This window comes from Poecilia formosa, unplaced genomic scaffold (assembly GCF_000485575.1).
Source record: "Poecilia formosa unplaced genomic scaffold, Poecilia_formosa-5.1.2 Scaffold80, whole genome shotgun sequence".
Classification (NCBI taxonomy): Eukaryota; Metazoa; Chordata; class Actinopteri; order Cyprinodontiformes; family Poeciliidae; genus Poecilia; species Poecilia formosa.
Genome location: NW_006800019.1, coordinates 181452 through 252504, shown reverse-complemented (window position 1 = coordinate 252504; position 71053 = coordinate 181452). Strand labels below are relative to the sequence as shown.

Sequence of the window (71053 nt, the reverse complement as noted above, 5' to 3'; positions counted from 1 at the left end):
ATAGTGGCTTGGGACTGTAAGAGTATCAGCCTCTTATTCATCCTGCAAAGATCTGCAAATGGCAAAGCTCATCCCTCACTGCAGCCGCACTAGACCTTTATCTATGGATTAAAAAAAAAAAAGTAATATCTCATCAGCACGAGTGCTTATGAAACCCCATGTTTTCATATCGATATCAGCAGCTGCATCTGCAATGCAAAGACTGACCAATCAATCAAACGTTATTTGTATAGCTCCTTTCGCACAGCTTTGTCGAACACAATCTGCTTTACAAGATTTGAAAAAGACGCAAGGCTCATTAAAAACCAAGAAACAGACAAAGTGCTTAAAACATGTAGCAAAAGAGGATAAACCTCCACAAAATACATTTGAACATGAAACCGAAGGCTAGATGATGGTGGATGATCATTTTTCTGTCATTTACTAACAAGGAGCTGCTGAAGAATATAAAGTAAAATGATTTATAAAACTAAATCCAAAAACCGAAATATCAGAAATAAGAAATATTTCTAAAACTAATAAAAATAAACATGTGAAAATGCATGAATAAAAAAAATTGTACATAAAAAAATCTTTTAATAAACTCACTTATGGCAACAAATAAGACATTGGAAAAAATATTATATCATTACAACGTCATATTCAGTACATTTTAATATTGTAACATTAATTTACTTCACAAAATCAATTCACTAAGTGAAACACAGATTAATTACACATAGACTAATGCTGTCAAGATTTTATTTCTGGCAATTATGATGATTTTCCACTTTGACCAAATGAACACTGAGCATTTAAAATTAGAGTACTACATCAAGCCAATTTTAAAAATGAGCGCATAAATATGGGCTTAACAAAAAGCATATTTGCTACCAAGGTTGTCTTTTAAAAACTACATATTCTAATTTACTAAATATGTCTGTATATCCTCTAACATTGCACTAAAAAATAAACAGTTTATTTAAGAACAAACCATTAAAGACTGAAAAAGCCACAACAATCTGACTGCATTCATGTGCACACCCTGCAACTTTTTTTTAAAGCACGTCTTTATCCAAAGGCAGAGTTTAACCTGCTTTGATGTTAGGCTAAAAGCATTTACTATCTCAAATCGGTGATACTTGGTTTGTGAGGACATCACTTTATCACTTCTTCAGGCGACCTCAAAGAGTTAACCAAGTCAGTTTGGTTTCAAAACTAACTAATATTTGGAACTGTTTATAGTTTTTAAAAAAATATATTGACAAAGACCCCAAATTCCTTTGAAGAAAGGCAAGCTCAGCTCATGATGCTACTGCCAACACACACATTTATTAAGATAACTAACACCCACACCTAACACTTAATAAGATAAGTGATAGGTGTGAGATTTCCTTACAATTAAGTTGAATTGCACTTGATTTGGGTCAAAGTCAAATTATAGGTGGAAAACATTTTGAATTAGGATGTAAAATATGAGGCATATTTTACATCCCAAAAACTTGGCCATTTGACACTTTCAATTTTTACACTTTTAAGATTTACAAGATTTAAACTAAAATGTTATATAATTATTGCTCTTGTTATGGGAAGAACACACCCAAGTTAGACATTATGAAAAGCTAAAATAATCCATCCATCCATCTATTTTATGTTTAATTCTTAAACTTAAAGTAATTTAAAAGTTTATGGACTAAGATAGTGGAGAGCTTCGTGTATGGGTTCTAAAATCTACCCTGATGGTAAAAGGGTGTGAATGAAGAGCCTTTAAAATGAGTGTAATGTTAACAGTCTTTCAGTGACTGCAGGTAGAGGTGAAAAATAAATATATTTCTAGGAGTAGTTTTACTGTACCACACATTTTTACCTCTACTTGAGTAAATGCTTTTGAAGTGGCACAACTCTTGCAACTTCTGGCCTCTCTACCTACCTTTAGTTACTTCACAGTGTGAAGAACGAATATGTTTTCACCAAAAATGCACTGGACAAAGACAAACTGTTTGTTTTATTGACCTCTCGTGCGTACCCAAGCCTTATTGTTGTAATGTTGTTTTCTATCTACTCACTCATTCATGTCTTTCTATCTGCCTTGGTTATTTGAAGGTCAAGTGAATATGGAATGAACAGCACATACAGACATTGCAGCCTGTATACATTGTCAGCTCTAAGCATTGGTTTCAAAAATATTATGCAGTGAGGAATGTGTGTTTATTTCTCTTTAGTTATTTTGTATTGATGATATTTACTTTTTCTTTTTTTTTTTTTTTTTTTTGAAATACCAAATTTTAAACAACTTCAATATTTTGTCTGCTAATCATTGTAGCTACCATTTTGGAAATTAAATCAGATGTTGTGAATTTTTTGGATGACAACATTTACTTCTACTTGAATAGGACTATTCTGAAGTGATTCTAATATTACTTGGGTATATTTTTTTATTGTGTACTCTACCAACCTCTGGCTGTGCTGTGGAGAAATTACATTGATAGATACCCTTTGGCTCCCTTGCATCTGTTCTGCTCCTGGTTCATGGAACTGCTAGAAGGATACAGGTGCTAATGCGATTTGGGCCTATTCCTCTTATGAAGTTGACCCTTTCTGTAATTGACACAGACACACTGACAATTTGATTAGCTCCTGTTGCTGCTGGAGGGTTTTTGACTATGAAAACTTCACCATGTGCATCATGTATGTAGCTCCACCTACTGATCAAACGAGGGAATATCAGCCAGATGGAGGGGAAAAGTAGACTTCTCTTGACTGACACCAGGATTGAAATTAAGCTCCTGAGCCAAAACAAATATTTAGGAAACTAGGCAACGTCTGAACCACACGCCCAAACCACTTATTGACTCATAACCGCTCTGTAGGAGGAAGTAGTATAATACATAATATAATTTAATCATTTTTTGTTCCATACTACAAGTAGTAGTACAAGTTTGTCTGCCTTCCTTTGCATCTCCTTTTCCACACATTCTAGTCTATCTGTGTTCAATTCGAAAGCATACAGAGATGGGAAAACAATAATGTTTGTATGCATAATAAGCATGTGTGTGTGTGTCTTCAGCCTCCCTGTGTGCTACCCAGAATGCATGTGCCATTAAAGAGTACTTTACCCTATTATAACAAAGAAAACTGATAAGAGCCTCTTGAAGCACTTGAGATAACTTGCTGGGCTTAAGTGCACTGACACTGTCACTAAACCCGCATAAGGCGTGGGAATGCAAGCAAAGGAGAAGGAGAAAAGCACACACACACACACACACACACACACACACACACACACACACTTCAATGGTGCATCCATCCACGGCACTAAACAGGAACGAGTTCAATAGCAAAACACTGTGTCACACGAAGGGAAAATGACTGTACATCGATTCATCAAGAGACATCGTTAAAGCTGTCAAACATCAAAGGCGCTCTGATCACAGCTCATTCTCAAGAGTGACACCAACAGCCTCATTTATCAGATTTGTTTGAGTAAGGAGAGGTAGAGCAAAGAGCCTGAAAAGGAGACCAGAGAAAGTGCTGGAAGGAAAAGATAACAGGAGAAGAAGTTTAGAAAGAAGGCATTAGCAAGGAAAAATTAGTGCGAACAACTTGAGAAAATAGAGCGGAGACAATAGATCAGAAATAAAGGTAGAAAAGACAGACTTGGAAGTAAAGAGAGGTTTTTCTTTTTTTTTTTTTTCTTTTTTTCTCAAACACAAGCAACAAATGGGATTACAGGATCTGTCTATGTAGCAGGACTCCACCTGGACTGAGGTCTGGCCCCCGAGGCTCTGCGAGCTCTGGCTCACACAGCACCACACCTGCACCTCACCAAAAATGTGCATGAAGCACTATCTCCCCTTCCATCATGTCATTTTTATTATCTGCATATCTCACCTTCACCTTTGTTTGACCTCACGAGGCTTCAAGCATGTTGCTCGCACCGGTCCAGATTTATTATCATCTATCATTTTGCTAACATGGGAAACATTTCGGTGGGAGATTTTTTTATTTCCATCCAAGCTCCCCTTGTAAGCGGGACATCTTTAAAAGTTTACGCAGCTCGCGATCAAATGTTTTTTATATATCCCCAGGCTCTTGTATTCTCCAAATTGCTCCAATAAATAACTTGTAAGTCTAATTATGCAGCAATTAATTGCAGCCAACATGGAATGCCCATCAATCTTGCATCATGAAAAAGTATTTTCCACCCCAGCCTGACAGAGCAAATAAGAACCCTGATTAGATTTTTTTTTTTGCAAGCATGTATGAGATTGTGTGCTTGCGTGCCAGCTTGTCATTATGTGTGTGGCTGAACATGTGCCCATGGAGGTTAGAGAAAGAGAGCTCCATCCCAGCAGCTCGGTGGAGCTGGCTCGTCCAGTTGCTATGGCAGCAGCAACGATGAAGGCTGTATCCATGGCCAAAGGAGGAAGCTGGCATCCTCTAGTAACAGACCTCCCACCCCTTCCTCTCTCCCCCGTATCTCCACCCCTCCCGCCTCGACTGGCTCCTGACCCGCCGGTGAACCTGCCTGGGGGTCGGAGGTCAATGGCTCAGAGCTGCAGAGTGACAGTGAGGGATGAAGAGGGAGAGAATGAGAAAGAGAGGAGTTGCACCACACAGATGGGGAGGGGAGATGAGAAAATGAAAAGATGAGACCAAATTTGATTACTATGAAGAGGGAGAGGGGGTGTGTTCGGCTGGTGGTGGTTCCGAGTTTCCAGAAAATGGCTGCGATTTCCAGAACACATTTATTTATTTTTTTTAATTTTTTTAAGATGGAGGTGTCGCCACCGATCTCTCTGTTGTGTTTGTTTACAGTTTGGTTTCCTACGTGTGTCTGGATGTGTGTAGAACTACAGAGACTTAAGTGGCAGCAAAAGGATAGAAACGAGGACACTCACATCTATTTTGTTTTTAGTACTTAGTAATCAGGTGATCTGCAGAGTCAAAATGAAAGTGATTCTACCCTCTCTTGTCTCTGGTGAAAGTGAAGATATGTTTGGAGGTCGTTTTCCGTGGAGAAATCACAGGGGTTTACATGGTTTTGGGGAAGGGAGGGGGTCAAGTGAGTTGACCCCTGGCCTTCCTGCCCTGAAAGAGGTCAGACAGCCTCAGGTTTGCTCTCAGACCACAACATCCTTACCTTCACTCACCTCCAAAACTCTGAGCTGTCATACCCGTGGGTTTTGAAAGACTTGCAGTTTTTCTTTTTGTCGCCACAGCAAATTTGCAGACAAGCCTTTCATAATTTATATTTGCCTGTAAATCGCGACTTGTCTACTTTTAATGTGCATGAGAAGGACCTATTTGACTTTGTAGCTACTGGTTATGGAGTTTATAGCCATATATGTATAGATAGATATAGATATAGATATAGATATAGATATAGATATAGATATAGATATAGATATAGATATATAGATATAGATATATAGATATATAGATATATACAGTTTATTGTTTTTGTGTGTTGTCCTATGACATAAGTTGGAGAAATATTTTTTTTTTGCTCACTTCATGCTGTTTTATGTATGTTTTTCTCCTCCTAGTCAGTCCATTTAAGTGTGAAGCCTTAGGAATTACTGAAGTAAAAGAGGTAAAGACCTGCACTCATCCAAACAATCAACACCTACAGAGTTACAGCCTAAAATGACCTGCTACTGTATTAGACCAAGCCATAGTCGAGCCGTAGAACACTGCTCTGTGAGGGGGGATAACATTACCCCCCAGTGGCTAATGTTCGCAACTGCACCCTGAAACTCATGAGTGAACCTCACCATCAATCTCCATCTGTAACACTCTGAGGTCCAAAGAGTATATTTATAATAGAGTCTCTTAAACTCTGCTTTTTCCTTCTGATGCATGCAAAATGTCAGCACTATCTACTACATTATTTTCATTCATTTTCATCATCTGTATTGGCTGGTGTGGAGTGCCGGAATCGCTGCTTTTGAACTATCAGCCCACACAGTAGCAGAGAGGGCAGGGTGTAGGATGTATGTTTGCTTTCCACAAATAAAACAGACACACATGCATGTGCTCCAGGCGCTACGCACGCATTATACGCAGCCCCGTTCACTGGTGCATTCTTTTTCTTCTGCATGTTCTCCAGATGTCGTGTCCTCTTCGTCACCCCGTTCCTTCGCTCCGCTCTGCTCGGTTCCCTGCCTGGAGACTTGTCACAGCCCCTAACCGCATCAGGAGCACCGCTAGATTGGATATACATGATCTGTCCATCCATCAACGATGAGAGGGTGGGAGAGGGGAGAGGGGAGAGAGAAATGGGCAGTCTATCTGTGAGGAGTGAGATAGAGATGAAAACAGAAGGGAAGGAGAAAAATTAGGCAATGATGATCACATGCAAGCACGAAACACACACAAGGTAAATTAAGGACAAAAGCAAATAGGAAAAAAATTGGCTCTGTGAGTTTATTCAAGGGATCATATTGGGATAAAAATTGTGCTGTTTGTGGAGAAGGTTCAGATATGAATCTGTCCCTTAGCATTTGTCTCATCGGGTCGGTGATGCTGAATCACTGTGTGCACTGAATGGGCCGGAGCACATGTGTTGTGGCTCCTGCAGAATGTGGGCACACGTAGGCAAAGCCTCTGGGAGCTGAGCCAACACTAGTTTGCACACTTTTAAATCTGCAGGTGCTACAGCGCTTATTCCCTGTTGCAGACATTCTTAATCTAGCAACACTACGATCCAGAGCAGGAGGCTGGGGGGATCTTCACCACTCCTCACTTAGAATATTTCTTGCTGGTTCTAAATTTGCTTTAATGACAGTCAAGTTATGTTAATATGTTCATCTCTCTGGGATGTATTGGTGCAGCTTCAATTGGACTGATTTTTCCTTTTAGGATGTTGAATAGAAATCTGAAGGCAAAACAAACCGCGAGCTCTTGTCAGTGTTACTTGTTGAATTGCCTGTTAAACCTGCAGATATGCGGTGACATGTGGCTGCTTTAAGCTGAATATATACTGCATAGGAAAGGTTCAGGCTGAGGTTGCCCCAACACTCCATTGTTCTCTGCTGTGATATCCATCTTATGTCTGCAGCTCTATCTTTTCCATACATTTCCAGATGATGTGCTATCACAAGCACATCTGTTTATCTCCTCCCTTTTCCTCCTCCATCTCCATCTTGCATCTTCTTTTCCCCTAAGTCCCCTTCTCTCTCTTTTCTCCACACCCTTACCTCTGTCCTCTCCTATCTTTGCTTCCATTATCATACTGCCACCCTCCCTCCATCCCTTCCTCTCTGTCCCTGCTTCTGCTCCGTTTTTCCCACTCTCTCTCTCTCTCTTTTCGCTGCGTTCTGATGAATTGCCTTCCCCTCCTGGTGAACTCGACCGATAATCCTGGGGAAGCAGTAAAAGACCATCGATCAGCCCCGCAGACAGGCCCACAAGCCAACAACAAGCCTCTGCACTTGGCTCTGCGTGCACGTATGGGTGAGTTTGCTCTGGCATACATGCAGGCATGTATAAACCAATGCAAAATGTGTGTGTAAACCAGCAGGTGCCGTGTACAGCTGTCCACCAAAACACAGCACTTCTATCGTGTCAGTTCTTTCACATGTGCAAGCCACATGTGCCAGCGAGCTGGTCTCTGCCGAATGCGTTTCATGTGCTGTGCGTAGCTGCATGGAGTCACCAGCACATTCAGCGTACACTGACAACTTCCCTCTGTGCTCGTCCTCTCTGCATCGTCATGTGATCAACCCCCTGCTGTGACTTGTTCTTTCAGAACATGTGCATATATGCTCTATGTGTCCATATATGTGCATAATTAACATTTTTCTGCTGTATTCACGTTTGCGCATTTTCCTTTTTGTCAGCATGTGTGTGTATTATTTGCGTACAGTATCAGTCATAAATATTTGTAATGTGTAAAATGCCTGAGAATTAATTTCTCTTTCATTACAGCAACATAATCTCACTCAGATTTTTTTTTTTTTAGAAAAGCCCAACTTTTAATTTGAATACATTTTTTCAGTTAGGGGGAAAAAAACACGTTAAGAAACAATTATTCACAAAATTACTAGCAAGACAGTCATGGTTCCTTTTCAGATCACTTTAATATAATGTTGCTGAAGCATTTTTAGATGTAAGTTTTAAAACTGACCAAGGAAATTCTTATTGGTAATCTATGACTTTCTCTACAAATATGACATGAAGGCCAATTTCATTTGTCCAGTTCTTAAACTGAGAAGACAAAATAACATGACATTCACATATAGATGTGAGTCTGGCAGCAAGAAAAAAAAATAAATACTTGGACATCCAAGTGATAATCAGATATTGACATAAATGTCTGACAAAAGGAATCACCTTTGTTTCCTCACTGATTGATATTAAATCAAACTAAACCTTCCCTGTTTTAGATCCATTAGGGAACAAAATAGGAAAGAGAAACATTTTTGTATTACTAATGAAAGTTACATACTGTAAACTTATATTTTAATTTACATAACATCTTTGTTCCTTTATAGGTTACTCTGCAATTATCCAGTTACAGTCATGTGGAACATTTTAGGGTTTTGCAAATCAAAATTAATAATAAAAAAAGAACACCTTGACTTTGCTAAAAGTAATTAAACATTGAATTACTATTCAGCATTTTTCACAGTCCTGTGAATTTGTCCAAATTTCACACCGTATGCATTCAGCTGGGATTCCCTCCTGCAGGAAAGTGCTCACTGAACATGATGCTGTCACTCCAGTTTTTGCCTCTGAGTGACCTTTCTGCCCATGTTAATGTAGAACATGTTTAACTGTGGACAATGACATCCTCTTACCCACTACACCCATCCTCTTCACAATGTCCCTTAGTTTTGCTCCGAGGCTGATATGCACATTGTGAAGGTTCGTAATTATCATTTTGATATCTTGACTGATTTATTTTTATTGCTTCAATAATGCCACACAAGTAAGCATTGTGTGTGAGGCATCACCTTAAAACACATCCACAGGTGTGCCTCTATTTAAACTGAATGTTGTTCAAGATCTCTCAGAACCCATGACGTCATCTTACAGGGTTAACCAAATTGTTTAATGGGCTTAATAAACTTGTGACTGCAGAGACATAAGAAAATATAATTCTTAACAGATTCAAATTCGACCATGAATTATGAGTCTAACTTATTTATGTGAGTTACCATAGCCTAATGTCGTTTACCAACCAGATCTGTGACAAACTATTACAAATGAAGGTCCACATTTATCTTGTCATCTACCCAGTCAGTGGGTCACCAAGTCTCCATGACAACTATTAAATACAATCTGAACTCCAACCAGTTATTTCAGAGTGATGCTAAATAATAATTAATAAAACATAAAAGAAATACTATCACAAACATAAATATGTTTGCTGAACTCAGCTGGGACTTTGAATAGAACTGTGTGGTTTGCTCAGATAAAACCATCGTCGATCGTTTTGACTGAAAACTAAACAGGTGAATCTGCAAGTGATTCAAGTGAATCTTTTCAAAAAACACCATGTTGCTGCAAACAGCCTGGGAGCTTTCATGCAACAACCATGCTACATGAAAATATTTTTTTTATTTTTCACCGAAAATAAAATAAATTACAGCAAGGTTTCAATAGGCTCTCGCAGCGCTTAGCTGCTCGGGCCTAATAAATAGCTAACATAATTCATAAACAACAAATTTAGACAGAGGAAACACCTTTCTGCGTTATCTTTCCTCCTTTTTATTCTGAATTGATATTTTCAGTAGGTAATTTGAGAAGACATGTGTAACAACTAATTACATTTGTTCAGTAACAGCCTATTTGCTTAAATTACATTTTTAATGGAATGCAATTCTATGAGGAGTTTTACAGCACCTCACTTTTTGCATCTGCCTGATTAATATTATTTTGAAGTAACAGTACTCTACTTGAGTACACTCTCTGGCTAATCTTCACAAGTTGCCTCACTGAACGCAAAATAACCTCATCTGTTACGTCTGTTGTACTACTTGGAGCTGAAGTGAACATACAGTAAATTATATTAACTGTCAGTGGAAGTACTTCTCTGTGTTCTAACTACTTTAAGTCATAGTTATGGTTTCAAAATATTTATGTTGTAAAAAAGTGTCGTTTGTAAATGTCTTTCTCGTGCCTGAATTGGTTATTTTTGTTATAATATAGTTAAATCACAAGTTACAATCAAACAGTGACTTATTTTTATCAGCCGTTTTACCAAATGCTCTTTTTTAACTCTTAGTTGAGTATTTTTTTTTAATCACTATTCTTTCACTTCTACTTGAGTAAAAATATACTGGAGCAGTGCTTCTATTACTTTGAGTGCAATTTCTGTCCACCTCCAAATTCATTTTATTTGACAGAGCTTAAAAGCAATCAAGAATAACTGGCTACAGTTTTCTGAGATGTACTGTGAACAAACTGAGATCGCAAAGAAAAGATTAAGCTTCTGCATCAGGTTGTAACTATATAAACACAATTATAATAATAATAACAATAAAGCACTTTTTAGAAACGTGCCAATTCCTTTAAAACTACTTTTTTTAATCAATGATAAAATTGTTAAATCAAGTTTAATAATATTCTCAATCTCAATAAACATTGTTAAAACATTAGATGTATGGCTGTGTTGAAATTCAAGCATTTCTGGAAGGCCGCCGATGGTTTGGGGGTCCTAAGCTGCAGCTTAGTGTTGAGTTCGCGCTGACTGAAACCGATCATTTGTGCAAAGCTTTTGTAGCGAAGAGTCCAAGAGATCTTTTTTTTTTTTTTTTTTTTTTTTTTTTTGCAGCAACTAATATAGCTAAATAGTTTCCTTATTTTCACAGATACATGTAAGGATAAGGATAAGTGGTTACCACTTTATGTGGTGTGGTGTGATATATAATCCGAACTGTGCAAAAGCAAGTATGAATTGTTTTCATATTTACTCTTTATTTCACCCAAAAACAAGACAATGAGTGATTCCAGCTCAGCACAGCCACTGGTCATTATTCTACCCACTTAAACATGATGAATGGATGAAGGTTCCTGTTGAATCCTATTCCTTACATGCCACATTACAACATTCTGCCTTTGCCTGTATGGGAAAGCTTGACCATAAAAAGCCAGTTTCTTTGAAAATAAATCTTTGTTCTGACATCCAAGGAACTGCTTTTCATTGAGGATACTCACCACTCATACTTTATCTCACCCCCCCTCCACCCCCATTTTGAAACTGTTTGTGATTTGTCCTTTAGTGTCTTCCCTCTCGCTTCCTTTGTTGCTAATGTACTGGCAAGCCTGACTTCATTAAGCCCTGTATGCAGCAAACACATTTATGTCCTATTTTCATTTCCACACCTCCCTCCCCCCCCCTTTCATTTTGCTGTCCTACACCACAGCACCACCACCAAAGCGGAACATAAAGCCACTTCTGAGCTGGGAGATCCTCATCTCTTCGTGGATGAGGTGACACCTTGTGGCCGAAGATAAGAGCTGCAGCCCTGATTGAAATCTGGCATATAACAGTTAACACATTGTACTCTGCAGCTGGTTGTTACCAGAGGAGTTGCCTGCAGTTATCATGTGTTCTGAGCGAATAGAATGAGCCTCTTGTAGAACACAAACAGGGCACGCACAGACACCTGCAACAGGTATCTGAGGCATTTCCTAAGCGCGGGAAGGCGTTCCTGGCCCCGATTCTTCCAATGCTTGTGAAATGACTTAATGCAAGGGTGTGTATGAAGGTACGTGCGTCCCTGGGAGCTCTGCTGAGAGTGAAACGCCACCACGGACATTGACAGATCACAGGAGAATGTGCAATTGCAGGTTGTTGCGTCCTGCTGTCATTGGGCTCATCTGTCACGGGGCAAGGCTTGCTGGGAGGCAGGAGGAGGCAGGAGAGAGGAGGTGTCACTCCTCCTATGGATGATGATCACAGTGGAGCTCCTGCCAAGCCGGCTGCTGGCCCTGTCTTGCTCCTGTGGTCCCTTGGAATTCCTCTCCTTTGCAGTCAGCTCCACAGCAATAATGTCACAGCTTTGACAGAGCACACTGTAGACAGAAGTTGTGGGCAAGAGAGGGATTTTCCCACTTGAATACACTACGGGTTGTGTGTCTCTATCTTTCCATCTTTTGGCCATAGCACTGTGTTGACGGCTCTGTATCTTCGCTGAGATTAATTTGGCAGCTTGGGGGGGTTGTTTTGGCTCAATGTGGAGAAATTTATCGCTACAAATGCCACACACAGATGCTCTGTTTCTGTGATGAGTCAACGCAGAGCCCTGCGGCGACTTCACTGATCAGACATGCCGCGGGAGCGAGAGACAAAGAGAACTAAGGTAACCCTTCCCTGTGTCTCCCCCTGCCGAACACTTCCGCGTCAACCTGGCCTTTTCTGTCCCCACTTCCTGACTGTAGAAATATCTGGTGGCACCCTAGCACACGACGGCTGCACTTGCACATGTGCACCCTCTACAGAAAAAGCTGGGAAGTGCCTTAGTTATCACATGAGAAAACATACAAACAGGAAGGCCAATTACAACCCAGCAGTCATCTATCTGTCAGACATCTGACAGGAACATAGCAAAGTCAAATATACGACTGCCCCATAAATCACAGCATCTCTCTCTAACTATCCTGTCTCGTGTGAATAATTAGTACTATCATGCAAAAGCATTTTGGAGTCCCAAAATACCATTAGATCACTTTGCTTTTGATTTTCCATCGCTTTTCTCCAAAACTTGCGCTCTCAAATAGCCAAATGTTCCTGAATATTGTAAGCATAAAACTGATTTAAGAGGCACTCAGCAAATCGATCATGCAACCAAATCGTTTAATGTTTAAGGAAGGGCCCTGTGATTTGTGGGTGGGGAAGCCGAGTTCATATTCCACATTTTGAAGATTAAAAAAGAAAAGGACCTTGTATTTTCAGTCAGTCCTATAACCACCTCATACCCCCTTGCAGCAGTCCCGCCCTGAGAGCTCCACTGCGAGTGCAGATGCTTTATGGTGGGCAATTTAGCTTCAGCTGCTATCTGAGCCATCTCAGGAATGGTCGCGCTTAGAATCAAGTGCAATAAAGCAGAGAGGGAAGTGTAGAGAAAGACAGAAAAAAAAGAAGCACAGAGAGACGAGGAAAAAAAAAAGAGACAACAAGCTTGTCTGGACAGCCTCTCTGGACAAAAGGTTTGGGGGGTAGGGTCTCCGTGAGACACACAAACACAAACAGGGGATTCAAAGCTACTCGCCTGGATGAGGCGGAGCAAAATTTGCCTGCTTTTTCACAGGAGATTCTAAACAAAGATGGACTCTGATAACAAAAAAAAAAAAAAGATTCATACTGTTTTTTTAAGCGTCCATACCAGTGTAACTTAAGTTTTCATACTCTGTAAAATGGCTCTTTTAGAAATTATTTTTATTTGTCTTTATGGTTTAGGTTTAACTGAGAAATTTGAGGAAATTGACGAGGATTAGTGCTGCACAAGGTTAGAAAACCAGGCATTTGCAGTACTGCTGTTGATTACCACAGTTAATCTTTATTGCCCTCACTCTCCATTAGCCTCAGTGGAGGTCAAATTTATTGTTGACATGTAAATGGCGAATGCACGGCACTTACAATACGGTTACTTATCAATTGTGTTTAAGACGTCAGTTGCAATTGCGCCATTGCATACATTTGAAGTGTGAACCAAACTTTGAACTTTGACATTTTTATCTCCAGAGAAACTCTGTTGTCTTGCCTACTTCAAATTACTTTTTTTTTTAAATTAGATTTCATCATGGAAGTAAACTGATCTCTTAATCCAAAGAAAACAGAACATTGTTCTCAGAGCAAGCTGATATTTCATAAGGGTGTTCTAATTTTCAAGGATGTTATGTAATCCCACATGAAACTGTTTTGGACTAAGACAAATTATATGCCGCAGCTTCCACATTGCCCATTCCTCCTACTTATTTGCTTCCGCAATTGAGAAATGAGAACTTTTGAGTTTGGAAACCTCAGAAAAAAAAGGGGGGGGAAAGCTTTGGAGTCGAATGAACTTAGACAGGTCTTTACAACTGCATATGTAACTATTTTGTGTCTAAAATCACATGTTGGACTAAGGTTTTTTGGGGTTTTTTTGTTTCTAAATTATGCTCCACAAGATGCCATTTTTGTATTTCCTCTAATCTCAGACACATGCTGAGACCTTCAGTATTTTTTTAAACAAGCAGTCTTTGCAATAACAATCCATTTTCAATTCCAAAGTGAAGGATCTCCAGGCATCTGTGCCATAAAGTCCACCACTGAATGAACTGAATGTGACCTCCACGGGACAACTTAAAAGAGCTGTCCATGTCTGCAGCTCTGTCTCTAAGCAAAAGAAACATATCTGTGGAGCTCTGCTGTGAGCAGCTGACACAGCAGTCTGGGTCAGACCCAACAGGCATCTTACCCTAATGTCCCAAGCAAATACTGTCGCAAATCTTGTCACATAAAAAGAAATACATTTTATCTTCTCTGCTTTTCCCATTCTAATCTCCCTTCTCAGATTAGAAACTTGTTTTAAATCTACTAAATAAAATGTTAGAACATAATTTTCTTAGGGCTTAAATTAGATTATTTTTTAAAGGAAATGAAGTCTTACTCCATTCTAACTCAGTCAAAAGTTAGAATTAAGTCCATATTTATGTATTGTCCTACTTATTATTTGCCATTTCTTATTAGTTAATAAGGATGGCTTTGTTTTATCCTTAGCTAGTCCAATAACAACAAATATCAATGCAATATATTTTGACGTGATTTTTTTTCCCTTCATAATTTTAGTAAATTGCTGTTTACTAAACAAGAAAAAATAAAAAAAAAAAATTAAAAAAAAATTCAAGCTCAGATTAAAACTCGCTGTAGAGAAAATAATTTATCTAGAGATGACTTTATTTCTGCCCCACTTCTTTGATTTTGAAAATAACTTAATTGGACTTATGCAAGTAATATATAACAACTTTACACGCTGAAAATGCAATGGCAATTGCAATTCAGTATGTTGCGCAGGATATGAGTCATGTGCTCAGCTAAGAGGTTACTGAAAAAAGAAATTCTGGTGAGAATCCTTGCTAAGATGGAAGCCTAAACCTGAGCAGGTTTGTGTGTTTACCATGTAACATTTGATGCTGCACACTGGCTGGGGCTTTTGTTGAGTCTGTTGAGCCCACAGGAAATCTCTTGAGACGGGGAGACAGATTTACACCCTTCCCCCTAGGAGGGCTTTAAAGCCTGGGACCCGGCAGAGCGAGGAAGAGCCAAGAGCACGGAGTGAAAAGCAGTGTGATGAGACAGGGAGGGAAAGAGGGGAAGGATGGAGGTAGAGAGAACAGATGAAATATGGCGGAGGCCACAATTGTGATATCGATGGAATGCAACATGGCTGCTATTTTGCTCGCTGCCCTTCACCTCTACTCGCATACCCTCTCTGTCTTGTACCTTCTGTCTCTTGCCCTCAACTTATCCCTGCTGCTCCCTAGCACACACACACACATACACCCCCACACACACGCACACACACACACAGTCACACAGAAAGCCGTGGCAATAAATCTGCCAAAGAGTGCTGCTGGGATAGAGACACCTAAAGACAGACCCTGTTCTGTTTGGAGAGAATGCAGATGTACCTGCCTCCAGCGCATCATTGTCTGTCCCTTTCACTTCTCCTCTACCTCCTCCCTGCCCCTATTTTTTATCCTCTTGATCTCTTTCTGGAGTTGTCTGTCTCATGATCTTAACCTCATTCAACCTTAACTTGTCTCATATCTCAGCTCTTGCTTCCGACCTACCCTTCTTCCCTTTGCCCAGACGTTAGGAGGCAATGCTCCCCCACTTAGGAAGAACAAAACGACTCCAGCCATATCCCACACTTTGGTTGTGCTCGAGCAAGGCTGAGGTAACAGACAGACCGACAGACAGATGATACTGGTCAGGATTCTCTTTAGGAGAGGAGCCATGTGCTACGGCGATACAAATATGAGGTCTGTGATACCTGTGTGCTGCAGGTCCTTTGTCTTCGTGCCCACATCCATCATCCTGTGACAGTCTAAGTACCTGCAGAGTGATAATTAGTAATAGCTATTCACAGCTATCCACCTGTACCTAATATGTGTGGGATAAAGGCAGGCAGAGCCGTGAAAAAAAAGTGAGAAGGTTTAGAGCAGGTTTCATGTTTGCTCATGATGGCAGGTGTATGTGTTGAGGGGATCTATAAAATGCATCTTTGTTAGTCATACAGCACAATAAGCAAAGCTTGAGTTTCGTCCCATCTGCGCGAGCTATGACGGCCTCCAGACAAATCAGAGTGCAGCAAAACATTAACACTTATGCCTTGACATTATCAGTTGGGCCTCACATTGTCTTCCAGCAAAAACAAAGACTTAAACACAGGCGCGCAAGAGTAAACACATGCCGTCCAAACAGATGTGGCCCCGTATGACCTGATTTACAGCGAAGTAAACGATTTAAGCTGCACATCTCACTCCAACACCTAAACACCTGACAGGGCTCTCATAAATAAGGCTGGCCAGAGACTCCCTCATAATTTACACCTTGGTTATCTCCTAAGCTAACATGTAACAGGTCTCCACTCCATATTTCACCAACCAGAGCTCAGCACTCAGTGGGAAAAGATAGACGCGTAAATGTAAGTCCAGAGGAAAGGGGGCCAAAGAACTTCAAAGACTCGGGGGAAAGGATTGCATTTTGGGATGTGGTGTGGCCTGGGAGTAATGTATGTGCATTTGTGCATCAATGACCCTGGCCCAGGGCGTTGCCTGGACTGGAGCTAGCCACAGCCCAGCTCAGATCAAGGCCGACATCCACGAGTCCCACTCCAGCGCTGTCCATAAATCGCCCTGCTTTTGTCTGTTCTCTCTTTTCTCGGCTGAAACGTATCTTCTTCCATTAAGAGTGATGGATCAGCAAATCTAAGAGCACGAGAGACTCTGAGGTTACGGGTCCTTGTTGAGATTGTGCTTTGCACTGAAAATGCAAAAGAAATCCTCACACAGACTTTAAAGATGGAAGGAGTCCAAAAGAATAGAGTTGTCTAAAAAAAATGATAATGATTAGTGCAGGATTTGTGATCAATCACTGTGATTTACGAAGAAAATTGTCCCTGCTACTGTTGTTCTCCTTTATTATTATTTTCTCAAAATCTCCTATCAGTTTGACAGCATCTGTGCGCCCTCTGGTGGACGTATCCGTCATTTGTCTGGATGTGTTCACACATCCAGACGATCTACGACCTTATATCTTTTTATGGCTAAGCACGTTCATTGAACATCTACAATATCAAGTCGACAATTAATGTAACGTTATGCAACAATTTCCCGAAAATAAAATCAAAGTTAGATCCTGGATTAATTACACCAACACAGAGAACTACAAACACATAAACCAGAAAGCTTTTCCTGCCAAAAGGAGTTGGTTGAGGATCTTTGTTTGCCCCTGAAGCATGAGGAAGATAATAGTTTGACAAACAACATTACACGGCTCCTCCACCTGTTAGAACGGCAACTTCACTCAGCAGATGTGGCGTGTCTGTGGGTGAGTCTGTTTACTTTAAAACTTGGTAGCAATAACAGAAAAAAAATGTGCTTTGCTATGTTTCTGGGCCATGCATTAAAGTGGGAGCTGTTAAAAAGATTAAATACCCGATATATCACTGCAGGATTTTTTTATATACCTCTTCATCCATCATTTAAATTGCAGTATTCTGTCATGAAACAAAGCAGACCTGAAGAAAAGTAAGAATCTATTTTGTGGCAATAAAGTTAACTTGGAGTGAAGCACAGATCAACTCTACACCACCCAAACAATCGCATGTTCAAATATATCACAGAGCTGCATATGCCTGAATGATGTTGCCCTCGGGTGGCGAGAGTGCAGCACAGCAGCACTGAATGTGAAGTCCATCAGATGGCTCAAAGATTCACAGCGCCGGCTTCCATCAGCTGCATGTTTAGCACCCTATTTGTGCCCTGAACGAGTCGCGTTGCTATGATTTAGATAGTGTGACTGTGTATTTGTGTGGCGCATTCCTTGAGTCGGCGTGGTGCTCATGCGCAGTCCAGTGGAACTGGAGAGAGTTAGAGAGAGGCGGCCTTTGTTTGGGAATGTCACTTTCGTGCGCCTGCGCGGGCCTTTGCTGGACAGAGAAGGCACATAAAGCCTGGTAAATTGCACCAGGGCAATAAAATGGCAATAAAATGACACAACAGTGCATTAATCCATCAGCAGGGAGCGCTGAAGGTACTGTAAAGACCTCTGGCTGGAGTCGGGAATGATTTCTAGGTTTATCAGCTGAGGGATGCAGCACCCAAACAGTTTGTCAGGGGGCAGTAAGGAGCAAGAAAAGGCCACGGACTCTCACTCACTGTACAGCAAGCAAAAAATAAAAAAAAATAAAAAATACAACAAATGTAAGATAACAGCAATAAAATAACGCTTCCGTTTTGTTATTGAATGTCCTAGTTTGTGTTTATTAGAAGAATGAAATAATGTAACAACAGTCTCGTCGAACTAAGAGATGGTCCCAGCTCCTCCTTTATCAGTCTACTTGCAACAGCATCTTTCATGCATTCTCTCACTCATAAGCAGAGATTCTGTGCTAAGTTTCAGCCCCTCTGGTATTTCACCTCCTCTCCGGCTCCCTGTGGCTCCTGGAGAAAGAGGAGCTTTATTTAGGAGCACCTGGATTTATGTGGAGGAACCAGAAGCAGCAAGTGATGGAAACTGCTGGCGCAGTAGGTTGGCCATGGCCAGGGGGTTCTGGCAAGGTTGTAAGTGGACCCTGTGGGTCACACAGTCATTTCCTGTTTCCTTGCCTCTTAGTTCTCTTTTTTACCATCTTTCTATTCCAGCCTGCCTTAATCTACTGCCGTTGCTTTCCTGCCAGCATTACTTCCTCCAATAGGAAACAGATGAGCAGCTCAGAGTCTGAAGTGGCCGGGATTTGCCCTTCCCATAGTCAAGGCAACACATCTGACATAGATTTTCACTTAGTTAGAGCTAAAATATCCCTTTAAACATATCATTTTGAAGTGATGCAGTCATGCTAACAAACATTTCAAAGGAATATTTTCTTGGCCTGTTAAAATCTGCAAAGCTTTTTTTTTTGTTTCTTTTTTTTTTTTTTCTAAAACTGTCATTTTGAGAGTAAACACTACCAACTGGCTTAATACTGAATGCGTAGCTTTGATTTTGCACCAGCAATAATGAAGATGCATCTCACCAGTGACATGATGACCAGTTTCTGAAAACAGCAGCTTTTCAGTCTGCGATGTAAACGTTTCAGAGACCCTCTCAAACCCAAAGCTGGTAGCTATTTCACCAGAAAACAAAACAGCTCTAAACTGAGCCAGGTGTGTACATGCCAGAGCGAAAAGGTCAAAAGTAAAAACACATGATTCCCGCTTTCTTCTTGTTCCCTGCTCTTCTTCCACTAATAGCCTCTACCTGGTTAAATGAATAACAACTTTCTTCTAAAAGGGACCAATAAACATTCCAACACCACTTATGTAATGAGACGTTTGGTGCCTGGTCAACAGATTTTTAAGCCAGGCAACACATATTTGGCGAAATGAAAAAGAAAGGAGGGGTGCTGCGGGACAAATTGGGTAGCAACGAAGAAAATAGAAATGTTTGACAAAATGGTGGTGAGAACCATGGTGGCACACGTATGGACGTTGCTGCTTGGGAGGCCTATTAGTGGTACCAAGAGGAAATTTTGGTATGACTCGTAGTTTCATTTGATCCTGTGCCAAGTCATTTAAAAATCTGCATCTTCTGGAACCGAGCCCCAAATTGATGCTTCATTAAACTCATGCTTTGTAGATATTTTAAAAATATATGGTCGATGTCCGTACTGCTGTTGTGTCCAACTGAACTTACTCAACAGTCACATATCTATTTAATTTGGGAGGAAACTATATTTCTATATTGATATATTTTGATAGAAATCTTGGAGTATTTGCCGTGTAACACATTTTGTGCAATCCCCAGTTTATCCTGTGCAGATAAAACTGCAAGAAAAACTTCTTGTTCTCCAGCTTCATAAATTTGGCACTGTGCATTTAACATCGTAAAGTACATTGAGTTCCAGCTCTCAGCTATCTGTCTGGGAAACACACACTATCTTCTCCACAGGAGCAGTAGCAATTGGATGTCCTGAATGTTGCTAAAGGTTGTTAATAAATGACATCATTGCTTAATTTCCGTACTTGGCCATGTAAATGTAATGGATGATGTGGGAGAGAAGACTAGTACAATTATAGAGACACAAACTTGGTAAAAGCTCTAAGCATGCTAAGAATTCCAAGCAAACTTTCAGATGACTGGTGTTTTAGTGTCACATCTCTCTGTTCTTTATCTGGTGTTGAGATTGTCAAAAACGTTCCAAAAAAAAAAAAAAACTCTGACACGTTATGTTTTTTTTTTTTTTAAAGCTTTTATTTTTAGGGTGTTAGTTCAGTTTTCAGAGGTTTTGTATGGTTTTTAATCTTTTGAGTCACCTCAGGTAGAATTTGATTAAGTTACAGCTTTGATGTGTGGGTGTTGAAGCTCTCCTGATATGCCTGAAACTTGTTTGAGGGCTGGGCCTTGTGTGGATGGAGAAGGACCCTCATCAGAACCCAGTGGTAGATAAAATGGCTCTCCGTAAGTCTTATACTATATCACAACATCTTGCAAAATTTGCCATTTGTTCCTTTTTTTGAAAGGAAAGTCTGAATGCTACAGAGTAGATCACGTGACACAAAGAGAAATGAAGCCGCACGCATCGATATACTGTCTGTTTCACTGCTGAAGTCACTGTATGGGGTGAAAATTATTTGCAATGCTATGCACATGAAAGCACAATTATATGTATTTGTTCCGTTGTCTAGCTGATAGTGGATGCACATCTCATAGCTGTGCCCGAGTTAATCGCAAACAATAGGATGCCTGCAGGTACTTCACGCTGCAGTGGATTCTGTTATATTGAAAGGTACCTGTGCCATCACTAAATTGCAGTGGTCTGAGAGCAAGATGCTGTAACAGAAAGAGAGAAAGAAAAAAAGATAACGTGGTGAGAAAATGCAAAACAGAACCAAATGCAATTAGCATGAGAGAATATCTGGCCCGTTGTCATGACAAAGAAAATATTTCACATGTTTTGGCTCTGCATAATGTTTCAGAAAATGACCGAAGCCTGGCTCCCAGTTTTGTTGGCATGCTTTGAACATTGAAAGTTTGTCTCCATACCTTAACATTTCCTTGGTGTATTGTATCGAGCTTACACAAAAAGAAAAGTTTAAACGTAGAGCAGCATATTGTAACTATGTTAACACAACAATCATACAGTGAAGATTCATTCTTGCACTTTTACATTGTAAACTTGCCTTTACATCTTAGCCAATAAAAAATGTTGCAGCCTATACCAAAAGCTCCAGAACAAATTTAATAGTATTCTCATTCTGAATAAATAAATATATTTAAAAAAAATTTTGATTCATGGTTAGAGTTAAAATTCAAGCACTTATGAAAGGCCCCTTATATACGCAGCAACTTCATTCACTGATACCTTGGCCTGTCTGAGCCCACACACAGATACCTAGGATTGGATTAGGACGTTCCTTGTTCCAACTATTTGCAAGGTAAATGTGAAGCAAATTAGCTATTATGACGCAGAACTAATAGGCTTAAACAGTGAAAAAGATGAGTAGCTTAAGTACAACGGGCGTTGTGTTAAAGACTTCTTAAAAAGTAAACACAACCCCTAGTGGGAAAATCAGTCAGCTTTGCCAGTTGTACTCAATGACCAGGGTAATTACTGTTGGCGAAACAAGCTAATAGCAGTTTATATGTCTACAGTTAAGGCTTTCAAACATTGAAGAAGGAGGTCTATTTAATGAGATACAACCTGTCAGAAACGTAAATGAATAGCTCATTACCACTGTAATATGTTTGAAATACATATGTTGGTTTAGTGTTTGAGAAACATCTATCATTGCTTTATAAGATTCTGTCCTAAGGGGATCTCCCTGTTTACTTTTACAATTTTAAACAGAGACTGTTTTTTATTTTTGAAAATGTAATATGAATTTATAGGAGGATGTTTTGTGATTCTTTGTTGTGACAAAACGCAATTAAAAACCTCTAACCCATTTTGTACTGTTTTAAAATGTATTGACTGTGTGGCGGTAATTGGAAAAACAAAGTAATTAGTGAGGAGTTAAAGTTGGAATTTCTAGTTGTCCACAAGCAGGAAAAGCATTGGTAGCAATATGAGCTACAGATGACATTGCATTATATTCAAACACTAACTGAATAGTTAAAAACATATTTATGTGATGTACCCAGGAAAAATGCAATGAAATGCAAATTGCCAGAAACAAATAAAATGTTTATTACTGCACCTACCTCTTTGTTTTAATTGTTTTAATATATGTTGAATTTTGAGGTCAGTGTTGTGAGGAACCCTTTTCCTTGTAAAAATTAATTATGAATTTAGGGGATCTTGATGTAGATTTTTTCCTAGTAGGGGTTTGGTAATCTTTACTTTGAACATGCATCACAAATGGATAGAAATTTTGTCTTTTCTCGTTTTTTTCTAAGTAACACTAAATTTCTCTCTGCTGCTGTACTATTTTGAAGGTCTTGGTTCTGTTGTATTATTTGGAAAACAATTCACTATAGAGGTTCTTGTTTATAAAAGTCTTAGGACCACTGGGAGTAATTGTGGAGAGCTCGAAGGTAAAGTAAGAGGTGTCAGTGCTGTGGAAAACACATGTGTTTGGTCTGCTCTGTTTCCCAGATTCCTTCACATCTCCTGGAGCCCTCCGTCACACTTCTGTGTCTGGGGTTTATTTCTGGCTGGCGGTGGAAATGAGTGACTCAGTGTTTAGACATGAGCTGTTTGGATAAATTGGGCCACGTGTGTCACAGATCCTGCAAGTAAAAGCTTGTCCTGCTGCGCCCTCAGAAGTGCGATGTCCTGGACACGTTATATTTCACTGGGACCCGCTCATGAATCAGCTCACGGAGCGTCCTAATCTATTTCACTAAGTTTTATTACGAATGTGTTTACTGCTAATCAGTGTAATGGACTCAACTAATAGCACTTGAATGTGTGTTTAACTTATATATTCTGTGGGCCTTGAGAGATGACAGGGCTCTCATAGGGACGGTGGTTGTAACATTGAATTATAAAACCTATTCAACATCCTGACAGGAGCCAACCTTATCTTACGAGGAGTAACATCTATGCCTTCTTTTATGCGTTAGATTTGTTATGCAGCATGGCTTTATAAAGTATTTATCAAGGCTTTATAAGACACTAAAATTCTAATCAGTTCTGGAGCCACCTCCAGCAGCATGTTGTCGAAAGCTCTCTGTTCTGAGGCCTGGGTGAGCCTTGCAGCAATCTGAGTTCTGCTAGAACTATTCCTTATGGATCAGTTAATATGAGACTCCATATCTCCTTTTGAAATCAATGCCACTGCTAAAAATCAAAGGGATTTCATGGCTTCTCAGAACTCCAGTTCTCGATAGAAATCGAAGGCATTGGGACTTAATGTTTATTCGGCATCCTATGATTAAAGTGTAAGAACTATAGAGTTCTGCAGCAGACAGATGTGACTCTTTCCTACTTAAAAATATGAGCTGGAGTTTTCTTACTTGGTGGTAAGCCTTTCTCACTGTACCTCAAGCATATTATACTTCGCATTAATATACAGTGTAACATTAGATAGTTTACAGCTCTACATTATGTCAAGGCTGGCCGTGGCTGGGAACACGGATGAAGGGGAATGTTATGGTCAGCATCGGGTCAAAAACACTGTCAGCTTAGGGTTGGCGGGAAGCCAGCCTCTGATACGTGTCTGCTTCGAATGTTAATGGATTAACGCTTACCACACATCCAGCCAGGCCAGGGAAACTCAAGATGACTTTTAACGTGAAAGGCCGCCCGTAAGTCGCCATTGTAAATTCAGTGACACATGCTGTCTGTACAGGCTTGTCCAGTCAGGAGGGTTTTTCCTTCCACGGGGCAGGAGTTGTGTGATGGGGGAGCAGGTGGGCTCTGTGTTGGCTGACCTTACCTCCAAGTCTCAAGTAGATATGATCAGTGTGCTGGCAGCAGTGGCTCTTAGAGTGTGTAGTCTAATGTACCCCACCTGAAACATAGACATTGGGTTGAATGATTGTCCCAAGGGACTGAGTTTAGCAAGGAACCACAAACCTAAACCTTGACATCAGCTCCTCAGATGTACCAACAGCAAGCCCATGCTAAGTGAATTTACGTACAAAATAAACATGCAGGTCTTTGTGTTTTTACTGCCACTTAGATGAATGCTCATTTGACTACAATACATGGAACATACGAAACTTAGCACGACTCCCACCCTAGTAACAACAAAGTGCTTCTAATACTATCATCAGTTTGTGTTTTATATATACAGAATTATTCAGTAATTTATGAGGAGTTAAGGGCATACCCTGGGTCTCCTAGTTTGTTGTGGATGGTTTTTTACAGACTTTTACATTGTCAGATACAAGTCTGACATAGTTACTGTAACATTTTGGGTAATTTTTGGATGGATTTCAGAAGTTATGCTGTTCTTTTGGAGAAGAAAATGAAATGCTTAAATACATAGTGCTGCACTGTGGAGCAGCTGTTAGTACTGTTCCCTCGTTGGCCAGGATCTTTCTGCATGGAGTTTTCACATTCTTTTTGAGACCTCCAATTTCCTTCCGTAGTCCAGAAAGCATGCATGTCAGATAAACTACCCACTCCAGATTGTCTTTAACTATGAATATGTGTGTTTGTTGTGAGTCTTTGAGATGGACTAGCAAACAGTTAAGGGTAATCCCCCATCTCTTGCCAATTGTGTGTTAAAGGGATCCACTATTAGATGAACATGTTGACCTAAATATGGTGTAATTTTCCTATAAACTAAAAAATGTGTGATCCGTAAAAACCCATAATAACTGCAAAAACTGAATATATTTTGTTATATTTTTCACCTATGGAGGTCGATAACGCACTGATGTCCATTCTGTAATGGAATCTACAGATTAACTCAGGAAGGCTAACTTTTCCTAAGCTGATTTTTATTGTATTGCGTTTAACTGGTGTAAATTTAGACAATGACACACTGCATCGCTGTTGGCTGTAATTAAAAAAAAAGAATTGTGAGAAGAGTCTGCATTTTTTCCCACATTTAAAAAAAAAGAACACGGTGGGAAAGAGCCGAATACAACTGTCAAAGAACTCACATTTGTGCTCGCAACATTTCTCTCCAGAACACTTTGAGTCATTTGTACGAGCAAAATTGATGAAGGATCTAACAGATGGTTGTTACCCTCGCAAGCTAAAACTAAATGCCATGCCAACAGTTTTTATCCATAAGCACCCCCGTCACCCTCACTGGCCAGGTAAACATCAGAGACGGGCAATAATTGAAGCTCTTTTAAATATTAAGGAAGCTATTGCTAGTCCACTGAATGTAAAACCATGGACCCAACACCAGACCAAAGACCAGGCCATAAACAGGTGCTAACGGACTGAGGACCAGACCCGACACAGAGCATGTCAGCCACTTATTGGATCACACAGTCCAACCAGAGGTACAAGTCATTCATCATTTCCTTCACAAAGATGAAGTTGGCAGCAGCAGCACAAACATCAGCTTCCTCAGCCAAGTCTTTTCTCTTTCTCTGTTTGATCTTCTTCATCTTCAGTACCTCTTGTGATTTCTACATTGCCATAAATTTCAACGTACTCTGGTTCAAATTGAAAAGGCTTAACGGCATTACTTATTGCTGTTTTGGCTCAACGAAAGAGTAATCAGACCTAGCATGCGTCATTTACCCAGAATGCACTACTACATAAGCAACATGGTAATGTCCATCTGACAATATTTTATTTAAATTTAGATAAACCAAACAGCCTACAGTTTTTTTTACTGTATTGTTTTTTGGTTTTTTTACATCTAAAAAAAATATATTTAAAAGTAATTGTGGATCCCTTTAAAAACACCAAACACCCAGAAACACTGTAAAGAACAAGAAAATGGATGAATGTTTGGACAAATGCAAACATTAGGAAAATCTGCTCTCATGTGTGCAAGGTCTAACAACTTTAAAGTCAATATCTACTTATCAAACTACTAGAATCTAACACGAAAAAGAAACTTTTTTGAACAGGGGACCAAAACTGACTCTTGCCCAGAGGTCCACATCTTCCTGAATCCTGCCCTGCTCACACGCAGTGTTTAAAGCCTACGGTTTTAGCATTTTATAGTGCAACACAAGGCCATTATTTGACAGACTTTTCTCTTAACTGTTGTAAGCAAGCAACTTATGCTTGTCTAATGTGAATTCCCACATGGCAAAGAGAGCTGTCAAGACACTGTGCTGCGACAGCGTCAATTGCTATGTGTAATTTAGCAGCAGGGGACAATGAGCTAATCTTGCAGAAGAGCTTATACTACCAATTTAAAATCAATAAAGATGCATTGGTTTTTTTTTAAAGACCTCCACTTGAGCTGTGCTGTAAATAAGAGCTTGGTTTGGAAGTTGTCTGCCCTCTGTGGAGGTAGAGGGGGTTGTGGCATTTAAATCCACTGACTGATTTAACTGCAAAGTTTCACACACATTTTGACAGTAATGTACCCTATTTTTCCTAATCATTTTGCTGTTGCACCGCAAGCAATTGGGTATAACAATGTCAATGGATGATTTCTGGTCCTGTATTGATAAAGTGAAGCTAAGAAAAAATCATTAGCTGCATGGTTTTAAATTGCGGAAAGAAAAACAAGTGACATGCCTGGGGGAAAAAAAACTTATGGTGTTGGAATTTGTAATCCAATTATCTTATTCTAGTAAATAAAGCACTGTAGTTTTCTATGATTTTCTGTCTCCAGCATCCACTGACTTACTTAATGCCTTCAATCTTTTTTTTTTTTTTGCTCTCTGTTCTGTGCAAATTAATTTATGGTCTAATTACAAGACAAGCCCCAAGATATGAAGGAACACAAATCACTGGTCCTTACCAGATGGCAGAAAAACGGCACAGGATAATTGAAAACCTCGAAGTGGATCAATATTTAGAAGCCCAAGGTTACACAGAGTGTGACACTACTATTAACATGGAAATATGATGCATTACATCCGCAGGCAAATTGGCTTCAGTTATTTGATGCTGAATGCGATCTTTCTGGGAATCTGTTTGTGCTGGTTCCCCAGTGGCCACAGTTCTAAGCAGGTACGTCTCCACCGACGTAGCTTCAAACACATGCGTGCAGCCATGTTGACGCTCCCGCATAACACTGCTCGGACAGTTGCAACGTGGCGCAGGTCTCAGAGTCTCCTTTATGACACAATGTGCCATGAAATCTTAAAGCCTCGTGGTGTCACAGACTATCTCTGCCCACCCAACCCCTCTCTAGCATTTACCTCTGGCCTGTTAAAAATGATATCAGCGCATGGAGGGCAAGCATTAGCATTTGCATTTTATTGGAAGCACAGAGATTTAGAGCGGAGGATATATCAGCTCTGAGCAGACAGAATTAGTTAACAATGCATTACCTGCCTTTTATGGTGGCTATAACTCTTACCCCCTGGTGGGGAGAGGAGATGAAGGGAGGAGTGTGGAGGAGGAGAGGAGAGGTTGGGAGGTGGAGGTGGAAGCACAGCCAGTAGAAGGTGGGTGTTGAGGGCTGTGTGGCGCACAAGAGGGGGACATTTCGAAACTCGAGGCTTTGTCTGTGGTGCTTTACTGCACATTAAGTGTGATCGCCACACAAATTAGAGCATCACTTTGCAATCACCTTCACACAGATCAGTGCTCGGCGCTGAGGGGTGATGAGCCGATTGTCACTGCAGACATTTTTATCTGCATGTAACAAGGGAGAGGAGACCCAGCTGGTTTGCAGCTGTGCTCACCCGATCACAGCAAAATCAAATTTCACACTACTTTGTACACATTTTCTCAATTCCTTGCTTTTTTTTCCCTCCTGCAACCAGCTGGATGTCATGAATCTTGCTTTATGCCCTTTTCTGCACCCTGATATGAGTTTGCATTATTGGCGTGAGTCCACATTTATCAGTTGGTTGTTTTAGTCGTATCCTTGAGCAAACTTTGACTCTGATTGGACCCACTGCGTCAATCCGTTGCCTCTCACCACAGCTGCACAGTAGCTCCCCCAGCACTCGTTTATTGTAATGTGCTGTGCAAGACGACCCCACCTCTGCTGTGGGCAATGCCCCGTGGAACTCATTTGCACCTAGAAGTTACTGGTCGGGGGAGTACGTTTGAAGTGCAAAGAGCCTGTTGCGAATAAATAAAAAAATTTACAGCAAGGCATAATCGCCACTCTAATAAAGAGGGTTTTCTCCAGGACACGCATGGGCCAAAAAAGGGGGAAAATGTTTTCGGTTTGCTGGTAGGAATTAAAAACACCAGGAGGTGGCAGAGTCAAAAAAAGATTGCATTCTTATGTCCAATATAGCCAGGACCTTTCAGACGGTTTGCATTACAACTTTCTCTACATAAAAATGCAATAATTTGTGAAGGATTTTTTTTTTCATTTATAATACCATCTTTTATTATTATTATTATTATCATTATTATTATTAGTATTAGTATTATTACGTACTCCCAGGCCACTCATACCATGACTGAGATCCACAGTGGCTTTTCCCTTAAAAAATCTACTGGCTTGAGTTTGTCAGCAGACAGTTCCAAGCTCCATAAAACAAGCCTGCTGCTCTCTGCCTTTGCCCAGCTTAATGGTCCCAGCGGCTGGATATTTACTAGTGACCTTTGCATTCCATTTGGAGAGTAAAAGCCTTTTTGCAGAGAAAATTCTATCAGCTTCAGCGTATTGTAGCAGCACTTGTAGTAGGTGTGCATCGGAATACCACAAAGAGCTGCAGTCCAAGCCAGTTGCAAAAAAAAAAAAGAAAGAAAGAAAGAAAGAAAGGAGATAGATTAAAAATAATAAACCCTGCAGGTCAGGCGAGTCTTGCAAAACAAAATTAATAGGAGACACTGGTGAGGTTCAACACAAATTGGTATTTTTTTCTTTTCTCCTATATTAAAAGGAAGTTAATTCAGGTTAGGAAGTCACTTTGTAGTTTGGCGTTTGTGAAAACGATTTGGAAATTCAGCTGCTTCACACGTTACGGCGTCCAAGTTTTCCTTGTGCTCAGCTTGGTATTCAGGCTGTGTTATTTTCCCTCACTGACTGGTATTTTTGCGATGCTCCATCACTGCCTTGGAACCGACCATGCATGAACCATAACGACCAGCCGGTTCACATCCGACCTTCACCGTGAGTCACACTCCATCTCCTTCTCCACTCATTTCTCCACATTAATCTTAGAGACAATTTCAGAAGAAAAAAAAACAGCAAACAGGAGCAGGCTGACTTTCAGTTTATCTTTTTTTTTTATAAACTGAAAGTCAGCCTGCTCCTGTTTGCTGTTTTTTATGCCACGCAGAAAATTTTGCTTAAAGAGTTTCTTGTTTGTGTGGGTTAAAGGAAACGAGAAGATACTTCCACTGCTGTGTCTAAGCAAGCTCTAATTTGAGAGCTACTTTAGGTTTTCGAGCTGAGAAAATAAGATGTCTTCTGGAGGCGCCACTGGCTGCATCTGACAGCGCCATCTGCTGAGTGAGATCAGCTAGTGCACTTGAAATCATAAAGAAAGAATGTCAATCTCTGGCGCGTCAAAATACGCTGGACTCCAAATAGGTGCATGTCGCCACATGCATTGGTATGACGGATTGCTGTAAAGTCAACGGCACAAGACAAGCGATTTTCCGCTGTCACTACATGGTCATGCAGGAGGATTGAATGCTGCAAGTCAATCTCTGTATAAAGTCTGTTGGGTTTCCTTAGATAGAAACTTTTTAAACTACTTTGAATAATTAATTGAGCTTGCTGTACTGTTTCATAACTACAATTAATTGTACTGTATATGATTGAATTGCCTGTTTTGTTTGTAAAGTGCTTTGAAATGACATTTGTTGTGAGTAGAAGCTATATAAATAAACTGATTTGAATTAGGTTGAAATTTCTCCATTTCCACTCTTCTTTAAAACTATGAAATCTTAATTTAATGTAAAAAAAAAAAAAGAAGAGAATTTTGAAGCACTGAGAACACCCAGTCTTTCTCCTTAGTCTGGGCATTATACTCCAAACAATGTCATTAGTTCATCATGTGTGGCTTAACATAAAGAAAGTGCTGGTTATGGTCCAGATCCTGAATACTTTGGTGAGAGTTAATTGTTGAAACACTGAATTTAGCTGCAGTTTTTTTTTTTGTAAATCTTCCTCAGAGTCTAATGAGTTTTACTTCACAAATCCCTCAACACCATGTTGCATTTCTTCTTGGATACAATTCCTTTAGTAACTTTTTGTGGTTTATCCTCTCTGTAGGGTGTAAATCTCTACAGTCAGATCAGTATTGTTTGTAATATTTTAGGCATTGACATATTTTAAGCTAATGTAATATTCTTTAAAAAGTTTGTCAGTTTTAAACTGAAAATCAGCACATTTAAAAACAAGCTCTTGAAGTAGTTTTGATCCACACCTCAATTTTACCGTTACTGAAACAAATCACTGGTTCGTTATTCTAATTTATTAAGATGCACCTGTAAGCTGCCATGTAGTTCTTTGTCAAATCGAATTTAACCCACAGAACAAAAGCTTACCGACAGCAACTTCAACACTGAAAATGTTTATTAAAGGGTGCTACTATACACATACCGATATTTCACAAACGTTTACTTTTTTAAAAAAACGGCAAGAATGAAGAAGTTTTTGCGATTTGGGGAAAAATAAAAACAAAGAGAAAAATACAGTGAACTGCATGTATAAACAAGGGAATACAAACTCCTTTCCCTTACAAGGAAAATTATGTTGCAATAATCTAAACATTTGGTCCAAAATGTCCATGCTGGAGAAGAAAGAAAACTTTAACAGGCAACCAAACAGCATCAATTTAAAAAAAAAAAAAAATCTAACTGCTGGTTTTTAGCACCCAGTAGATAAAAATTGTTAACGCCTAATATGAAAGCATCCGACTTGCCCAAATATATGCCAATAGCATTAAAGACGTACTTCAACCAATCTCCATGTCTTCTCCAATTGGTAATGAGTCACCATAAAAAACAAAACATTCAGGGACCCTAACATTGATCTCAAAGTAGTTTACATTTAGCTGCCACTAGGTGGCGAACTCCAATAATGTCTGAACCATTTCAATTCTTGGATATGGTCAAGATTGTCCAACCATTAAATATTTTCTCAACTTGAGACTTCAGCTGGAGGAAAAGAAAAGGTAAAATAAATCAAAAGTGAGTAAAATGTTTTATTGTACTTTATCAGATAATAGTGTAACAAAATTAAAAATCACATGAGGATAACTGGAAACATAAGAAGGAGAAAAAATAAAGTCACTATGCAGAAAAAAAAAAGTTTCTTCAGACTTAGAAGCTGTATTTTGGTAGACATGACAAGAACAACAAAAAAGAAAACTCTCAAAAACTACATGATTAAAAACAGCTCTCAAAAAGGAAGCAATTATGCAGTCAAGAAAACACCCCAGTGGCAGCGTCACAAATATAAAAGCTAAGGTGGATTTAGTACGGGGAACATTGACCAGTAACAATTTATGTTTAGAATGGTAGTCAACAGGTAATACAGTTTGCACCATATCTCCGATGACAGCTTTTTTTTTTTAGAAGGATTCAGTCTTTTAAACTTACAGTTATGTATTCCTTACTGCTATAATCCCATCCTTTTTGTTCTAAAAACATATGCTAAGATAAAAAAAGTTCATCAAGACAAAGAACAGTAGAATCTTTCCCCAGTAGCAAATCACCCACAGCCACTACAGCTTCTCTTTAGGTGGAGCCCCCCTCCCACCCCCTCAGCAGTCTGGGGCCATTGTGCTCCGATGGGGACATGGATGGAGGAAACAACCGTGTCTGCCGTCTTTGTGTCATCACTGGACATGGTACAGGTGAAAGATGGGGGAGGTTTCAGGTGTGGGAAAAAAAAATGTCGGACTCAAGGTTGTCCCTGCAGTGGAGCTTTTCCTCTTGAGGCGAAGCCCTCACGCGCTGACGGCATCCTTCTCCTTCTTATCGCTGTCTTCATGCCAGGTCAGACGCTCCTCGTAGAAGGCTATGACGATCTGTGGGCACTTATGATTGGCCTCCTTGGCGAGCACGAGATCGGCCTCATCAGAATCTTTCCTGAAAGGGATGATTGTAAGTTATATACACTGTACCAGATCACCGTTATAATCACTAACGGTACATTTAAAATTATAGATGTGAAAGTTTTACTTCAGATCAATACATAAAGTGCCTCTGAATTTACAACATACGATTAACCTCAATACAACAACAAAAAGAGACACACACCATAACCATCAGATAAGGCCTTAGGCTCATGTTCTGAGATATTGCGTCAACATCTGTGCTGATAAGTGTGTATCAACCGTACTCTCCGATGAAGCCATTGGAGTCAACCCTACAAGAATCGAGTGTTTAAGTTCACATCCAAAATGTATGTTTCTTTACAAAGCTCTGAAGATCTTATTTTCCCCCCATCAACTATCACTTATAATGGAATAGTGTAGTAGAGACATCACCATGGAAACAGGACACGCCCAAGCATGAGTGAAAAGATGTACAACATGTAACACAACGAGTTAATATGCAGTCACATAAAGCTATATGAACTGGTTTACTGTTTATATAGATAGACAGCTATTTCATGCTAGTAATAACTAATGACATAGTAAGCTTCCCATGCCTTTACGCCTGCACACCAGAATTAAGTCTGCAAATAAAAAAAAACAAAAGGAAACCCTTAGGATCTTATCAATAATTAGGACACAACGCCACATCACAAGTTCTCTCAGAATAAATTTTTAGTAACGAAAGAACGATTAAAAAAGAATCTTTGGCCGTGAATTTGAATCAGTAGTTATTATTTCATTGCAGCAGATGCACTTAAGGTCAAACCCTTTGCTAAGAATTGCTAAGCTAGTCACTCCTTTTTGTTGGGATCAGGGATTTCATTCATACATATTGTGCTAATTCTCCAGTCACCCAAAGATTGCTTGAATGGCTTCACCAAGCAGAAACAAAATGGCCAAGACAGCAAGCTGTCTAATCAGACTGTTTAACTGCAAAATGCTTTTTTTTTTTTTTAAATGAATCCCAAAGGAATGGAGTGATCTTAACACAAAGGCTTCCAAAAAACATGGATAACATGATCAACAAAACTTACCATTTCATGAGAAACATCAAGTCTCCACATGAGTCAGTTGCTCCTATAATCTTCTCTGGCTCAAGCCCCCTCTCAAAGCCACGTGCAACAAGGATTTCATCCTGAAATTAAATAATACAGTTGAAATCCAGAGATATTAGAATTACTTGAATTTATGTTTTTTGGGAAAAAAACAAACAAAAACAAAATGGACTGACAAAGACGTTTTTTGTTTTGCATGACATTTGGATAAATGTTCAACTTAGATCGTAGTGCTATTCAAGGTAAGGCTTAACTGCAATTCAGAGGGGCAGTGTTATACGTTTTCCAGCCACATAGTGGCATTTTGTAGCACAATCAAGTAAATATGCTATAATCAGTTGTTATAAAAAATACTGTAACTGTAATGCCTTCAAATTGGACCTCCGTCTCTTTAAGAAACTTGTACAGACACTGGCCTTCAGGAAGTCATCACAACGTCACTCCTCTGTTAACCCTTTAACAACGTTTTTACCAGGTTTGCATGAAAAAGTAGCTGCTATAATGAACTTGGCTGCTGCTGGCTAGTTTGAAGGAGCTGAGTGGGAGCAGTCATGATGGAGGGGGAGCACTGTCAGGTGGAAAATTTGGTATTTGAAGGCGGCACTCAATTCCCTGCCCCCAAACATTTTTCACAGCTAAATGGTTGTCACAAGAGATTCAAGTATTTCTCAAACATGCATGAAAAAAAACACACACACAAAAAAAAAAAAAAAGTGGCAACACTCAAGGTGTGTTTTTGATGAGGGAACAACATTGTAACATGAAAAAAGTTGATCTTACACAACACTGTCCCTTTAAGAAGCTTTCCAGAACAAGTATGACTGCTAACATGTCAAATGGAATTATTTGAGTGACATAACTGGACCGTATGGTCCACTTCAAGATTTCACATCGAGAGACACACAAAAAATGATACCATACTGATCCGTTTGTAAATTTACATGAAGAATTAGAGTCAGTTAAATTAAGAGATGGCCAACCCATAAATCACAAACCTCTAAATGAAGAGATTAATTCAGAACAAAAAGCTACATTTGACAACCACAAAGGTGCCAATCCCACATATGCTAATGTATCAAATCAGGCTCAGCCTAAATGACCCAATATGTTACATTGATTTCTGTATATAAGATGTACTATATACCTCTTTCTTTTTCTTGGGCTTGCTACTACCCTCTTCATCATCATCAGAGCTCCTCTTCTTGGAGCTGCCGGATTCTTTGGAGCGCCCTGAGGGGCCAGTGGTGGATTTGCTGGCCCCGCTGCTTGGTGTAGCACTACCAGTACTTCCTTTCTTGTAGGTCTTCATGAACTCTGATATTAGCTCAGGACAGTCCAGATTTTTCTCTGGCTCCCATGTGTTGTGCTTGCTGCAAAATAAAACAGAAAATCAGTACTGGTAAGGGCTGTGATAGTATTTTTTATACCATTTCATAAACTGTCTCAAAAATCAAAACTACACATCATGTGAATTGCATTTCGTGTTTCTGGCCGTTTTTCTTGTTTGTTTGGTTTTTTGTTTACTTACTCCGAGTACCCTTTCCATTTCAGGTAGAACTCCACCCTGCCTTTCACCACCCTCCTGTCCAGCACTTTCTCCACAACATATTCTTCCTCGTCAGAGGATGAGGATTCTTCGTCGCGAGACTTTTTGCCCATGGCACTGTTCGGAGCTTAGCAACACGCTGTCTCAAGTCGTCGATACTTCCCTGTTCAAAAGGAAAATAAACAATTAGCAAAATGGAACTCGCATCGCATTAAAATACAAACAAACATATATTGTTGTAAAGTTATTTTAAAAAAACACCTCTAAATATAACACATGATGCACGAATGCATTCTTAGTCGACCGCTCAATACCCTCATTCTGTTATGATTTGCAAACGAAAGCGAGCGTTTCATTGTAGTTAGTTCAGTCTGCAACATGCTAAACATGGTGAAAACTCGATAAATTAAGAAGCCGAAATCGAGAAAAGTTATTTTTCTACCCCAAAACATACCTTCCTAAAAGAGAAATATGTCACATAGCATCAAGACATTAGCACATAAAGTGCACATTGAAACGAGGCATGATCCAGTCGTGAGCTAACCCAACCCGTGTTAGCTTGTCATATAGCCTGCAAGCTAGCATTTAAACAAACACGTTGACTTCAGACATCAAAATACAAATCTATACTTGCAACAGCATAAGTTATACTCATAAAGAACGTGTTTCTTACCGTCCGGGTGGAAGAAACAGGGTTTTTGAGCCCTTAACAGCAGCAAAGCACACCGTCTATTGTGAAGCAGCAGAAAGAGGCCAAACGCAAAGGCTACTTTAGCATCTAGCTTGGACACACATAAAGGTGCTGTGCGCAGAAAAAGCGCGCGTTAAGGCGCACAATGAACGTACCCGCCCCCTTTTCGATAACGTGTTCCCTTTTTATTTTTTCTTCTTGACGTATATTTGCAAAGTTCTATATAAAAATTGTTTTGTTTTTAGATACCATGCAGTTACATTTTTACCCTTATAATACATTGTTTATGTTGTGTTCGTCGTTTCATGGTCGAGTTTAATTTTATTTAAATGTCAATAATGCATCTCAGTATAAACTTTGCCTCTCTTTGACCATTTCCCAATGTCATTTCTTTCATTTGGTTACTCATATATAGACAGCAATTTTATTTCTTCACTTAAAAGAAAATAACAATGAAAGTGGTCATGGTGCAAGTTTAGTAGCACTGGATGGTTGCTGGGTCTATTTTGCATTCCCTCGTTTAATGTAGTGGTGTTCACATTGGACAATGTCCACGTATTCTGGATGTCCTTTGTGTTTATTGGAATTAAACAAGGGTCTTCTTAACTCTTTTGACCTATGTGGCCATTTACATCTTCCAACCGTTTATAGTGCATAAAAACTAAGTACGCTAAATCAATCTCGGAATAAAATCTGTAATTGTAATTGCTTTGAGTCTACTGACTTAATGGTCAGTGTATTTTTTTTCCTTAAACATGAATAAAACACGTATCCTGTCTCGTGATTAGCTGTTCATAGTGATTGACAGCGTTTAGACCAATCAAAGACCGATGTAAGACTCTAAGACGCCACAGCGGGAACTACTACCCAATGGCAGAGTAAAAGAGGCGTAACTTTCCCTATTTATTGTACTATCCAGGAGGAGTCGGATCTCGCCTGACGCAGATTTCTGCTCTGCGGTTGTTTTACGAGGAGTCTTCAAGGATAAACCTCCAAGATGTCAAAAGACGTGAGTTTAATGCATTCTTCCACCCGTTATAACTCAGGAATTATTTTTTTAGCCTTTAGATGAGTCTTAAGTTTCAATTCGATGGCTGGGTTTGGGTTGCAAACATAGCGTCTGCTACCGTTTTCCTCCATAGTAGAGCCGCCATTTTATAGCATCTGGGCCTCGTGCTCTTTTGTTCGTCACTCCAGCTTCTTACGGTACTTAAATTTATGTTCATAATTAACGTAACTATCAAATTTGTTTAAGAAGTAATGAAACAACACACCGATAGGGTTTACGTGTAATGACTGCGTTCAATTAGCATTTAATGTAATTCACTGGTCGGCATGCTTTAATGGCGGCAGATTCCCCCTCCGATTTTAGCTGCTCAGTGAAGAGTGGGGGTTGGGAGTGAGCTGAAGGACACAAGCGTTGTTTATACCGATTAATAACATTTTGCATGATCGGCTATCGTTTTTTCTGCTTAAGGTCCCACGTGAGCCAGAGCAGCTCCGCAAGCTGTTCATTGGAGGCCTGAGCTTTGAGACGACAGATGAGAGCCTGCGGGCTCATTTTGAACAATGGGGCTCCCTTACAGACTGTGTGGTAAGTGTCTCTTTATGTTTCCCTTATTTAGAGAAAGCTACGTTTTAGTGAATAATAACTTCTACCTTTAGGTCATGAGAGACCCCAACAGCAAGAGGTCCAGGGGTTTTGGCTTTGTTACATATTCGTCAGTACAGGAAGTTGATGCTGCCATGGCTGCCCGTCCCCACAAAGTGGATGGAAGGGTCGTGGAGCCTAAGCGTGCAGTTTCTAGAGAGGTGTGTGTTGCACAAAATGCATTTCAAAACTTATTGTGGTCTATAAATGACTATGAAAATGATTTTTTATTATTATTATTTTTTCTCTTAAGGACTCAAACCGTCCAGGTGCTCATGTAACGGTGAAGAAAATCTTTGTGGGAGGCATCAAAGAAGACACAGAGGAGTCGCACCTTAGGGATTACTTCCAGCAGTTCGGCAAAATCGAGGTCATTGATATCATGACCGACCGCAACACTGGAAAGAAGAGGGGTTTCGCTTTTGTCACATTTGATGACCATGATTCAGTGGATAGGATTGTCAGTAAGTACATGTCTTCTTCATGTATTTATTTTTTATTTTTTGCAGTTTTATGTGGTTGTACTGAATTCTTTTCGTCTTCTATGTAGTTCAAAAATATCACACTATCAACTCACACAACTGCGAAGTGAGGAAAGCCCTCACCAAGCAGGAAATGCAGAGTGTTGGAATGGGAATGAGAGGAGGACGTAACAGCGGGGGGAGGCCATACGATTATGACAGAGGCTTCAACCAGGGTAGGGCTTGTAAGCAAGCAGTTGTGTTTGCTGTGACGGTAATTGCAACACACAACCTTAAATGCTGAATCGGCGTGGTTTTGCTTTTATTCTAGGAGGTAGGGGCAGATACGGAGATGGTCCAAATAACTGGAATGATGGTGGTAAGTATTTTATTTTTTTAAATGGATACTGGGTGTTTTTTAGATCACTGGCTAGTAAAACTGTTGTGTCGTAGGTTACGGAGGCGGTCCTGGTGGTCCTGGCGGCTATAACAACGGCGGCAACAGGGGTTATAACCAGGGCTATAACCAGGGTGGTGGTGGAGGTGGCGGCGGAGGAGGCTACGGTGGAAACAGTTATGACAGCAACGGTTATGGTAAATAGTCATGACTTTTGAATTGACCTTTTTACACTTATTTAGGCTTTAGCTTCTTTGACATGGATTTTCAATCTCAGGTAACTGTGGAGGAGGTGGCGGCGGCGGTGGGAGTAACTACAACAACATGGGCCATTACGACCCCCAGGCCTCTAACTTTGGCCCAATGAAGAACAACTTTGGCGGCGGCGGTGGCGGCGGCGGCAGGAGCTTTGGTAAGCCTCCAGAGATCCAGGATGCAGCTGGAAGGAGTTTAGCACAGGTACTACCGAGCTTCTGATTACCTTAATTTTTTTCTGCAGGTGGCTACGGAGGTGGCTCTAACAATCCCGGTGGCTATGGCCGCCCAGGACGATTCTAGAATAAGTGGTAAGCCTCTGTCCATGCATTTCAGTTTGTATTTTGTCAGAAAACCAGAGTTTGTCATTGCAGGAAATATTTGAGTAGAGATAACGTAAAGCAAATACACTCTGGACGTCAGGTCGTACAAAGTCAGTGCATAGTTAACAATGTTGTTCCATATTGTTCAACAGGACTGAGTACTTAGGAGAGGAGAGCAAGGAGAGGAGAGCAAGCGAAGTGACAGGGCAGCTGCAGGTTTACCTCCTAAATCTGCTCAGCCAAACAGTTGTGGCAGGTTACAGCTGCTACAAGAAGAGATGTACAGTAGATAAATCATGGAGGGCCTTCAATTAAACTTTTGTGTCTTCTGTTTTTTTCTTTCATCAAAATGTGTTTATAAAACATTCCAATGAGGGTTTTATGTTTATCTTTAAGTCTGGCTTTTATTTGTAACTGCATCAAATCAATCTGAAATAAAACACCTTTCAGTTTTTTTAAGTCTTGTTAGATTCTTTAGCGGTTCGGGTAAGGGAGGGTGCATTATTAGATGCAGAGTGGGGATGAGGACAATTCTGAATGTGAGGCATTTGGGAAGGGAGAAGATCGCTGTATCTACCATTGTGGTTGAGGAGTTGTGGACAGATGCTATCATCATAAAGAGGCCATCACTTGGTACAAACTCTGCCCTGATTTCAACAAAGATCATCTGGAGGATGCTAGCTTACGTGCAAAGTCTGAGGCTAGCCATGGGAGCAAGCTGAGGGAGAGAAGTAGCAAAGCCATCGCCAGGATCATTGAAGCAGGGGAGAGTGAGAACATAGTCCTGAGGCTAGCTGACAGCAGCTACCAAAGGGCTTAAGTGCTGACCGTAGGTAAGACCAGACTTCTCAACTACTGCTAGTAAATCTAACCTTTGACTCGTAGCTGGTAGTCAGTTATACAGCCAGCAATGGCGTAAACTTAAGTTCGTATTTGCTTCAGTGTTGATGGTAAAATTGACCTCTGTAATTGTGAATGGAGGTCAAATCTGTTGCATGCATTTATTTAAAAAAAAAGAAAGAAAATTGAAGCATTGCTTTTTTTAAACTTGTCATTTTTCTACTTTTTTCAGAAATCTTTGGTCCCTGAAATGCTGAAATGTGACTTCATTTCCATGACAATGACTCACAGGTACAAAGGAAGGCTTGTATTAACAATTGCTTTTTTATTATAACAAAATGACAAAACATTGTTTTGTTTCCCCCAACAGGTTAACTGGACAGTTGTGCAATGCAGAAGTGTTTTAACTTCATTGAAGAGTGGAGTGCAGATTTTTTTTTCTTCTCTTTTTTTACATCCCGTTTTTAAATAAACTTTTATACATTTTAAATGGTTTGGTTTCAATCATTTTTAAGGGGCAGAAAATGTTTACCGTTACATTTGGCAAGTTTTTACTCAAACTGTTGCAAAATTCACAAGCAAGTTGTTTAGTCCACTTGCTGGACTGAGATAGTTTAACACTGGTCTCTCTTATCCATTGAATGAGGTACCAAATAAATACTTCCATCAGGAGTTTGTTGTAAAGAATATTCATCTGTGGAGTAAGGCTGGCCATCTTCGTCTCGTAAATGAGAGAAAACTTCCCTGTAGAGGTCTGTGAGTCGGCACTTGATGAAAGTCAAGCTACGTTGGAACTCCAGCCGCTCCTGTGCCAGATGTTCTCTTTGGGCCTGCAGGTGGTTCAGCTCTCTCTCCAGGTGAACAATGCTCTCCAGCTTCCTCTTCCTGCAGTTCTGGGCCGCCACCTTGTTCTTTCCTCTGCGCCTAATGTCTCTGACCAGTGCGAGTTGAGTGTCTGTCAAAGTGTACTGTGTCAGGAGCTCATTGAAGTCATCCACAGGGAGATTGATGATCTTATCCAAGGGGAAGGGAATCTTCAGAGCCACAGCCTTGCGCTCATCTCTGCTCAGAGGAGCAGGTGTGGAGCTGCTGCCTTGTGACTTTGTGTGCATGCTGTATGAGCTCCCTCTGCTGGTCACTGTTGCATTGCCGTACAGGTCGGCGGCAACGTGCTGCTTCAGAGGTCGAGGATTCATAGAACAAGTTTGTGAGTGAGGGTAACTGGGTTGAGGTGAAAAGTAAGGTGCGTGTCCACCTGAGTGTAGATATGGGAGAGTTTGACTCTGATAGTCCATTGGATAATGTATGTGGCCTCTTCTTCCATGCTCAGTCATGCTTTCTGGTTCACAATCACTATATTGTGTTCCCATATCAACATTTTGGTAACCTGGTCCGCCCCCGGCAGGATTATCTGGAGAAGAAGTGACTGGGCTGGATCCCAGTGAGAGACCCGAATCTGATTCCAGATCATCCCCAGAGCGAACATGGGCGTTTTGCCCCAGCGTAGTCCACAGCATGTGTCGACTTAAACCCTGAGAGATGCTGGCGTTCGGCCTTATATGACCCTGAGCGGTACCTGCCATGTTTATAAGAGACGGCTGAGCCTGGGAGGTGATGGGAAGCATTCTGTGAGGCAGCTGTGAATCTGCATTTCCATACACCGCATCTGTGTTGTTGTTGAGACGATGGCAAGCAGGAACTTCTTCAGAGTAGCATCCCTCGTAAGTGTCAGCAGTGCTCAGCTCGCAGGCAGCAGCAGCAGCAGGAGGTTCTGAATGGGATTGAGTCATCCCAAACTCTCCAGCGGGGGCCATAGGCTGCATGGGTTGATAATGTGCAGCTTCATAGGAGTTTCCACTTTGGACTTCGAATTCCTGTAACAAAAGAGCAGAGTTATTAAAGGCAAGCAGAACTACGCAGTTTTCAGCCTCAGCTATACAATCCTGCCTGTTCTATAAAATAATGTTTTATTGTAGCTCATCAGCAAGATGATATAATGGTTTCACTTTGGAAATATGTCAAATTTTCACCTGTATAGATTATTTTACCATATGAAGCTCTATAGAAACATGTTAAAATAGGATTTTTGAAAATTGATAAACAGAAATTGAATATTTTCTGGAATTACTTAGTAGCATATTGGCCCTTTAAATTATGTTGTGATTTCAGATTACAACACATTTTGTTAAACAAGATAAATATCACCCAAGCAAATACCTAAAAGTTGCATCCCTCTCGAAATTTTAAATACGAGTTGGATTTTGTATTTTTTCTTTTTTTTTTTTCTTTTTTGAAGAAAGCTGCAGGATCACACCTCTAAACTATGTAGCTTCTTTCAAGTGACTCGGCTCTTTTTGGTTTGCTTTCCTCTCCGATGACTAACCGTTTCATCTAAAAGTTTTCATTTCTTGTAATTGGAGACCTTTATCGTAAACTTTATGGAGCATTTATAACTACTTTTGAAAATATCCTGATCTATATTATTATTATTATTATTATTGTTATTATTTTAATCACATAGGATTTTATTCATACAAATGCACCAAGCTTTATAAATCACATGTTTTTAATTAGGGATCAGATTTATAAAGTGTTTTAAACATTTGATAACAGGCATGACATTTATAACTTTAATCATAACTCAATGTCATTTTCAATAATTGAATTGTTGCCTTGCAGGAAAAAGGTCCTCTGTTTGAATCACGACCCGAGTCCATCCTAGATAAATTTTGTATGCTATCCACATGCATGTGTGGGTTCTCTGGCCTCTCCATGCCCCAGGAATATGCATCAAAAGTTAGCCTGTCCTCTGAAATGCCAGTAAGTATTAACATGTGTCTGCATTTACGGCTGTTTGTCTCTGTGATGAACTGGTCATTATCTGACATTATCCAGATTACACCTCGCCTTTCTACCACATGAAGGCAGGCACCAGTGCACTTTCTCACGCACATCACCTAACTTCATTAAATATTACTTCTTATTATGGTTTTAGCAAGCACTAAAAATATTTGCATTTAATATAATTCTTTGTGGCTTTAGCAGTGTTTTAGGCAGCTCATTTGGGGGGGAAAACTGTAGCAGTTGTCGCATTTAAAATGCACGCTGCAGGATTTAATTCGCTGGTTACTGTGATGCTTTGCAAATAGCATTTCTGCAAGCTACACTTCCCTTTTGATTTTGCGTATGTAACTGTATTTTGCGTTGATTTTTTTTTTAAAACACAATATAAAGCCTGACTGATTTTCTCAAAAAAATTTATATTTTGTAATAGTTGTTGACAAAGTTAAGTCATAATTTATTAATTTGTTGAGCAAATGTATATCATATTAGTTAAAACAAGCATATAAAAAGTGCATACCTTTAATTGATAATGGATATGTCAATGCTAAGGAAGGTATAAAAATGTAAGCAATTTAAGGCACAAAAACGACTAGTTTTTTGTTGGGTTTTTTTTTAATTGAATTTGACTTTGTACATGTGGAATAACGCTTTCTTCTGCACGCTCATTTTGTTCCGCTTCAACTACTAAATACTTCTTTAATCTTTCGAAGGCGGCACATTTGCTCACGGATCTGTAATATAGGTACTGATGTGAATTTTTATTTGTCGATAAGGAAAACATAACCATTTCACTTACATGTATTTAACACTTTGTTGTGCCCTGTTGTCGCAAAAGTAAAAAATAAAACGGTACAGCAAAAAAAAAAGAGAAGTAAATTTTTATATCACATGTTATTGGAGGGTAGAAAAATTGTCCTGTTTGTCTGTTATTATTAAAAGACTCCTAAAGAGCACAAATTATTTTTGGAGGTTTTCTTTACCTGGAGCTCAGTGATGGCCATCAACTCCTGCCAAGCCATGTCCATCTCCATGTCCTGTGGCGGTCCATGAGGCCTGACTCCATTAAAATTAGCAGGCATGGGCAGCCCCCCGCACAGCCTGCCTGGAGTAGCCACCACCTTATGTAGCGAAAGACAACATTTGTGATAATAAACAAAACACATTCTTGGAACTTTTTTCGGCTACGGCATACACCGAGTTGCCTGTTTCTCATCTCATCTCAGGACCTACCTCACAGGTTCTCCTCAATGGGAGAACATAGTTGGCCGTTGAGCACATTTAGAAGAGGCTTTCACTGGAAAAAGTCCACCTGGTGGAGACACATAACTGTTTGTTACAATGACCTGCTGTCCTCTCGCCACAAACTGCTAGGTGACAACACGCTGCTCCACGCACGTCTCAAAGAAATTACACATCTGGTAGCCTGTCAGTTGTAAATAAGAGGCTGTTTGGGTGTTGTGTAGGTTCTTTTGAAGCTTATAAAAGGTTAATTTTCAGTTGAGCTGACTCCTCCTATCAGCTGTTCCAGTGTGCAGCAATGCCAAGCCCTGATAACACAATCTGCGGAAAAACAGCGCGCTCTGAAAGACAGAGTAAGGACAGAAGGCCGGTTGGGAAATTTTGCTCTTGATTATTCCAAACTTTTCTCATTATTAAAGTTTAGCTGGACGCCATGGAAGGAGATCATCTGTAAATTGTCTTTCCAAGTTTGTCGGGAACAGCTGGCCACATCTACTTTACTGTTTGGGGGATTCCTTGTCTAAAAGATGTGACCAAAAAATAAATAAATAACTTATTTAACAGCAGCCCAAGGCTGTAAGGAGGACCGCTATGACTTGAACATCATTTTGAAGACATTGCTGTGTCATAAAAAAAATATATATCAAAAAGAGATAAAAAAAAAGAGTTGTATTACCATACTATACCATGCCACTGAAAAATTGCTTTCTAAAATATTTTCAAAAATGCATGTTTTTGAATTTTTATGCAACATTAAACAGTTTCTGTTCATATTTGGCATTACAGTAAAGAACAAACATAAAGAACAAAGGCACTTGTTATTGTGATTGAATAATTTATTGAGATAAGGTATATCTAAATTTGCATCTACAATTACAAATTATAAATCATTTAATATTTTCATTCTGTCCATTTTCATCCAAACATTTATTTATTTATTTATTTATACCATTAGTAGTTTCATTATGAAACAGACTATTTTATGTGCTTTATTGTAATAACTGTACAGATTGAAAAAAATTGAAAAAAAAGTATAAGTGGAGATTTCTTAAACATAAAAAGTCAAATTTCATTCATTCTAATTTTATTTTCTTATCACATTGTATTTTTGTTAACATGAATGTAGACACTCAGGTAAGCATATACGCACTTTTTAATATGCATCATAATTTATTTGAAGCATTCGTGTGTAAGTTATTCCACAATGTGTAATAACGTGAAGTATGACATTGTATCAAATATGTTGTACAGTAAAGGTTGCTGTATTTGTTACAAGTTTCCTGTTCTCTTTGGTTGTGGGATCAAAATGTACCTACTTAAAACAAGGACATTTTATTTAGCAAGTTTTATTTATTTAAACAGTTGAATTGAAGTTTTGTGCTCCTGCATTTGGTGTGAGGAGTACATAGTTATATCAAAGTTATGCAATAAGTTCAATACAACAGATTCTCCAGCCTAATCACAATATTTTATTTTTAATGTATACACACACACACACACACACACACACACACAGAAATGTAATATGTAAACATTTTTTAATTACATTTCTAGAGAACTTCAAAAATAAAAAATTTCTCTAAAAGCAGAAGGAAAACATAAATGAACGTACCTGAGCAACATCTTTATCATCTTCAGCAGGTGATGAGGAACAGCAAGGACACATATGTCAGTCCTGGAGGTGAGCACAAGAAAATTACTCAAAGCCTTTTTGATGATGGCAAGAGGTGTGACACTTGAGGCCTCTTTGCTCTATCTCTTCTCTTACTGTGAACTTCTCTGTTAGGCTGCACATTCAGCCACCAGCATAAAAGGGATGGCTCGATGCAGACAAACGCAATCTTCCTGTAAAGCACCCACACCAGCCCCCTTTTTTTTTCTCTCTCTCTTTTCTTTGCGCTCTTGTATCCTTAATAGCAAACTTGCGCCCCAACCTTCAAATTTCCCTTCTGCCCTCACAAGAAACCACAAACCAACAGTGTGGCACACACCACGGCAATTATTCTGTCAGTCCACAGGGAAGCAGGAAGATGTTTACAAATCTAAAAAAAAATAAATAAAATAAATAGAGCCTTTTTTTTTTTTTACTCTTAATTATGAAGCATACACCTAACCTGGTTAGATCAAAGATGTAAAACAGAATAAAAACAAGCTGCATTGATGTCTCTGTCCGGTCCAAAACTGCACGAGAACAATGTTCTCCCAAAAGTGAAAAGGTATGAGGAGTGTGATTTGGAGCACCTGGAGTCAGAGGCAGCATTGCAGTGAGGGCCCTGCTGGAGGCTTGGAGGCAGGATTGAGACTCAGTTTAGCGGAGCTGGAATGCACACCCCTCTGACAGGTAAGAAAGCCTGCATTGTTCCTTTATCTGGCAGAGCAACCGCCAAGGGAGATACAGGAGCAGGGGGAAGAATGAAGGGAAGCGTGTCTTACATAGCAAGTGACCATTGAAATCCCACACAAAAAAAATCCCCCTCATTGCCCAGATCTAAAACATTGTGAGGACTGAACTCACAAAGGCTTTTTTATGTTCTGTGTTACTGTCACGTTGCGCTGAACCTCACGCACAAATTACTGGCAAAAAAGTTCATGCTAAGTTATTTTTACATATTTTTTTTGTCTTTGATAACAGAAACACCTTGCCTCATGGTAACTCTGACTACTCTATGTTTATGACAGATCACATCAAGTTTTTTTATGTAAAACGGATGAATGATTGCATTAAAACACTTTATCATTGTAAAAAAAAAATCATAATTTATTCACTTTTCTCCATAATATACTCTGAGATCTTGTGCTAAATTAAACAATGCGCTCTCATAATAACATTAACAAAAGCTATATGCTCTTTTACTTCCGCTAAAAAACAAAAATAAATACATTGTTAAAAGAAAAAAAAACTCTGTTACTATCAACAATCTAAGATATGTGTTAAAGAAAAAAATAGTTCCTATTTTTCAGATGAAAAACAAAGTGAAGATTCACTACTGATGCAGGCCACTTAGCATAAATGCACAAGGGGAAAAAATGTACATCACATGCATTTAATTTTTAACAACTTTATTTTTGTGGGTTTGGAAATCCCACTTATTTCCACAAACAGGCATTTGAATTACTGTTGCAAAGAAAAACCTGGAGAATAAGTACATAAAGGATATGTCTGGATAAATGCTGAGTAGCTCGAAAATAAAAAGTTAACACTCTCAGTAAAGCATGATGTATTTAATGTCACGAGATCATGACATCCCACTGAAAGCACAAACCTTTTACTGACATTGTTTTCAGTTGGGGGAGGAAAAGTAGGTGGCTGACAAAGTCAAGAAAGGTGAACATCTACCAGGAATCCAGGAAGGGACTTCCCAACTCAAGTTCCTAGCACCCAGCCCCTGACTCAACCAATGCCACAGCATGCCCTGTTATTACAGCAACCGCAGCGGTTAGAAATCTGGACAGAGTTCCCAGGTCAACGCCCACATTCCCAGTTTGTGTTTGTTTGCTCCAATTAGTCTTTGACATCTTTGCCTTACAGTCTGCCTGGAGCTCACAGGCCCCTTCACAGTTTACTTCTCGAGCTTCTCACGGCTTCACAGACTACTTCACCTTCGAAAACACAGCAGGAAGAGTAGTTGGTAGCTGACCACAGTTGAGTAAACTCGGGATTTATTTCTCCTAATGTCCCTGAAGCCAAAGGCTAAAAATAGCAGCTTGCGTTTTTGTTCGTCTAGTCCACACATCATAGCACACTTTCATGGCTTTATATTTTACCGAAAACAATGAACGTGTAGCCTGTTGCACTTTGGAGAGTCTAGGAAAACTTTATCAGACACAAATGGAAAAAAACAACTCAGTATGCAGCAAAATGGGTTCATACAGAGGGTTGTGGTATCAAAATGGGAATGTTTTCAGAGTAAGCTTCTCGGAAGGAAGGGAATAAAAAGCAGAGATGGTAAATCATCTTCAACAAATAAAAGCCAGATTTTAGTTTGAAGATTAAAGAAAATTGTTTTCACTTAATTTTGAAATGCTAAATATTACCATGTTATAAAAACAAAATTAAGAAGATAATCCTAGAATAGATTAGAATCTTTTATTTGTGCCTCAGTGTGTCACTGTGTCTCAGCAGCTATGAGAGAGGCAAAACAGAATGCGTTAAACACACTAAAACAATGGTCATAGAAGCAGCATAAACAGGAACGATATTTACGGCTGTGCAGTAAAAGAATATAAATCGTAAACCGAAGTGAACTGCACCAGTTCTGTGCGAATTGTGTTTTTGTGTGATCTATTTGACTATAGACAGATATGTTCGATGCAAAGAATACAGGAAGAGAGCAAAGCAAAATTATGCAACTGAAACAGCACTGTTCAGTAAATGTGGTCGCATGAAGAAAACAATGGACTGAAATTTAATATTGATCTGTTGAACCTCCCTGAACCCCTGAATATTTTGTGTATATAATTTTTTGTATGGTTTTTTTTTATTTTTTTTATTTTATGTTACGTTTTTCTATGTAGCTTTAGCTACAACCTTAAATCTTAAGCTATTGATGCAAATGGCACAACATGAATTCAGGTTTTGCATTTTAGGTTGAACTGAACTAAATCGAATAGTTTTTTTTTTTGTCTTTGTCAGCATTTTTCCAAACACTGTTAAAATGCATTTTTAGAATACATTACAACTGAAATTTGACTATTTTTTTTTGTCTTCCCATGTTGTTAACTTTTCTATTATTATTAATTTCTATTAAATTGAGTCATATGTAACATATATTTTAATATTTAATTCTACCAGTTTGCATGTGGCTTGGTAAAAATAAATGTGTATAGAAAATTTCTTAAATTTTCATTTGAGGGTTTAAGAGAATCTTCATTATCTTTTATGTATGTGATGATTAAAGTTGGTAATGGGATTTTTTTTAAAAAGTGGAAATAGAAAAGGGACAGATGGACGAAGAGATGGATGTTTCATCCCATCGTTTATGGTTGTTTATTTGTTTTGTAGGAAGCCTCCTTGGCTGTGGAGACAAATAGCTGCTGCGAGGACTGACCTCTGATTACACAGATGTCCGGTTGAGTGCTTTTTAAACTGAAATATGTAACAATCTTTGACTACAGACCTTATGAAGACGTGTAAGAGAACATGAATTAATTTCAGTGAGATTAATTCCTCCGTCCTTCATCACTGAACTTCTCATGACGTTCGGAACGTTACTGTGGCCTGAATGTGAGAAAATGAGGAACCTGAACATGCAGCATCATTCTTCTGAATGTCTCAATAAAACCTGCGCTTATCTCGAGATGTCCAGATTATGATAAAGTTTTGCAACAGCGGCATTGCATTTCTGGATTATTTTCTGATAGCTTTCAGTTGGCTTTTCTGTGTAAATTTCTCTTTCATGCACTAATCACGTTAAAGCGACGGTTGTACGGTAAACAGACTTTCACGACAAAAACAAAACCTAGTTCATCCTTTGAGGCTGCATTGATACTTTTAAGTGCATATATGCATGAGCGTGAAGCATGCAAAAGCTGGTTGGTAATGCAGACAGAGAGGGAAGGCAGGGAAAGGAGGATGTTGGCTGGCGGAAGCTCTGCTTAATGCTGATAAAAGGAGCGCTTGGTTCTGAGGAAGGGAACTGCTAACTGCTGTGGTCGCTGGCATAGGCAGTGGAGAGGGAAACAGTCCGCACTTTATCACCACCTCACTTCTACTTATGTAATTAATTTGAATTGTTTAATACTTGTGAAAAACACCTCTAACATTTGACTAGAATAAAATGACCTGCAACAACTCTTATTTTTTTTTCCTCCAAACGTGCTGTGTAGGTGCATATTTTCCAAAAAAAATAAAAACTAATGGCTTATGTAGAAAAATAATATATCGTAACAAATCCCTTTGAATGATTTTTGTTGTAAGCCTTAATAATAATTAATATTCACCTCTCTGCAAAGTTAACAGTCATTATCTGGTGTTTGCATGTTTCATTATGTTGATTCATTGTTCAGGTTTTACTCATCGCCCACTCTACCTGTCATCGTTATCACTGTGGTATTGTGAACAATCACCTAGAAACTCCAATACATTTTTGATAAAAGAGAGGGCATGACACCCAAAGTTCTTTTAACCCTGAGCAAGTTAAAGGCAGCACGCTGTTTCCTCTCCACTCAGGGCAATTTTGAAATCTTAGCGGCTAAATTGTGTAAACATAGTGCCGTATTGCGACACTTCATGGTTCTTTACCACAACGCTGTTATAAGTAAGTGTCAAATAAGTTTATATCTCTTCATTGCACTTACTTCTCTAGATGATTAATTTAGATACACCGTTTTGTTTCCAGTAATATTCAAAACACTCGTCCAAAAGGAGCGAACTGTAAGGCCAAACAATGATGTCATTTATGGACTAAGACAGAGGGAAATCCCCATCAGCCAGCCTTTTCCAAACGTTTCCCAGAAGTGGGAAGTAAGATAATTGGAGTTGGTTAAATGTGGGAGGATCCAGAAAAAAAAGATGCTGATGAGCATCAGAAAACTGAAAAACTGAAAAAAGCCCAGCAAATTGAGTGATTTCTGGTTGCTACGATGCTTTACAAATAACTTTGTTGTGTGACACAGAGCTGAGTGTTCGCTGTAGTTGAAATGAGGTTTGAGAATATAAAATACATCTCTTGGTAAACATGTGTAAAACAATTTAATCTGTCTATGATATGCCACTCATATAAAATAAATATTTGAACAAATATTTTGCTAATCAATTTGATAATTATTTACACTGCAATAATCAATTTGAGGAATATTGCCCCAGATTTGGAAGTCATTATAACACAAAAACTGCATTGATGAAAGCTACCAAATATGTTTTCATTAACTCAGGTGTTGGATTTTTGTCTACACTCATTAGGTTTTTCAAGTTTACCTTAGCAATGTGTTGAATTTCACTTTGCCTTCAGAACTGCCTCAATTATTTGCTTTCATATGCTTAGCAAGACATCAAAAACCTTCGTCAGAGAATTTTGTTCCATATTGACATGCTAAGATCGGGCAGCTGCAGCAGATTTGCTGGCAGCAACATTGGTGTGAAGTGTCACCTTTCACCTCATCCATAGTTTAATATCTGATGATTGTGCAAATCATTGGAGCACAATGAAATAACATTCAAAAAACCATCTTGAGAAGATTTGAGGTTTGTAACATAGTGCATTATCCTGTTGGAAGCAATCATCAGAAGACACATACACCGTGGTCATAAAGAAATGGACATGCTCAGTAATACTAGTCAGGATGTTGTCTCTAAATAATAAGATACCCCAGATGTGGGCTGTTAGATCTCACTGTTACATTAGATGCAATCATAAGTGACAGAACCAGAGTGAACACTGAGAAAAATGTAAGCTGATGGAGGCAGTGTGATTTTTTTTTTTGGGGGGGGCAATGTTCTTGCTAAGAAATATTGACTCCTGTGATTCATGTAGATGTTACTCTCTGACATTCTAAGCATTGTGGCATAGCAATATCTTTCAAGAAGACATTATCGGTTCCATCCTTTTCCAGAAAAAGTGGTTCAGGAATGGTTTGACAAGCACAAGAGCAAGTTTTAGGAGTTGACTTGGCCTCAAAATCCATCAGTTTCCATTACAAATAGAGCATCTGTGGATGTTCTGGTCAAACAGTCCAATTCATGAAGGCTTCATTTTTATGTTTAAGAAACTTATAGGAACTTCTGCTAATGTTTTGCTGCCAGATACCACACAGCACAGTTTCAAGTAGTAAATTAATAGGTCGGGAATGTTTTGACAGTTAAATGGGGAGCCATGGCAGAAAATCATAATGTTAGTCCGAAATTGCGTAGCTTGTGATTGTATTGTATTGTATTGTATTGTTTTGAATGACGTTATAGGACTGCACTGTATTGAACAGTAACAGTATATTAATTACTTTAAAGTATTGGACTTCTCATCTCATAATATATATTTTCTTTTTTACTGAAATGAATTTGTCTTAAAATCAGATTTGGAGCTCGGTAAGAACCTGTTCTTTGTAATAAAAAATTTTTTACAACATTGAAGGATAACTTGTAATATAAATTTGAGTTAGAATAAACTGAATAGAACTACATGTAAAGCTGGATTTTTGTTTGCGTTATTAATGGCGCGTTTTATTCGTAGTCTGACTGGGAAATTTCGACTTCCCAATCGGAAAAAATCAATTGAACTTGTTGTAACACTTACAGAATCAAAATGAAGTGGGGCTATGTATTTAAAGAAATATTAATTTATTAGAATATTAAAGCAATCATTAATGTTTCATCATAACTTTCCAATCAAACACAAAGCTTTAGTAGTCTTTAGCGGCTCTCACTCGCATGTGAAGTGATCTTTGCCCTATACGTACGCATAACGTAAGATGCTGCGTGGGCCAATAGGGAAGAGCCTCATTTTGGAGGTAGTAGGCTGGTGCTAGCCGGGTAGCTAGTTTGCTAACGAGAAAGAAGATGGATTCTCCAATACTGGTATTGTTACCGCTTATATTCTTTCGTCATGTTATACTGTTTTACGATAAATAACTAGCTTTAGCAATTATAAACAAAGAACTGTAGTTATAAACATGGTAAAATATCGGTATTATGCTCGTCAAGGAGCTAGATTGACAGGGAGCTAAGTCTTGGCTAACCAGTTGTTAGCTTCGTTTGTTGCTGATGTGGAAGTCCAGCGTCATTTTTACGACCTGTCTAGCATTTTAAACAGTTTAAAAATATTTTATGAACAATTTAAGATTATATTTGCGGCACTCATTTAATTTACACTCTCGTTCCTCTCCGGATATAGTTTTCGCTGTAGTGTCCTGAAATGTGACAGACATGTTTCTAATTCCTAAAATGATCGCTTAAAATAATGGGTTGTTGTTGGCGTCTCCACAGGAACCTTCCCTGCACACAGTCAAAGCTGTACTGATCCTGGACAACGATGGAGACAGGCTTTATGCCAAGGTAATAATTTTGTTTACTATGTAATGTGATTATATAATATTACCGAGATTTTATGCCTCTGAACTTCTCCTAGCATGTCATAATTAACAGTATCTAAAATAAGTTAATATATAATAATGGTGACGTACCTTTTTGTTTTTATCTTCATATATAAAAAGAAAATCACTAACAGTACATCAGCCACTTACAAGCTTTACAAGAATGCAAGTCATTTTAAGGGAAGCGGGTTCGATTCAATACAATTTTAGGTCTGTTGCATGCCTGCAGTAAATTTAACAGCCAAACTACAGATTTGTGCAGTTCAAAAATAATTTTACTGAATCCAAAATCAAATATTTAAAATTAAGCAACTTTGTCTATTCAGGACCAAGACCTGCTATGTTTTAGTTGATAATTTGCGTATAATTAGCTGTTGTTATATCATTTTTGTGTATATTTTAACACAGCTTTTTTTTTTTTTTTTTTTTTTTTTACACACAGTAGAAGCTTTTTTTATTACAAGAGCAAAGCTGTCTGTGTGTTCTAAAGAACAGATGTGATTAAACAAGACTTGAAACAGAACTAAACAATCTACAAGCTGCAAACAGTGCACAATAAACCTCCCAAATTGTGATGGCTGTAATTAGGTACTTTTTTTGACAATGGTTTGTGGAATATGAAAAGTAAAGCAAAACAACATTTGCTATGCTATTTTTATGTAACCAAAACAATATTCACCCTAAATGTCATTGAGCTGAAAACCCACACAGTTAATAATTATAAATATTATTGTATTGAATTTTTTTTTTGTAATTGACTGTCATTATAAAGAAACTTGTTGACTGAATCCTTTAACATATACGTGAGAAAATTTCTACATGGGTTTGATTTTTAGATTTTTGTTCAAAGTTGGGGGGGAAATAAAAATTACATGTCAAGCGACGTCAAAACAGCAACAGTAGCTGCTTATTTGTAATGTTCGTGAAGATATCTGGGTCTATGCCCTTGGTTTAAAATATGACCAGCCTGCTTATGGTTGCATTTAGATTCAGATAAATACACCATGCTGATCTGTTTACAGTATTATGACGACACATATCCGACAGTGAAGGAGCAGAAAGCTTTTGAGAAGAACATATTTAACAAGACTCACCGGACAGACAGTAAGCAATGTTTTCTGTATATAAAGACTCATTTATTATTACCTCATTTCACATCTTAAGAGCATTGTGATTATTATGGTGTTTGTTTATATTTCTTTTTCTTTTTGTTGTTGTTCTATCCTTTAAGGTGAGATAGCATTACTGGAGGGCCTGACTGTTGTGTACAAGAGCAATATCGACCTGTTCTTTTATGTGATTGGAAGCTCACATGAAAATGAGGTAAACTGAAGATTGTGTAGTGTACTATTTGGGATGTAAAACATCCATCTGAAATATCACTAAATTTCACACAAAATAATCAAGTTTTATTTATTTTATTTTATTTTTATTTTTTTTATTCAAAATGTTATTTGGTTTCATGGTAACATTTAATGGTTATTAATGTCCAATGACAAAGCTAAAATAATTCTAGGTTACCTTAAATGTCATCATGGTGTTACAACAATTTACGTAATACAGATATGTTACGGAGAAGCACGCGTTACACAATTTAACATGCTTAGCGAGTTGAGAAGTGGTTTTATTAATTTTGCCTTGACTGTGTCATTTATTTAAGAAAATATAACATTTGTGCTTTTAAACTTCAAGTCTCCATTACTTAGACACACATTGAAATATTATTTTAATTTCTAAAGCAAACAAAGTGTGAGTTTTAATATCTTCTTGTGTCTTCTCTTTACAGCTGATGCTTATGGCTGTTCTAAATTGCCTATTTGATTCCCTCAGTCAGATGTTGAGGTATTTTTTAAGCACAATATCAATTGACCATTTAAAGTAGTGTCTAGGAAAACTGTGGTTTGTATTTATACTTTTTTTTTTTCTGCAGAAAAAATGTCGAGAGGAGAGCTTTGTTGGAGAATATGGAGGGACTCTTCTTGGCTGTGGATGAAATCGTGGATGGAGGGTATGTACAAAATTTTACAGCATGAAACCTTCAACGGCAAGATTTTTTTTTTTTTTTCACTATCAGCTGGTATCTTTGCGTACTTAATAATTTATTGAACATTTTGTGTCTCCCACAGGGTGATCTTAGAGAGTGACCCACAGCAAGTTGTGCACCGTGTGGCTCTCAGAGTAAGCTCTGCTCACCACCTTTCCTTCCAGAAATATTCCACAGAGTTTGGTCGTCCTTTTGTGAACTGTGTATGTAATATTTTTCTTGTAGGGCGATGATGTACCTTTGACAGAGCAGACAGTCACCCAGGTATACAATATATCCTCACTTTTTTTCACTCTTTCCTAAGTTTGAAAGATTCGTTCGATTATAGATCTTTAAAAGTCACCATTCTACAATCTAGTATAAAGGCTGATGTTTTGCGTCATGTCCTCTTCTCCCGCTTTGTCACTTGCCTTCAGGCTGGTGTTTTTTTGTTGCCTTATATGCGCAATGGTGTGCATGATAACTAATTATTCAGTGGTAGAAGGTAGCCAGCGGTAGTTCCTGTCTTTTAGTTTCTATGCAGCTCTGTCTGTCTGTGGGTGTGAGCTCTTCTTGATTAATGTTGTCATTTAGGAGATCTGAGACCGGCCAACGCCATTCCTCCTATTGCAATGATTAATAGCTGTGTCCAGTCTCGATGCTTTATGGTTATGATTTGGCTTTCATTCAATCAATTAAGATGATTAATTAGGTCTTCATAATTCCTTTTCAATTATATCACTTAGTCATTTTTTTGTGGTATTACTTCATTTTTTATCATTACGCTAGGGTACATTAATTTTGTTTTTCTATTTTTTCTTCTTTTTTTAATTCACTTGAATGTTTGTTGCCATTGTGGTTTGACTAAAATTTTACTGTAGACGGTTAAAACTTGTTTTGTGTAATTAAAAGTATTTCTCTTTCGCAGGTGCTTCAGTCTGCCAAAGAACAGATCAAGTGGTCACTTCTCCGATAGTTGTCTTCACGCCAGCGTAACCAGTGAGCTGCTGCTCGGCACAGACCACATGGCACTGATCTCCTCACCTAGCCTACATTTGAGTCGAAGCTGTAGCAGTGCAAACGGCTGATCAAGTCACACTTTCGGACTTCTTCTTTCTGAAGTTTCCTTTTTTCATAAATTTTCTGTTGTCTTTTTGCTCTGTTTTTATTATCAAAGAGGCTAAAATGTGTACATTCCAGTAATGACTGGCCTGTTTTGTTGATTACTTTTACATTTTTTTTCTTCCAAATGTGATACACTGATAGACATCAAAACCTCTGAAACCATTCCATGTATCACTCTATCCTGACATATAATCCTTTGAACAGCATGCTGTCGTTCACAGATCATTGTAAAAACAATAAAGTTGTGTTAAATTTACATGTTAAATATTTGGAACCACTATTGCATTCATTATGTTTTATTTCCTAAATTGTTTAACATTTGTTACTTTTGTGTGCACTGAGGAAAACATAAAGCTTTATAGCTTTACATGGATTTAATGTTTTTTAAAATCATCCTCATCAGTTACTCTTTGTTCTTGTTTGCATAGCTTTACTTTAAGAAATAGGAAAGGAATTTTTATTAAAGTGAAAGTGTGCCATCTACCGGTAATAGGAAGGAATTACATAACGACAAGAACATATTTCTGGGGGAGGAATTTTATTCCTGCCACTAGAATCAAAACTTGATGTTGAATCTTGTAAAATGAAAAGTTGTATAAGGGAGATAAATACCTTATGCATGTTTATCTACTGATGTGCATCTTGGATGCCATGTACACCCAGCTGTCACACACTTGCTCCCTTCACTAAATAATTATGAAGGGGGGGAGTGAGCTGAAAGAAATGCAAGAAATAACAGACGTGACATCCATCTGATGTCTGATGCACAGTAGATTATTTGAAATTACCTTTCTGCCAGTTAATTCCAGATAAGAAAAGAAACGAGACTTAAAATTAGTAAGATTTTTACAAAAACAAATTGATTTCGAATGAACACTTCATGTGCAATCTCATGTCTATTCTCCTAAAGCACATAAATTGGTTTATAATGACATCCTTAGACATCCTTAAAAATACACAGAGGGTTTTAAAATGCTAACAAAATGTTTTCCATTTGAGTTTAAAGGCTTTTCACAATTACCTGTGTAATGGCATTTATTGGAGAAATTATGTTTTTGTAAAATGCCTCGAGAGATTTGTCGTGAATTGGCGATATATAAATAAACTGAGCTGAATTGAACTGAAAATAGAAAACATTACCCTGACCCATTAATCATATTATTTTGGCTTCGCTCCATTTTATCCTGACACATGCCCTAAATGAAGTGCTAGGATGATGCTACTTGCTAAGTGTTCAGTGGACAAAAGTAGTAAGAAAGAGGATGGTAATTATTATAAATGGTCCCCATTAATGCACCAGTTTACTGTTATCACGCCAGTTTGCTGGTATAATGAGAACAGCTTATGTCTCAGTGTGCGGCTTTAGTGCAAGACGTGGGGGCAGGAGGGGGGTTTGAAGGTTAAAAAGGACGAGGCCTGCTCGGGTAGGCAGCAGTAAATGTAATTAGATGAAATCCCAGGAAGAGCACAGCATGGAAGAGAGCGGGTTAAAACACAATCCTACCCGGGATGCTTCTCCAAGCTCTCACTTTTCATTGAGATGGGCCTGCAGCACAATCGGCATCTCAGTGACTTGCTGTCATCCTGTAATTACAGTTGCACCATCATAAAAAGCAGCCAGGTAATTTATTTTAATTATACAGGAATGAGTACAGCAGTTAGAAGCGTCATGGCCTGACATACTGTACATAACATGCAGTAAAATTGTCAGAGACGTGTGCGTTAGAGTCTCGTAATTGATCGATGCATACAGTGAAGGACTCGGTCCTTTCTCTTGTGCGAGTGTGTGTTTGTGGGGAGGGGGCGGTGGGACTTTGTAAATTAGTCAATAAATTCTCATCATCTGCAAGCTCACAGAGTCTTTATGCCAGAGTCAATGGGCCCCAGCACCCATCCAATAGTATGTCCAGGTAAACGGACACAAATAGGTAAACTATGCATGCATGGAAACGTACTTACAGCACCGTGCACAATATCACCCCTGGTAAAGATGAGCGCAAAGCCTTAAAATAAATGCAGGTTTTATTTATTTATATATAAAAGTTTTATTGCTCCTATGGTGTTGTTCATGGTGGCAGCACGTTGCAGCAGCTCTGTTATGTTCTGATTTACTCTTTTTGTTGATTTTTATTCATCATTTTCTGGGTTGCAGCATTGGATGTTTGGATAATTAATACCTTTGGTTTTGGATTTTGTGCAGATGGAAGGATTTTCACTCTTTTTCTTTTCCTTTTTTTAACTCTCAGGCAGTTGCTATGATGCATTACTGTGGCAATAAGGTATTGTTTTTACAAGTGGGAGCAGCTGAAATAGCATCCCATAAGCTCAAATAATACTCGAGCTGCAACCCAAATTCCAGAGCAGTTGATGGATGCAGAGCAGGACTAAAGAGCAGAGAGAAGGAGGAAGTTAAAATCATCTCTTCCATTGATTATGATGAGGAACAATCGCATCACCAATTTCAACGTCTTTGTAACCGGCCAGAGATTTAAAGAGGAGCGGCAGAGAAAATGAGGTGTATTAACAGTGCTTGCAGACAACTGATGGTATCATCCAGATCACGTTACTCTGAAATATGCCTGTCATTAGATTGTCACAGAGCAACAGTCTTCAGACAGAGGCCTCTTCAGATTCAGTAAGGCGGGACAAGGCATGTTTATTTGTATAGGATTATCAATACACAAGATAATTCAAAGTTCTTTACAGAAAAAGGATCTGGGATAAACAAATTTATATTAAGAACAACACAAAAAAATAATTGCAGTTTTAGCCAACGGAAAAGAAAACACTACGCTGCAGCTATGAAACAAATATGCAAGATAGTGTAGATTTAGTGGCAGTAAACAAACATTTGTTCAGTCCTGATTTAATGAACCCATCAGTTTCTGTGTATCTCTCTTTCTTTGAGCGTTTGTTCCAGAGTTAAGCAGCATATAAACTAAACTTACCCTCACCCCTCCCTTTTACAGGAATTAAAGAACAGAGAATGTAATCTGACAATCAGTTCTAAAATGTATTTACGACCAAGGCCATTCAGTATTTTAATGGTTCAAACACGATATTAAAATCTATCCTTTTAGCAAACAGTGAGCCAGCAGTATAGTGATTTAGGGTTGGCTTTAATATAGGCCATTTTTCTGTCACTGATCAGAACTCTGCTAGCAGCATTTTTGGAGGGGCTGCAGCTGTCTGTTTGACTTTTATAAAGACGTCAACACAATAACCTAACCAACTAAGAAGAAATATATTCACCAGTTTTTCTGTTTCCTGTTTTAACAGGACACTATTTATTCAACTAATGATTTAAGATCCAAGCAAGTGTAGGAATATAATTTATTGTATTCCTAATATAATAAATTGTGTTATTGAAATTTTGATCTGAGGTTACAATAACAGCCAGATTTCTTGCATTCTTTGTGGTTTTAAGGCTTATTGAATGTAGTAGAGTTGGGATCTCCAACATATCTTGGAATAAGACAAGACTTTTCTTTTTTATGGCATAAAGTCAGAGGAAAATTATGGACACTCCAGCTCAGTTACTATACATGTGGTGACATAGAAATATAAAATTGTGTTATCAGAACAAACATAAGAAATGTTTCAGATGTTACTCTATTATGTGAACTAAGTGGAGAATGCAGATGTGGAATAAAACAGGCAGGTGAATCTTGCCTTGAAAAATCCCATATTTGATCTGCGTTTGCTCAACTTTATATCTCATTATAAAAATATAATTATAATTATGTAAAACACAAAGAAGCCCCAGTTTACATAATAAGTTCTTATTCTCCTTCTCTGTGTAAAAAAAAAAAAATCTCACCAGCACAGCTACTATGATGCAGGGACAAGCGAAAAAAAACATACAGAGCATTGTTTTTATGGCACAGCATCCTGGTTTCTGTCAGAGAACTCTAAGCAGCTTATCCAAGTTTTACTAAACAGTAGAAGAGTCTATATAATTTCCTGGAAGCAGAAGGGAATATCTGTCCACATACCCATGACACCACAAAAACAACCAACAATAACCAAGAGGATCTTGCATGGATAAACATTTAGAAATAGGCCATTAAAAGCTACTTAAAGTGCTTGCAGTTGTGAATGCGTGCATGTAGAGTAGAGGAGATATGTGCCCAAGCCTACTCCCCCCCGTCCCCTCGCCTTCACGGCAGGCAGCATTGTGGCAGCCTGACATGGTTTATGGCCCCAGTTGCCCTCTCTGGCTCTGTTTATGGATTCCCATAGAAAAAAGAATCATGGCCACTCCAAGGAAACCCAGCCAAAAACAACACCTCCACCATTGCACTCTTGCCTGCCTTTGCCATAACTCAACTCACTATTTATGTCTCTAGAAAAAGGAGAAAAAACTTTTCATAGTAATGACATAAGATGACTGTAAATTCTGATGATAATGTTTAATTTTTTCGTGTCATTGTAAAATAAAAGTGTCACCACATGTGTGTGGTTTATTGGATGTCGTTATAAGTTGGTAAAAAAAAAAAAAAGAATGGGATTTTCGTTTTTGAAAAGGAACAGTGCAACCCCCATCTCCACCCTGCCATCACAGGTCTGATTTCACAGAACCATTTATTTCTCAGTATACCTGTAAGATTTAAGCTCATGAAAATGCTCAACTCTTCTTGGATAATGAAATCATACCACCAAGGGAATTGTTTGCTGAAGAAATATTCCTTCATCTGATGTGTTTTGCTTGGGCTTTTTTCTATGTTCCCTTGCTTGTAACTCTTTCCAGAAAGCATTGAATTGGAAGATGGTCGAAGAAACTCTTTACTCTGGGTTTAAATGCTCCATGACCATGCCGTGTTTCTTCCAGGCTGGAAAAAAAAAAAAAGCCCTCCAGCGTTAAACCTTGTTTAGGTTTGCTCTGCTGCAGGGGGAATTCCAATGTGTTCTGAACTTGCACAACTGGGGCACATCTGGTTGAATGGGCTGAACTGGACTCTGGTTTACCCCCTGCTTCAGACCCCCACAGGCAGGCTGTAATCCAGAAGGCTTGCCACTAATGGAGTTGTGTCACAAAAGTCAGAGGCTACTGCTGTTATCAAACAGTCAGCACAAATGCACACATTTTGGTGTAGATATGATGCAAAAGAGCCCTAAAGAAGGCCCATCAGTCAGTTTTTATAGTAAACAGTCAACATCAGACACATGTATGGTGGTTGTAAACCTTTATGAGGGCTATTCCTTAGCTTCAACTGCATCTGGAAGAAAACCAAAGAAACATTTATTTATTTATTTATTTTTGTAGTGGAGACTAAGTCCATCCTTCCTCGTTTGTTAGTTTGCTACACAATTTGCATTTTTCTTTTTCCCTTTGTTCATCTTCGAAGATTGCAAAGAAATGGATTTTCCCTGCATACCTCCACCTTCACTATATTTCCTTATTCACTTTTCCTCACTCTCTTCCCCTCCTTCCCTGTGGATTCCCCCAACCACACCAAGACACCGTTAACAGAGCAGCCCAGACAGATTTACAGCCATCGTCTTTCCATTGGCCGCCACTGTGACAGCTGAGATTTAACGCTGCCTTCTCATTGGCCAAGGCGGGACAGGTTAATTTACGGCTGTACTGTGATTTGATGCCTCCTGCCTTTGAAGTGAGTTACTGCTCTGTCGCTCATAGGACACAGAAACGGTGTCAGGTTGCAATCGTAAAAATCTTATCCCTGAAGGGAGGTGGCACTGGAGTACAATAGTCCTTATATCACTAGAGCTTCTTGCAAGCATCGAGATACAACAGAAAGAGAGAAGTGTCCAAGTACCAAGTTGTTCATTTGGAAATGTTTTGAATAAAACATCATGTCTGTACCCAAGAGAGGAATTCAATTATGATGCAAAATGAGGGGAAAGGTGATTTTTCATGTCAGCAGACTCAAGAATGTGTTATTCCTGCCTCTTCTTTTTGGACCTGAACGTACCTTTATATTGGCTAAGTTTCCTCCACTCATTCCAAATACCTCTAACCCTTTTGTTTTTATATATAACTGATAACTTTTTCTGGATTTTAATCCTTAGCAGTCTCTATATCAAGCATATGCCACTACTTCCTTGTCTGAGAACCAGAAAAGGAACGCTAATACTGCCCCAAGGCAGTATTAGCATTGCGGCCTTGAAGCAAGAAGGTAATGTGTTCAAATCCTTGCCAGAGGCCTTTTCTAAATGACCTTTACGAGTTATATTCATGCAGCATGCATGGGTTCTCTTTACATATTCAAGCTTTCTTTCACTGTCAGAAAGTACACATTAGGTCACTTGACCTCTCCATAATGGTTGGTCTTCTTTGTGTCATTCTGTAATGGACTGGTGACTTGTCGCCTCTCGTCTATTTCCTACCGGAGATAGGTTCGGCCTCTCCTAAACCCAATTGGGGTTAAGTAGATATAGACAATAGATGTACGGATGAATGCAAACAATTTCTACTGGTGAAACATTTTCAAGAACAACATAGTACATAAGGTAACCAGGAATGGACGATGTCCATTCTAGGTGAAATATTATTAATCACAATTTTCTCTCATATAGTGCTTATTTCAATATTTTTAGCAGATATATGTTTTAGTTGTTCATTTTTATTTAAAAAAAAGATATATTTTATTTGTCTGATAAGTGTTGGTGGCAGTGCACAAAGTGAAACACCTGCGTAAAATGAAGTTGAAAGTTTGCAAGTATACAAATATATGCAAAAAAAAAAAAGAGTAGATGGCTTGGATAGCTGGCTACTCTTGTTATTCATGAAAGGACAAAAGATGGACAAGTTTATCTTGTTCACTTTTGGGTCAAAAGACCCCAAAACAGCCAAGTAAATCCTTTTATCTCAAAATAGATCTGCAACCATGTACTTCCACAGTCATTTCCTATCTGCCTGTTATATCTGTTCATGTAACACCATCATCTATCTGGAGCCTATCTCTCCATCAGCCTGACAGACAAATTCAAGATGATGCAGAATGTGTCCCTGTAACGGCCTTGACCCAGGGAAATCTCTTAAGGGGAAATAGCATGGGGTGCGCCGCCTTGCCTATCAACCCCGAACAAATTCTTGCGGCGTCTACCCCTGAATTTCAACCCCCCACCCCACCCTCCACACCACCTTTTACTTTCACGCTTCACATGCCGAGGTTGTGTGCTCAAGTAGAAAATTGTTGGGGGAAAAAAAAGAGACCGAGGAAAGCCCTGGACTTGCCTTGTCAAGTGGGATTGCACAATTTCACGAAAGAACTTGATAACTTGGAGATTACACAGTTTGCCCCCCTGACATCGAGCCTTGCAAGAGAGAGAAAACAGGTTCTACATCTTAAAGTGACATGATCTCCCTGAACTTTAAGAGTGATGGATTGTCCGGCGGCACTTTTGAAGAGGCTGTGACAAATATGCCTGTATAGAGTTAACCATTACTGCGGGCCTTTCTTGTGGAATCATGCTGCTTTCAAACCTTTAAATTAATTGCTCTGACATGACAAACAAACACAGACTTTTATATCTTTAAATTCTTGAGTTATTGGAGACAATGATTCATCAGGAGTATAAGTTGTTTTACCTTTCACATTAAAGAAAAGGGGATTAGTAAACAACTTTCCTCCTTTAGTCATTCTTTGATATGCAGAATGTAAAAGTTGTGGCTCCTTGGAGATGTATGCCTTCCTACGGGACTTTGAGGATCGACCTGAGCTCAGATGTGGTTCTCTTAAAGTGAGGATAATTGTGATGACCTGAAAAAATAGCAGTCTGTTTTTCTCTCATCATGTTCTGGATAGTGATAGTGAGAGTAGCCAAGAAAGCAACTCAAGCAATGGTATAGAATCATCAAACACAATATAAATAATCTTGTGGTAGACATTTACACCTCTACCAAATGTCATGGAAATGTATCAAAAGGTGTTTAAGGTTCCCCACTGAAAAACAGAAACATTTCAATGTAAAGTAATAGGACACTTGCAGACATTACTAAACTAACAGTGATTATTTATCCCAGTCACATATAGATCTAATAAATGTTAGCCAGTCCACCTAGCAAACAGTAATACATATTTCAAGGGGTAAATTTAAAACTTGAAATAGCATCTGTGCAAAGAAAGGTATTTTTCCTTTTTCCCTGGGAAAATGATATAGATCATACTTATCCACATTAGACACATTTGCTGGCAAGACTGAAGTTGTCTGTGCCTGTATAAGATGTGCTAAAAATAAACACTTTGAGCTGACAGCGTTTACTGTCAGCTGCCAGATTTAATGACGGTTTCATTAAATCTGCACAAGGACATTCAAGTAGATCAAAATTTTGTTTGAGTCTACAGTTGTTAATGTGTAAAAGCAACAAATATGAGACTTAAGCTATACCTGCTGTTCATAGCCAGGTCCAAACAAGAAAACAGTACAGCTACTCAGAAATGGTTGATAACTCAGACACACATAGTTTTGTCAGTTTAATTTGACAGCAAACAAACTGCATAATTAAAAAAAGCAGTTATAAAGGAAGATAAGTCTTTGCCTATAGTGTACACAAAATAATACTAATGAAAGAACAACTTATTGAGAACGAATGGTGTGTTCAAATTATTTCACAAATTTGAAATGTCAAAGTTTTATTTCAAATAAATCTGTCCAAACGCTCCCTAAAGCCAGATCTGTGACTTGAAAGGTTAGACATCCTGAGCCAACACTGAGTTCAACTTCAGTGTTGCCAGATATCATCAAGACGTTTTTCAGGAACAAACAACAGGCCTTGTTGTTTGTTTTTTGTCTGCAGTGGTTTTCAGCTCGAAACCCTCCGATGGATAGGATTTCTGTCTAGGTTTTTTCTTGTTTTTGAATCATGAACGCTGACATTAAGCGAGACAGTGCTTTAAGTGTTGTTTCAGTTTCTTTTGTGATCTCTTAGATCAGTGTTGTTGTATTTATGTAGTTATGGTTGGCCAGCCACTCCTCGGTTCACCACTTTTCCATGTTTTCTCTATTTGTAGGTAATGACTCTTGCTCTTGTTGAATATCTTTAATCAGTTCATGATGTCTTGTTTTTTTAAAAATATTTTAGCCTACTTCATTTTGTCAAACTATGATTAATTTTGCTTGATTTATACACTAATAATTTGCTGGTTAACCCAGACTGAATTAACTTGAATTTATATCTTGATTTAACGTACTGACAACTCAAAGTGATTTAATACAGTAAATTACATTTATACACCAAACTCAAACTCAACCGTCTTGAAGGCGCCAACTATTCCTATTAACCCCAAAACTTTACTCCTTCATTGGAATTTCTTTCTGATTCTCCGAACCAAAGGGAAGGCATTGACTACTCATAACGACAGCACATAAGCTCACTCCTAATGGATTCTGTCATTTATTATAAGGTAGTACATAAAGCACAACTGTTTATGAAAAAATGTTCAAGTGTAACTGGACAGTTCATCAATAAGAGTTGTCCTGATGCTGGCTTTCTGTTCTTAAAGGAGCAACAAACCTATATATAATGGTGTTTCAAGATGAAACTTTGCAATATTGGAAAGATTTCCTTGACAGTTGGGACATCTATCCTTGTAGGTTCAATGTCAAATAACAAGAGATCAAATTTATCTCTACAAAAAAACTTGGACTGGATGATAAAACATCAGACTAATGCTAAATCAGTTTTTTAGTCAGTACGCCCATAGTGTAATAAATAAATGTTAGTGTGTTCTGACTTCTCTGGAGGTGGATTGTCACGTATGAATATTCATGATCTTAGCACGTCTAAATGCAAGTAGGCCAGATTCAAAATTTTCCCCAGCCGACTGTCAGATGGGTGATAGCTTTCGCTTGCCTTTTCCTCAGTGCATGTTTTGAGTCCTGGGAGTGATACGCAGACACTAATTAATCTTGTTGAGTTACACTAATTAGAAAAGTAGTGGCACACATTTGAATATGGGACAGTTTGAGGAATGAAATGACTTAATGTTCCCATCAGAGACATTTTGCGAGGCAGACATCCCCCCGGTATATCTCCAAAAATGTTCACTAGATTTTAGTCTCTGCAGCTGTGATAACTTGCTATGATGGACATTGTCTGTTTTCAGACTAATGCCAAACCACTGCCTTTGGCTAGGACGCGTTTCGTTTGACCCAGATATTCTTCAGTTTTGCACTGCTAAAATTTTCATTTTGATGGTACACCTCTTTGGATTCAGCTACATAAATAATTCATTTCAGAATAATAGCCTCAAGTATAAGAGAATATTGCAGTATTTGGTAATCATTAATAAGTAATTTATTCCCATTCTCTCTGCTCCTTGTCTGAAAAAAACTTGGGATTTATGGCAAAGTACTTCATCTAATATCAAATAATTATTGAGCAAAAGTGTGATAAATTAGATTCATGTTATCTCATTTCTGCTGACATAGTTGATTTTAATGCAAAAAAAACAAACATGTGCAACAGTGTTCGCAGACATTTCCTTAATTTTTAATCCTCATTATTACTGATATTATTTTTGTTAGGTTTCTGAAATACATCCGTGAGGTCGGTATGAGTTTTCAAGGTCACGTCTGCGAAGACATCGAAGAAAATGGGAAAAACCTGGGGAGAGGAATTGAAATTTTAATGGAGAGCAGCGGCACCAACACAGCTGACGGCTATGTAACACCTCAGACAGCTTAAATATCACCGCTAATTAACACAGAGAGGTAGGCTGTCTCAGGCATGATGGATGCTCGGAGGGCGCAGATTGTTGCTTTCAACCAACCAGCGATTCCTTTATTAATCAAAGCGTGAGATGAAAAGGCTCTCCCACACCTCGGGGAGAGGAAGATAGCAGGAGCTATTGTTGGGAGGGTTTCAATCACTTGCAGTGAGCCCAGTAATGTGTTTGATCAGGGCACCGTCAAACATTTGTTGGGAGACGGAACGTTTTCTTGCTGTTTGGCGTTTGTTTCTGTAAACCTCTGAACCACCCGTACGTTAATGTGCCACGGCACAGGCAGCTTAGATTTACTGATTTGGAGGAAGTATTTTTTTTGTACACCTCTGACAGGAGGACGTAGAGGGCCAGTGTTTTGGGGGAGTCCTCCATGATGAAGGGAGCCACGCCGAGAACAAGGCGGCACTCCCACACATTCACCTTCCGACTGTGTGATCAGTCTGAGATGATTTCAAACCAAGATGATTTCAGCACTCTGTGCATGAAGATGGAGTGTTATCTCATCCTTTGAGATCTCCTCTCCATCTCCCTCACTTAGGTAGGGCCCATTGTTAAGTGCCAGGGGCCAGTGGGTCCTGTAAATCAGGCGGCGGCGGGAGGGGATGTCTCCCATGGGGGTGAGAGCGCACTTCCAGCAGCCTTCAGGCTGATCTCATCTTACCTTTCCTTATACTGTAATTAAAAAAGTCAATAGCAAAGAGGAAGGTGCTAAAGGGTATGATCTGCACTTCTTACCTTATGGCTAATATGCCAATACAGGACAGGACTTTTCACCTTCTTAGCAGAAGATTGTGAGTTTAACCAAAAGCATTTAGGGAGAAACATCCTCCTTTCTCTGCCTGGGTTCCCACTTAACTTAAGGGCAACCTATCAAATAACACTTTTCTTGATTTTAGTCAGTATTGCTAACTCCAGTTACATTTCACTCCAAATAAGGATGCTGCCTACACTCAGGTCAGATCACTCTTTCAGTGACTGTCGTCCAGGTAACATTTGATATCTGTTTGCTATCATTTCCATGTCGATGCATATCAAATTTTCAAAGTAATCAGAATTAATAAGCAATAAACATGTTCAAATATGCAAGTTAATTTAATAATAGCTATATTATTTCCCTGTGGCATTATGGCACACCACATCTTCAATTATTTGGATTCTAATGATCTAATAATTTTCTGAATTTAATTATGAACTTGTGTTAACTGTAAGCCCTAAAGAAAACGTAAAAAAAAAAAACTATATCATTGCGTTTGAGATAGATTTATGTGATGAATCACATTTTACTTCTTGAATTTAACTACAGAAATAAACTGGCGATGTTCCAATAAGTGTAAAAAAATATAGTTCGTTTTCCGAGCCAAGGGCAAAATACTTCCTGATTCCGCCTCTTCATCACTGGAATGAAAATAGGTCCTCATTTGGTCATGGCTGCCATCTACTGACGAAACTAATGTATTACTGATTTTGAAGAGAAGAAATCTGAGCTGATATCAAACTTTTTTGAACATCAGTCTGGCTTTTCAGAAAACTTCATGTACAGTAAAATAAGAAATCTTTATTGACATAGAGTTAACATCTGCAAATATCTTTGTTGCAGAGTACATGATCAGCTTTTACTGTTAAAAAAAAGACAACAACAAAGCAAAAACCTTTACTGTGAGCCGAAACTGAACATATTTCTTTTTAAAAGCAAATGCTGAAAGCCTTTACTCAGGAAACAAACAAAAAAACTTTACCAAAAATAAAATCTATACAAGCTTATTTCACAAATACATGCAAATTATAAAACAAAGAGTGCTCTAATCATTGATTAACTGAAATTTTACAGATGGTTGGTTTTACTTTTAGGAAATAATGGGACTACAGATTATACCTTTGTAAAAACTGATTCACTTTTTGAGTTTAGGCCCAAGAAACACTATTCTCTACACCTAAGTGTGTGTGTATGTATGTGTGTGTATATATATATATATACACAGCTTCATAAGCTGTAGAAAGTCAGTGATTGGTCCTAAACTCAAATCTACACTGCTAATATCAACAGAGTTACCTGACTATTACAACATTTTGTCTAAATAACTGTTAAAACTCAGATGCTGCCCTAAAACTGAAACAACATCTTCGGTCCAGTGATTACAGTCCAGCCTGAAGGAGTTATTTGCCAAAAATGATCCATCTTCACTGAAGATGCTTAAAGTTAAAGGGACCATAAAAAGAAACGACGCTGTAATCAAGTAAAAATTCAGTCAGGCAGAGGTCATAATTTCAAATCCATGGATGAATTCATGCCTTAAATTGATCTGCACTAAGATCATAAGCAGGATCTAACTGAGAAAATAATCTATACTTAAATAATCCATATGACCAGCACCTGTTTGATTCTATTCTGAACACTAAAAAATGTCCATCTGGCTAAGCTAAGTACCTTTATTAAGGGTAAATGTCTGTTGAAGTCACATGAGCCTCTGGTTAACAAACAGGAACAAGAAGACAGCAGTGTCTTCTAACAGAGACAGTAAACACAATGGATTTACATTTATTTTATGGAAGCACTTAGGAGAAACTAAAAAGATTTAGCAAAAAAATGTTCTAACATATTCCATCCAGTTACTCATGACTGCTGCTAACCACAGGTGCCTAAACATCTGGTTCCCGTTAAAACTTGTGAGTCGCCTAATTGCTACAATGGTGCGACAAAAACCACTGTAAAAAACAAAGTCTGTTTTTAATGTTTGGCAATAGGCGCTCCAACTCGTCTAATAAAAAGATCAATTAGATGTTAGTGTTTTTCAGGTGAATTATTTTTACACAGCCGTGATTGTGCAGCTGTGTTCCAGATGGGGGATAAGAAAATTAAGAAGCTGGTTTAGGGTAGTAGCGAACATGTTATTGGTGGCAATATCAGTTGCAATTAATGCGTTTGTCGTTTTGCGGTTTTTGGAGGAGCCGATCAACATCAGGGGAGACGTGGGCTGGTTTTAGACTCTCCAGAGAAAATATACACCACAGAGGGCCTAGGTTGGTGGAAAGTTTCAAAGGTGTTTCTGTTCAAGTAAAAAATAAAACAAAACAAAATAAAATAAACACTCATGAACACAGAGTCGAAAGGTGCCTTCAGTCAGGCTTGGAAACCAAATGCAGTGAGACTCTATCCACAAGGGTGAATATTACATTGGGACACAAAGCACAAATTCATAAAACGTTGGAAGAATGTATATTGAATTCCAATCATATGCAATAATAATATTGCACACACTGACACTACAACAGGGTATGCTTGTAATTAATGGTGCAGCTCTTGTTTAATTGGGTGAAAAAATTAATTTCCAGTGTGCATTAAAATAACAAACTGTCTTGGATGTCCCTCTTTTAGCTAAACGAGTTGATTTAAGTAATTAGTTTTGATGAACACCTCAGAAATTTGCTGTGAGCTTTATTTTAACTGTAGTGCTTTTGTGATGGATATCTAAAGATTTTGCGCTAAAATATACTTAAATGCGGTGTGGTTTTGCATGTCTTTCTCAGTAACACGTTCCTGTGCAGTGGGATGAGCTGCAAGTCGGAAGGAGATTTAAAAGGTAGAGACTCAGAAATTGAGAGTACCTAGCGGTGTCTTTTTCATTTTACTTATTGCCATAACCTCATGTTCAAATCAGTCCATTTGCTTTTGCTCATGTATGAGAACTCAACTACAATGAGGTGTTGAGAGCAAACTATAGTTTGGCTGTCTTTAGCTAAGGTTACTTTCAGAGTAAAACTCCCATGAGTGATGTCGTGAAGCTGCAGGCAGGTGTTAGGAAGCTGAGGGTCAAACAGTCAGACGGTTGCTGGAGGGATGAAGGGGACTCCAGGAAGCTGTATGGGCAGATGCATCCTGGGAGTACTGGTTTTCCTCTTTGCTCATGCCAGCTGTACACAGCCGCCGGTGTCTTAGCAGCCTGTCAGTCCGTGAAAAGTTCTGCAGAAAGCCAAACAAAGTTGCTGGTTCAAGAAAATGCAGAAGCCAATGGGATCTGCAGGATTTGGACTCTAGAGCATATTAAAAATCACTGTAATGGAAACTATTACAGACGCACCTGATGGCATCGATCACACTGGTACGGCTTCTCTCCACTGTGCACCCTCTTGTGTCTGTCCAGGTGGTACCGCTGAATGAACCGCATATCACATGCATCACAAGCATATGGCTTTTCCCCTAGAAACAATCAGAGGCGTGAGCAATTTGTCAGAATGCCCAAGAACGTCCTGTGTTCTGACCTATTCAAGTTACACACATTCATTTATGTTGCAAGTTTCACATTTTATTTTCCTGAACTCTGCTTTCAGGTGCTCACCTGTATGTGTGAGAATATGACGCTTCAGGTGGTAGCTGCTCCGGAAAGCCCCGTAGCAGTGATCGCAGATGAAGTTCTTCTGAACTCTTAAGGAACTGTCGTCGTCCATATCCATGTGCGGAATCAACACCTCCACTTTCTCTTTTACCTTGTGGGACGACTTTTTGTGTTTCTTCTTGGGCTGCAAATTCTGGTTCATCTGGACGTCCTTCCCATCGATAATCCTCGACGTATGATATTCCCCATCTTTCCGGATTAGCTTTTAAGACAGAAAAAAACATAACAGATATTGGATATAGTGGAAGAATA

General features: G+C 38.8%; 5 protein-coding genes across 8 annotated transcripts in view; 2 read left to right on the top strand and 3 right to left on the bottom strand.

Annotated features, from left to right (window-relative positions):
* Window positions 1-30697: 30697 nt before the first annotated feature.
* On the bottom strand, window positions 30698-35674 carry cbx5 (chromobox homolog 5 (HP1 alpha homolog, Drosophila)). The gene is made up of 5 exons (XM_007556542.2): window positions 35517-35674; window positions 34826-35006; window positions 34442-34667; window positions 33277-33377; window positions 30698-32231 (listed from the first exon to the last, which is right to left on the bottom strand). The coding sequence occupies exons 2-5, from the start codon at window positions 34954-34956 to the stop codon at window positions 32090-32092; spliced, it is 600 nt and encodes a 199-aa protein (XP_007556604.1). The 5' UTR covers window positions 34957-35006; window positions 35517-35674; the 3' UTR covers window positions 30698-32089.
* A 760-nt stretch (window positions 35675-36434) lies between these two features.
* Window positions 36435-39845, top strand: hnrnpa1b (heterogeneous nuclear ribonucleoprotein A1b). Of its 2 annotated transcripts, XR_476560.2 has the most exons (11): window positions 36435-36543; window positions 37012-37128; window positions 37200-37346; window positions 37439-37649; window positions 37736-37882; window positions 37978-38025; window positions 38100-38240; window positions 38321-38455; window positions 38543-38609; window positions 39694-39752; window positions 39832-39845. XR_476560.2 is itself a non-coding variant. In XM_007556539.2 (10 exons), exons 1-9 carry the CDS (start codon window positions 36532-36534, stop codon window positions 38599-38601), a joined length of 1017 nt encoding a protein of 338 aa, XP_007556601.1. In that variant the 5' UTR covers window positions 36435-36531; the 3' UTR covers window positions 38602-38609; window positions 38774-39080. The 2 variants fall into 2 exon arrangements, 1 of the variants encoding a protein (XP_007556601.1); XM_007556539.2 differs by lacking the exons at window positions 39694-39752; window positions 39832-39845 and adding an exon at window positions 38774-39080.
* Window positions 39846-39941: 96 nt separating this feature from the next.
* Window positions 39942-45417, bottom strand: nfe2 (nuclear factor, erythroid 2). 2 transcript variants are annotated; one of them, XM_007556541.2, is made up of 4 exons: window positions 45157-45417; window positions 43536-43614; window positions 43286-43423; window positions 39942-41335 (listed from the first exon to the last, which is right to left on the bottom strand). In XM_007556541.2, exons 2-4 carry the CDS (start codon window positions 43581-43583, stop codon window positions 40076-40078), a joined length of 1446 nt encoding a protein of 481 aa, XP_007556603.1. In that variant the 5' UTR covers window positions 43584-43614; window positions 45157-45417; the 3' UTR covers window positions 39942-40075. The 2 variants fall into 2 exon arrangements, with proteins under 2 accessions (XP_007556603.1, XP_016529162.1); XM_016673676.1 differs by lacking the exon at window positions 45157-45417 and having other exon boundaries at window positions 43536-43985.
* Window positions 45418-51945: 6528 nt separating this feature from the next.
* Window positions 51946-55981, top strand: copz1 (COPI coat complex subunit zeta 1). Its single transcript, XM_007556538.2, has 9 exons — window positions 51946-52053; window positions 52462-52530; window positions 53591-53672; window positions 53800-53891; window positions 54355-54410; window positions 54499-54576; window positions 54695-54746; window positions 54838-54876; window positions 55520-55981. Exons 1-9 carry the CDS (start codon window positions 52036-52038, stop codon window positions 55565-55567), a joined length of 534 nt encoding a protein of 177 aa, XP_007556600.1. The 5' UTR covers window positions 51946-52035; the 3' UTR covers window positions 55568-55981.
* A 12845-nt stretch (window positions 55982-68826) lies between these two features.
* znf740b (zinc finger protein 740b) overlaps window positions 68827-71053 on the bottom strand; it is a 5343-nt gene continuing 3116 nt past the window's right edge. For both annotated transcript variants that reach the window (XM_007556535.2, XM_007556537.2), the window contains 3 exons: window positions 70745-71003; window positions 70487-70605; window positions 68827-70368 (listed from right to left, as the gene is read on the bottom strand). In XM_007556535.2, coding sequence (XP_007556597.1) covers window positions 70219-70368; window positions 70487-70605; window positions 70745-71003 — 528 coding nt within the window. In that variant the 3' untranslated portion in view covers window positions 68827-70218. The remainder of the gene's footprint in view (window positions 70369-70486; window positions 70606-70744; window positions 71004-71053) is intronic.

What these genes read in the sequence shown, in the direction of transcription:
- cbx5 (XM_007556542.2), bottom strand. Translation starts at nt 34,956, where the DNA reads ATGGGCAAAAAGTCTCGCGACGAAGAATCCTCATCCTCTGACGAGGAA. An exon ending in AAATGGAAAGGGTACTCGGA is followed by an intron (nt 34,668 to 34,825) that starts GTAAGTAAACAA and finishes TTTATTTTGCAG; the next exon opens with CAAGCACAACACATGGGAGC. An exon ending in AGCCCAAGAAAAAGAAAGAG is followed by an intron (nt 33,378 to 34,441) that starts GTATATAGTACA and finishes ATTTAATTTCAG; the next exon opens with GATGAAATCCTTGTTGCACG.
- hnrnpa1b (XM_007556539.2), top strand. An exon ending in AAATAACTGGAATGATGGTG is followed by an intron (nt 38,026 to 38,099) that starts GTAAGTATTTTA and finishes GTTGTGTCGTAG; the next exon opens with GTTACGGAGGCGGTCCTGGT. An exon ending in CGGCGGCGGCAGGAGCTTTG is followed by an intron (nt 38,456 to 38,542) that starts GTAAGCCTCCAG and finishes TTTTTTCTGCAG; the next exon opens with GTGGCTACGGAGGTGGCTCT.
- nfe2 (XM_007556541.2), bottom strand. Translation starts at nt 43,583, where the DNA reads ATGTGCTCAACGGCCAACTATGTTCTCCCATTGAGGAGAACCTGTGAG. An exon ending in CATTGAGGAGAACCTGTGAG is followed by an intron (nt 43,424 to 43,535) that starts GTAGGTCCTGAG and finishes TCGCTACATAAG; the next exon opens with GTGGTGGCTACTCCAGGCAG. An exon ending in TGGCCATCACTGAGCTCCAG is followed by an intron (nt 41,336 to 43,285) that starts GTAAAGAAAACC and finishes CTTTTGTTACAG; the next exon opens with GAATTCGAAGTCCAAAGTGG.
- copz1 (XM_007556538.2), top strand. An exon ending in CAAGACTCACCGGACAGACA is followed by an intron (nt 53,673 to 53,799) that starts GTAAGCAATGTT and finishes CTATCCTTTAAG; the next exon opens with GTGAGATAGCATTACTGGAG. An exon ending in CAGAGCAGACAGTCACCCAG is followed by an intron (nt 54,877 to 55,519) that starts GTATACAATATA and finishes TCTCTTTCGCAG; the next exon opens with GTGCTTCAGTCTGCCAAAGA.